The 71,679-nt window shown below is 46.8% G+C and overlaps 1 protein-coding gene across 2 annotated transcripts; it reads right to left on the bottom strand.

Moving 5' to 3' along the window:
- Positions 1 to 13,955: 13,955 nt before the first annotated feature.
- Positions 13,956 to 58,607, bottom strand: esrrb (estrogen-related receptor beta). Of its 2 annotated transcripts, XM_080012403.1 has the most exons (9): positions 58,539 to 58,607; positions 57,215 to 57,559; positions 53,220 to 53,288; positions 43,055 to 43,464; positions 37,452 to 37,568; positions 29,955 to 30,065; positions 29,252 to 29,413; positions 19,109 to 19,378; positions 13,956 to 14,634 (listed from the first exon to the last, which is right to left on the bottom strand). In XM_080012403.1, the coding sequence occupies exons 2-9, from the start codon at positions 57,262 to 57,264 to the stop codon at positions 14,390 to 14,392; spliced, it is 1,434 nt and encodes a 477-aa protein (XP_079868529.1). In that variant the 5' UTR covers positions 57,265 to 57,559; positions 58,539 to 58,607; the 3' UTR covers positions 13,956 to 14,389. The 2 variants fall into 2 exon arrangements, with proteins under 2 accessions (XP_079868529.1, XP_079868530.1); XM_080012404.1 differs by lacking the exon at positions 53,220 to 53,288.
- Between the last annotated feature and the right edge of the window lie 13,072 nt (positions 58,608 to 71,679).

Below are 71,679 nucleotides of genomic sequence, written 5' to 3'. Positions count from 1 at the left end.
TATGATTCACGTCTAATGAACTTTGGATACTGCCGTGCAGAAGCCAGTGTATTAAATCGTTAAACTGTTAATGTAACATTATAAAACATCATTAACGCGGCAATTAATCACCTTGGGAAAAAAAAAAAAATGGCTTCACAGCCCAAACACCTATAGATTTGAACTTGCTCCATCACACTGAGAGTTAAGAAATATATCCCTGTAAATTCCTCTCTGGGCTGCCTCCGCCTCTGCCTCCACCTCCGCCTCTGCCTCTGAGGGATTTCCGCTCAACACCATTGTGTGAGGATCCTATAAATGAACTGCTGACAATACAGCAAATATTCCCATTGCATAAAAATGTGATGTCGGAGTTGGAATTGAACAACTTCCACGACTTCCAGCCGAATCTGAAAGCCATTCATCACGCGGGCGCGGCACGGCCTATCGGCGGCCATTGTTCCGCGTGGAATTGAAACGCCCCCGATCTAACGGAAGGGGCCGGGAGCCCTCCCCCGCCCGCGTATCCCCCCGCGTATCGACGGCCGCTTGTTGATCGAGGTGTTGCTGTGGGTTAACGGAAGGGCCACGGGCGTTCGTTTAAGCCGTCATTACTAAAACAAAGCAGCCTCTCGCTGCTTATCAGCGCGCCATCGACTCCCCTTCCAGCCGCTGTCGCCCGGCCAATCTAGCGTATCGACACCCATTGACTGGGGCTCGAGGAACAACGGGACGGTGAACTTGTCTAACACGGATCAGGGTCAGGGCAAGGGACGGGGATGGGGATGTGGGAGGGGGGGGATGTTTGTGTGCATGTATGAGACCCCCACCCCACACACACACACACACACATTGTACACCGTTTATCCAATAGTGCCGTGTTTGCAACCAATCAATGGTGCAAGGTCTGAATGTGGCCGGAAAATTGCGCTGATTGATCCCAGCAGATATGATGCCATGTTCATTGACGCCCTTTGCTTCGTGTGCCTCTTATTCGGATTCCTCCAACTTCCTCCAACGAGGTGTAAACCTGGAGGGCGGAAAAGAAGTCGCTCCCGCTCTTTCCTTGCAGGGTCAGGGAAACCAGGGGGAGCCGTGACGCCCGCTCCACCTTTTTTTTTCTCCACAATCCCTATACCTTCCCGTCGCCCCCTGCACCCTCGGCCGTCCTCCCGTCGTTCCAAGGTCAATATCCTCAACAATTAGTCCGAGGGGGAGGGGGAGGATTTGAAGCATGGTCGCACCCACTGCAAGCGCCCCCCTCAAGGGCTTCGGGGGGCAGTGGCGGTATGTCAGACCAAAGTGAAAAGTGTACCCATTCCCTCTTTATGTCTCCATTTGCCACCCTCATTAGAGCCATTGACGGGCACTTAGAGGCCCCTCCGCACATCCACCCATCACGCTGGCCAGGCCTGCCCTCTCCTGCAAGCACCTTCCCCAATCGAATTATCATTTAAAACCCTCCTATATATACAGTATATATGTGTGTGTGTGTGTGTGCGTGTGTGTGTGTGTGCGTGTGCGTGTGTGTGTGAGAGAGAGAGAGAGAAAGAGCTCGGGATACAAAAGTCTGCCACAAGGAAAAGAGAGGAAACCAGGAAACCAAATCATGCATCAATATGGCAAATGATACGCCATGTACGCCAAACGCCATATTGATTGCTCCCAGTCGCCATGGCACCAGGAACGGAGTCGGGTCCTCGCGGCCACTGGTCACTCTCCCAGGCCGCCTCCCCTGTCTCTGCACCCCCCCCCCCAGAATCCATACCGCATTAGATTAAAACACACACCCACGCGCCTGACTCGTTGCATAGGGGGGAGCGGCTCGCTCGCCCTATGGATCCGTGACCCTCAGACGGCGGCGGGCTGGCCAAAGTCAGAGGACACCCTCGAAACATATTCCTAAATTTCACCTCAAAGTGGCAGATTCACACTCATAAATCTCTGACTCATCCACTCTTCCCTTCCCACTCCCTCCCTCCCTCCCTCCCCTCTCTCTCTCTCTCTCTCTCTCTCTCTCTCTCACCCGACGCTGCCGGCCTGTCAAGCCTCAGAGGGGGCGGCGGACCAACAAAAAAAAAAGGCAAACAACGAGGCGGTAGCGTTGGGGTGGAGGGGTGGAGGGGTGGAGGGGCGTAAAAATACAGAGAGGTGAAGGAAGTACAGATGCGGTGCTGAAAGGAACCACAAGTCCCCGGCGTGCAGCTCCACACAAGCGCGATAATAATAATAATAATAATAATAAAAAACAAAAAACGCGGTCCGGCTTTCCACCGTTATCGTCCTCCGCCCCTTCCCCGCATTTCGGCTTTATCCGCGATGTCAGTGCGGCGGCGGCGGCGTGATGTCACCCCGAATTCCAAACGTCTGAGGCCATTTCTGAGCCTTGGTGCCTGACCAGCTGTCCCCTTCCATCCGCGCCTGGGGGGGGGGGGGGGGTTTAACGGACTCCGGCTCCGGGGGACTCTGAAAGAAAAGCGCAGTGAGCTTTAGGAGTCCGAAATGCGGCGGCGCCGAGGCGGCAGCGCCCCCCCCCCCCCCCCCCCCCCCCCGGCGCCGTCTCCGCGTCCGACGGTCACCTGCGAAGCACAGGGAAGACTAGAGGATCCACTCGGCGGGAGATGTGAGTGATTTGCATCGGAAAGTTCATAAGCGCGGGACATAAGGATATGGTAATGAAAGAGGGCAATAAAAAAAAAAAAAAAAAAAAAATGTTAACTAGGACAGAATATTAAAGGTGGCATTAAATTGAAGGCGGAACTTCTTGAATGACCCTTCGCGGTGCGGCTCGTCGCCGGGCGCCGCTCATCTCGCCGTGCGGAGCCGCCGCTCACTGTACACAGAGAATAAAGCATCCCCCACCCCACACCCCCCCCGCCCCCCCCCGCCCGACCCCCTGACAGACGCGGCCGTCTCTCACGCTCTCATCCCGCGCGATAGTTAAGATTTAAGATAATGACACAACGACTTTCACCGGCGATGCCTTTCCTCCTCCGCCCCCTCCGCCGACATTGAATCCCCTTAAAGGGCCTGGCGGTGTCTTCGCCGCGGCCGCCTGTCAAAGACTCCGCCGCTGAAAGAGTTGAATGTCTCGCCGTCGACGCCGGTCGGAAGAGATTGTTCGTAACGTCGGCAACCCCCAACCCCCAAACCCCGCACCCTCCTCCTCCTCCTCCTCCTCCTCCTCCTCCTCGCCCGCTTGTCTCAACTCATTTATTCCAGCCAAGGTCTATGGGTATAAATAAAAGGAAATGTTACCGGAGCATTTAAACTCGTCGCCAGCCTTGGGGCCGGTAATGCGGCCACATATCATCAAAAGTGCTGAATCTCCCTGTGTCACCCGCCGCACATATTCGTGTTCGTTTCCATTCGCACGCGTGTAAACGATCGCAGGGCACCGGGAGCGCCGAGAACCGAGCCTCCGTCACGTTTCATGTTTTGGGGATTATCGGGAGTAATTGGAATTGTTCACCAAAAACGCCCGGCATGGGTGTCGATTGGCGTTGGGCGGGCGAGGGGTTGCGGTCTTGGGGGACAAAAAAAAGATTGGGGTTTTTTGTGACACAAAAACGGGACGATTCATCAAATTGTCCTTTCGTTAATAATCAAGTTGGGTTGAATTGAATCCAAATGCAAAAACTCTGTGAAAAGCCATGCACGTTGGCCAATTTATAAGGTTGGGTGCAACTAAGTCTTCCAATGTGTGTGTGTGTGTGGGGGGGGGGGGGCCCACACACACAATGTTGCACCCAACCTTATAAAGTTGCAAAAAAAAAGTGCTTTTTAATTGACATTTGAATTGAGAAAAAAATCGTTTTATATCAGTTAATCCCTCATTGATATTTCATTCATCAGGGTATATTTGGGTTTTATTGGGGGGGATTATGGTGTGTGTGTGTGTGTGTGTGTGTGTGTGTGTGTGTGTGTGTGTGTGTGTGTGTGTGTGTGTGCGTGCGTGCGGGGGGGGGGGGGGGGGGGGGGGGGTTTGAATTACACCTTTCTCAGCATTTTTCTCGCATTTGAGAGTTCCTGCGCGACAGTGAATGCAATTCAACAGGTGGTCCATAGATGGTGCTCTTCTCATTAGAATATAAACGACCTTACCACAGGCCCACACGCTGTCAGGCTGTGATTCTGCCCAATCAATGTCCCTTTTCTTAAAACAATAAATCAAAAAATAAAAAAAGAAATCAATAAAAAAGAAGAAGTCCTATACCCCCCCTCCTTTTTTTTTTTTTTTTAAATCTCAGAATCGCTAGCGTCAAAAAAACGAGGGTGTGAGGACACTCTTCACTGGTGCGAAGCTTTGAAAAGCACCAATGAGATCCTTTTTTATTAGTGACCATATTAACAGTGTGTTCTCTCTCTGCCTTACTTAACAGAGCAGACCCCTCGTGATTGAGTGTCAAACCACAAGCCGCTGGGTCCCCGGAGCGGTGTGACTTAATTGAGCTATCCTGGGAAATCTAATTACAATGATGCACGGAGGACCGTGTAATATTCCCCGCGCTTGTGCCCCGACACCTAGCCGCGCGGCGTTCATTCCTCCCCGTGGCGTGCGCGGCGGAGGGGGGAACGCGAAACGAGACTCTGACACAGATGCCTAGTGGGATGAGGAGGAACCCGAGGAAACCCACCCGCGGCCGGTAAACTGTACAAGTTTCACTGGGGATGTTTTGATCCTGATTCATGGACCGGTAAAAGTTATTCTCAGTCGGTCACAGGGAGGGACGGGTCACCGGGACAAACTATGTCACCGGGACGCCGGTACAAATAAGGACAAAGAACACATTTGCCCTTGTTATATGTTGCTGAAATATTTGTTTAAAAGGGTTTGTTTTTTTGATGTCCATTAATCAATTCGGAAGGAGAAATAATAATAATGTTATTAACAAAAACGTAATTTTCAAATCCAACATTGTACGGTACTGTAAAGCAATGAGCAAAAGGGCAACGATCAGAGCAAAAATCACTATGATTATGTGGTTATTGAGCAAACCACGGCTATTCAAACACGGCCGCACTGATTAAATCTAAGCGCTTCAAAGGCCATGGAGATGAGCTACAAATATATGTGTGTGTGTGTGTGTGTGTGTGTGTGTGTGTCTCTGTGTGTGTGTGTGTGCGCGTGTGTGTGCGCACGAGCGCGCGGGCCGGTGCAAAATTGGCATTTCCCGAATAATCTATTCTCCGACCGCGCTCATTAGCTGGAGTAGTGACACTGTTAATTCCGCTGAAAAGTGTCCCAAAACACCTGCCGATACGCTCAGGCTTTAACTACACAAAGACAAAGGCGGCCGTCCCCACAGCCTCGCGTCCGAGGTATTGACGCGCGTCAGGCCATCGACAGAGGGATCCTTTGTGTCTGGGCCGCATGGGCCGCCTGTGCGTCTTCCAAAATATATAAATAAACAAATAAATAAAAAACCAAGTGTGACTGTGGTATTAAATTGAGGTATATGACACGTGTTTGTGTGAGATGTCACGCTTCAGGGTGCCGCGGGTGTGTGTGTATATATATATACATACTGTATGTATGTGTGTGTGTGTGTGTGGCTGTCGCGTATTGGAGTGTGTCGGTCTTTTGGGTCTGTTTGTGATTGAGAGCAAGGTCAAAAGGACAGGGGGTGGCGGGGGGTGGGGTGGGGAGGGGTGGGGGGGTGGCGGGCTCCACGGTGCCCAAGGCCATACCCACACAGACGGACACCATATTGAAATTAGCAAATGGGCTGCATAGTGTCGCTTGCTGCCCCATTTGCCGCCCCCCTCTCCCGGTGATATACAGACAGTGGAGGGACATCAGCGTTTCAAGGGACATCAAGGGGGGAAGTTGTGTGCGTGTGAGTGTGTGTGTGTGTGCGCGTGGTGGGGGGGGGGGTCTACCTCTAAACCCCCCCCAACACCCCTCTCCCTCCATCCTAAAATGAAAATGGATGGACTTTATTTATTTACAGCATGTTTTGCACTCATCCCATAACACTGTAAATTACCTGCGTGGTCAAGGCTCCTTCCTCAGACGAGGGGAGGGGGAGAGAAAAGGGACATAAAGCATGTGATCCACGCCATATTTAATTCAGCGATCGCGCGTGATCCGTCAATTTCCATAGATCACGCTTTACGAGTCATATTTTAAATACAAAAAAAAAAAATCACGTTGACGAATGCAAACGCGTGAATTACGAGCGGGTCACGTGGCGCCACGCGGTGCGCCTCATACGCCCCGATATTTATGAGATTTCTATATCTGGCGGAGGGGGGGGGGGGGGGGGGGGGTGTCGCACTGTAGGCGGTTGATCACGTATCTGTTCCTTGCATCGCGGCGCCGAAGCCTCATCATTCAGCCCCTTTCCGCTGTACTTTGGGAGGTAGGGGGGGGGGGGGACCCTACCTCCCAAAACACTTCCGTGGAGGAAATGGGGGGAATAAGACTGTATCTTTAATACCATAATATGTGGCGGCGGAGAGTACAGCTTGTTTTGCATATATTAACAATTGTCCCTGTGGTACTTTTAGTTGACGTGGAACTTGCAGAGCTATTTCTGTGGGATACCGTACACTGAGACGCGGCCGGGCGTATATGTTGAGTGCAGTACAGTAGATTCAGTACATTTGAGTGCGTGTGTGTGTGTGTGTGTGTGTGTGTGTGTGTGTGTGTGCGTGTGTGTGTGCACTCGTGTGTGTGCGTGCATCGGGGAGAATTCCGGCGCAAGTCTCCCAGGACGAGCCCCGGTCTCTCCCTGATGGCTGAACCGGGCGTGGGCCTGCTCCATTATCGCAAACAAGTGCATTTGCTTTAAGGCCAGTGGAGATTTCTAACCTTTGGTTGACGTGTTGAAAAGGTCAGGCCCATCCGTGGCTTCCCTCCAGAGTGGAGAGCGGACCACCCCCCCCCCCCCTCCCCCTCCCCCCCAACCACCCCCACTGGTTCGGGCTCCTGGGGAGGGGAGGCTGAATTTGACCCCTTGAGTCGCCCCCGTAAAATCCCCAATCCTCCCGTCCTCCCTCTGTTTCCGTGGGATTTCAGAGATCAACCCGGATCACATGGTGGCAGCGAGCGGTACAGTATATGTACTACAAAGGCAGTTGTATATTCTACACATGCAGTATATTCAACATATATATTCCATTCTATATATTCTACACACTATATGCACTCATATTCAAGATTTGATCGCAGTATAATCCAATGTGATATTTCAATCCATAATTGTATGTAGTAAATGACATTTTTTTTTAATATTTATATTTTCCTTTTTTATACATTATGTTCGACCTGATTTTCTTCCACGTTATGCTCGTACCTGCTGATCCACTTCCACTTTACTTTCTTGATTGTTTAAATTGTCACTGTTTTAAATATGATCTGTTTTTACATGATTGTACAGTGCTTTGAGTTATAAGAAAAGCGCTCTATAGAAAAAATGCATTCATAGAATTAAAAAAAATATATATATATATAATAATAATAATAATAACAATAATAATAATAATAGTAATAATAATAGCAATAATGGTAATAATAATATGAATTAAATTTGTCATGTTTTATGAAGGAATTTATCTGAGGTTAATGCACAAAAAAGGGTAAAATGGTAAAAACACATTCCAACATCTGGTTATGGCTTAAAAAAAACCCAAACCCACCATAGAAAAGGACCTGGCTCAGTCTGGGAAATAGAAATACCTGTGTGTGATTAAATACAAATAGCGGCCCCCACACTTCCTGCAGCAGTAAGTGTGTTAAATGGCTGTGAAGTGGGCCCACACGGCGCTCCGTGTAAGTTTTTCTCCCCTTGATGGACGTATCCGGAGCTTATCGCGCTTCCTTATCTGCCTTCCATTCCCAAAGCAGCGGCTAAATTGGAAAAGCCCATCAGAACGTTTGAATACACGGCAGAGGCAATAAAACAGTGCGAGAGGAGGCCGCTACAGCGCTCCCTGCGCGGCCACAGGAAGATACATCCAGCAGATAGGTGGAATATTTCTCCTCCCCCACAGCTCGGTATCAGGAGGCAGCGCCGATAAAGATACAGTTGGCCAAATAAATCTAAAATAGGGGGAACAAAAACCCTTCACAAAGACTCAGCTTCTGTGTGTGTGTGAGTGTGTGTGTGTTTACACTGTTTGTAGATATATGGTATATATATATTATATATATATATATATTATATATATTTTTTTATATTTATATACATTAATGCTGAGCCATTGTCCCACGGTGTTTACATTTTGGAGAAAAAGACAGTTTTTTTATTTGTGAAAAGGATATATTGAGAAGAAAAAAAACACTTTCCCCAAGTCGATCCTGGAAAGGATGCGCAACACAAACCGCGGTTGTTGATGGTGTTTATGTTGCTCCGTTTCACCAATTTACACATACAGTATAATAATAATAAGCTGTTTGTTACCGCAAAAAAAACAACACAGAGACAGAAAAACAACAGAAAACCCAAGCTCCAAACGACCAATTGGAAAGATGCATTGATTTATAGGTTTAAAATAAAGTATTTCGAAAAGACACAAAATTGATTGAAATCATTTTTGGGCTCCAAAATCAAAATGAACCAATTTGTCCCACAATGCAATTCCAATGTTTGTTAAGATAATGAAATATCTTATATATATCGCAGACACTAGCACCGCACGTGTAACAAATCCACCCAATACACTCTTTCTTTCGCTCAAGTCTTTTTTTTTTAAAGCACCTACAGTATTATATTGGAGGACTTCATCACCCCTCCCAGCGTGCTCCGCTCCTCCTCTTCCTCAGCCCCGTGGGAAAGGGGATTTCCAGGAGATTTTGGGGATCCCTCCGATAAGTTCTCCCCTTCGGACGCCAATCCCTCTGCTATTCTCAATCCATTTGAGACTGTATATACGTTTACTCTCTTTTGCTTACATTGCTCTGAAGAATGGGGGAGGGGGCAGTTGGGAATCCTGCATTCTTTAATAAATGCATTAATGTTTTTTGGTGCGTGGGCATTGGGATTGTTTCGGGGCCGCAGCTCGGCCGTGCATTAAGCGGCGAGCAGGGTAGGAGGTGTGTAACCTGATAAATGCACTTAAAACAGCGGAGATGGACACAGATGCGGAGAGAGAGAGAGAGCGAGAGAGAAAGAGAGAGAGAGAAATCTCAGACGAGTGGCCCCGGTGTCTGTGCCCGGGCGGTGTGACGGCCTATTGATCAACAAGGGAGAGAGGTGGGGGGGGGGTGGGGGTCGACAGGGTATAGGAAGTGGACGGAGGAAAAACCTAAAATCTATCCATTAATGCCCACACACCCAACTGAATCAACCGGTTGTGTTGTGTTGAACGTCGGAAGGCGTGGCGGCAGAATTCTGTCCCTGGCTGCAGCTCAGCCGTCTGCGCGGAAAACAAGGAAGAAGTGCGTTGGTCAAGAAACATCCTCTCACATATAAAAACGTAAAAAAAAAAAATCAAAATAAATGGAAAAACCCGCCCGGCAACAGCATGACAATCTGGCTGTTGTTTTGAGATGACGGACGTGACATATAATTTCTGTCTGGGGCAATGATAGCGTGCAGGGTTGTGAAAAAAAAAAAGGGCTCCCGGGCCCCTGCCATTGAATAGTAATAGGCTTGTCGGCCGCTGCCTCCAATTTCACAAATGGAGCAATAAATACACATAACAGAATCAGAGGAACAATAAGAATCCCCCGTAAAGGATGGTTGTGTCCCAAAAGAAAGAAATAAAATTGGGGAAAAAAACACGAGGGAGGAGATTGAGGGTAAGGAGACATTTTTAAGAAGGGGAAAGAAATGTTGTTTTGAGAGAGCGAGAGAGAGAGAGAGAGCGAAAGAGAGAGAGAGAGAGAGAGTCGGTGGCCCTCGCTTCATTTCTGTGCCACAGGCTCTCCTGGGCATTCGCACGCTCCGTTTTCAACCTAAGTGTAATTTGAGGCGCGGCTTGATACAAAGTGTGTGCAGCAGCTCTGTTCAAACCCAATCACTCACCCTGACGTGTAATCCGTTCCCTCTCCGTCATCAACGCGGCTCTGAGAATAATGAAATACGCTTAGGCCACGCGGTGGCAGCGGCGGCAACGGCGGCGGCGGCGGCGGTGCGGCCAGGGGGGGCGGGAGGGGCCGTCCGGTGGACTCGATCGCCCCGTAACTGCACCGGTGGAAATAAGAATCGCCGCGAACATCCGGGTTCCGCTGGAAACATCTGCACGAGCAATGTGTCCGACATTTATTTTAAATCGATCATACATTACAGATACGTGTGGCCTCTCGACCGGTGTGCCGCAGCACACCAGTAATAGTAAAGAACAGAAATCGGCTCTTGTGTTGCAAGATCAAAATTGCCAGACTGTACGGGTTCAGCAGTTCGAGCCAGAAAAGCAGCTGTGTTCCTCAAAATAAGTTCACGTTGTAGTAGGAAACTGTTAGTGGGCCATAATAATAAGCACAGGTCCACGCATACGCGTGATGTTGTTATGATATTATATATTATATGACGTGGATACATGGTTTACTGTGGGATTATCCACGTAATTCATTGTTAAAAGTGTGCCGTGGCAGAAAGAATGTTGGCAAACACTGCTCCAGACCTCAAAGTAAAGCAACTTTCCTCCTCGTCGCGCCGTTTCGACTCGAGGCTTGTAATAGCATTGTTTCCATACAGAGGATTATTGCAATTATTAATTGGTTAGCGAGACATTATTTCAAAAAGGGAAATTGCTTCTTATAATTACACAGAGGAGGGAATACTTTTTAACTCCCTGGAATCTCAGCTTCCAGAAATAATGGGAAGAGAGAGAGAGAGAGAGAGAGATCCCCGCCCTCCCTCCCTCCCTCCCTCCCTCCCTCCCTCGCTCGCCCGCCCCTCCCTCAGCGCTGGCGTGTCTGTCCGCCTGTTTTCTGTGACGGATCCATTTTCAACGCCTCCCCGTGGGCTGAGCGCAGCCTCCTGGCTGGATGGTGTGGTGGCCCTGAGGGACCTTCTGGATGGATGTCCTCCCCCCTGTGTCCCACCGCCGGTCTGCTGGAAGATCTGGTCTCTACTCCCCGAACTCACAATGAGCAATTTCTATCGATTGTAATTGGAAATGAGCGTCTTCGATTTTGATTTGCCCCCTCAGTGTCGCAAACATGTATCTTCGCATTTGTGCTTGTGTGTGTGCGTGTTTCACGGGGTGGGTAAACAAATGAATGACACTAAGTCCAGGAGTATTTAATTCATTGTTTCTTTACCGTTTTTGAAAATCAAAGCATAAAAGTTACAGATATTGATGATTCAACGACTCAGAGATATCAATGTACACCATTGCCAAAATGATATAATTCACACCATAAATACTCATTGCAGGGAGCAGGAGATGATTTACCTGCGCCCGCCTCTCCCCCTCCCCCCCTTCATTTTGCAATTTGCCATTTAGGGACCAATTCTGACACACTGTATTGGTAAAAACACGTACCCGCTTAGAAACCAAAGAATTGTGGTCACGCCCACTAATGGCCAGGTCATGAGGTCAACTCGAAGCATGCTTTAACTTTACAAACATATATGATGGATGGACAGGAAGAAGTAACTGGTAATTACAATTACAAATATCTCGGCATGAGTGCGCATGGCGGGAGTGTTTGCGTGGTCGCAAACAGACAAACAGAGACGGGGAGGATGGAGCCGTCGCGCGGACGACGGAGAGACGAGCAAGAGAGAGTGGAGAGATCTCGACAAAAGTTGGGATGATGAGGTAGTAGTCAGCAGGACGCTGCTTACTTTTATTTCAAATGGGGTTTTGACAGCTTACTGTATACTTTCCATTACTGATGCAGCTATATTTACATTTTGTATTTAGACACAGCATTTCATGTAAGACGTGTTCTCTGGTACTCTACACAGCGCCATATTGCCAAGTTAAAGTCTTCAAGGGAGACGGGCGGATCCCCCACCGTTATGGATTGTTATGGCTGATTATCTTGGGCTACTGCAAAGAAATTTTATTCAAAAGCTTTTTTTTTTTTTAATTTATACTGCACTGTCATTAAAAACGGAAAAAACAAAACAAAAGCAAACAATCAAAACGGCAAAACAAACGTGCTTGTTCTGATATACAGGGTACATACAGTACTGAATGTACGAGGGATTAAGAATAACTCTCCCAAATCCGAGTAAAGACATGCTCTCTGCATGGTTTCAGTCAGAATTGGTCCCTACTGTATTGCACAACAGTAAAATAACTTAAGTTACATTTTCACCCTCTGTTAAGTGAACAGCAGCAAGTTGGGATGATAATGTGCTGGAGCGTGTAGTCATCCACTATTAAGTGGTGACCGGACCCCAGCCGTCGGGTCGGTGTCGGGCAGCGATACCGCAAGCATGGCGACGACGGTGCTCTTTTTGCAATGTCAGCGATTCCCTTGATCACAGTATCATATTGTGGCGAAAGAGATTCATCTCATCAAGTAAATTCATTCAGTAGTCGTATAAGCGTGAGCTTAGCCGGGGGACGTTTTGTTTCCGCATAGCAAAGACATTGGGGCGGCGCGGCCGGCTGCGCCGAGCCACGGCTCTGGCACCGTCCGGCCAAGGCATGGGACCTGATCCTCCCACCAGAAGTCACACCTCGTACTTACACAGCGCTGCTCTGCTGTTTCCCACTGGAAGCATGTTGACACTTTGTTGCCTGCATAGCTATTCACATGCTGCACACTTGGGGGTTCCTTAGCTGCCCTCACAGATGCCTGTCTTCCTCTATCGCTGCCCGGTGGGGAGCGGGTTGCTGTGCGCTGGCTAGTGAGTCAATGCGGGGTCAAGCAGTGTTCCACGTGTCTCGCGCGCTCCTAAAGGGGGAGGGCGCAGACAACAAGCGCCCGCTCAGTTAAAAATACACACCGTGTGAAGTGCCACCACTTCAGCCCTGCACCTGCCATTTACCTTCCTTTCAGATGAAGCTCTATAAATGCAGGCGCAGCTATTAAAAGACGGCAGGCGTCTAAAATGGTGAGAGCAGATGCTGGACACCTTGCTCCTAGTGTGTGGGATGACTCCAGCGCAGGGCTTAAAGGCGCCCAAAATAGAGCGTCTGAAATATGGGCCTCTGATTGTTTGAACATGGAATCTCCCGGGCTTCTGCCACTCGGCATAAATCCTTTGATTCTGCTGCCCGCCCATCCCCCCCAACCCAATGATCAGCTTTCACCTCGCCCCAGACTGGGTCATCCGTTCGGTGGCCAGGCGGGCAATATCCACGGGGCTTAAAAGTTGACCAAATTTGGAATTCAAGGAGCTGAACGCCGACCAACACAAACAGCTACAAGAGAAGAGGAGCGCTACGGTGCGACAGCGCTGGGGTGGTGTTTCGCTGGCGATGTAACGGCTAAGCGCGGTGTTTTTGGGAAGCGGATGAAGGATAGGAGGTTAAGCGTTGGTTGCCCACGGCTCCGTTTATTGCTGAGTTACTACAGAATAAGACATCTTACTACTGTACCTGCCTACTCTAGTTTGGTTAAACATGGGTAAGTCATCCTGTCTGAGACAGATCCACACAGATCACACGGCTCACTGCTTTGGAGAGGTATATTCAAGGACATTTAGATCAATAGAGTTCACATTTAGGTAATGGTTTTAGTTATTTTTTCTTTTTTTTCCCAGGAGGAGAACAAGAGAAAATGGCCACTGAGTTCACCAGACTTAAAACTGTACACTCAGTCTTCCCATAATAAATATATACATATCCTGGTGTCCAGTGTCCAAGTCCAGGCAAAAAAACCCCAAAGAAAACGCAACTAGGTGAGTCTGTTAGTTGGTGTTCACACTTCTGTTTCCTTCAGAACAAAGGTTTGAAACTCAGCGTTAAGATTCTGAGGAAAATAAATCTCATTATCTTGTTAATCAAGAAGTGGCATCTACTTAGTCTGAAGATATCGAGGGGGGCAGAAAGGTCCTTCTTCATATACAGCATGACCACAGACCATTAACAAAAAACAAAACAAAAAAAAAAAAAAAAAATACCAACAAAAAAAGAAAATTTATTTACTGTACATATTATTTCTTATATATTTTAAATTAATCTGCATCATTTTTATATTTATACTAGTAACCAAGTTTTGCATTTGTTCCTTTTTTTTCATCAGTCTTCCTGGGTTCCGAGAGGAAACAGCAGAGAGGTTAGTCTCGCGTGTGCCTCCGTGCACAGTCAGTGTGTATGTGTATGTATGTATGAGTTTGTGTGTGTGTGTCTGTGTGTTTGTGTGTGTGTATGTGTATGTGTATGTGTATGTGTATGTGTATGTGTATGTGTGTGTGTGTGTGTGTGTGTGTGTGTGTGTGTGTGTGTGTGTGTGTGTGTGTGTGTGTGAGGGGGGTGTCCCTCTCTCCTGAGGACCCTCTCAGTTCTTGGTTCCAGTTACTCTCCGAGCCCCCAGACCGGCGGCGCCTGGTGATCAGACCTTGGCCTCCAGCATCTCCAGGAACAGTTTGTGCATGGGCACCTTCCCCTGCACCTTGATGCTGTAGAAGTGCTGCACGGCCTTGGTGGCTGTCTGCCGCAGCAGGGGCAGCGTCATCAGCAGCTTGCCCGCCCGCCGCGGGTCCTCCTGGTGCTGGCTGCCCTCGTAGTCCTGCAGGGCCTCGTGGAGAGCGTCCTGGAGCTTCTGGACGGCCTCCATGTCCTCTATGTGCATGGAGTCTGGAAAACACACGGAGGAGCCACAAAACATCAGAGAGAGCCTCTGGGAAAATGGCCAGAATGGTGGAGGATACGTTGTCTTTCTATATTTTCTATTTGAAGAACGGGCGATTCATTTGATGCGGAACCAGGACTGTAGGAGACATCGCTGCTATAACAACGGTGATGGGAAATTGATTTTATTGCTTAAAAAAAGGAAAAGAGAAAAAAAATTAAATCTCAAGATTGATCTTTACTGCACTGTCAGTGGAGTCACGTGGGGGAAACATTATCAGTATAACTCACACCGCGACAAGATAAAGAATAGATCATAAAGCCGGAGTAAAACAAAAACTAATATCTTTTTCCTGCCTGGTCCACTTGGTGGGATTTTCCTATGGCCTTTGACCAATGAGACTAAAAATCAATGTTATCCTGCAGCAACAACGGAATGAATAGTAGCCAATCTTTACTGAATAAGTGCACATTCACCAGCGCTCTGTTCCTGCTCCCAGATGAATTGTTTTCTTAAGAATGAATAACTTTCATTTGACAATCGGAAGAAAGGCATAAACTATTTAGTGAAAAAAAGACGCTTCCTTCCTGTTTCCTGCTCGCCCACTTGTTCTGTGGAGCTTTTGACTATCCAGGTGTCGAGAAAATAAATACATTTTGGATTGTGTTGCACAGGGGTGTGCCTTCAATAAAAAAAGAAAAAAAGGTTTTTAGAGATGTTTTTATATTATATATGAAAAAAGTAAATATAATAGTAAATTAAAAAAAAATATTTATACAAATATAATACAATACGACAAATAAATAGATAAATAAACAAACAATCAATCAGCGTTTCAAAGATGTACCGTGTCGCCTGTTTGAATGTGACGGCACGACAACTGAAAATGTGGAACACGTGGAAAATATTATGGCAAAATTCCGCCTCCCTTAAGTACTGCAGTATCCCACCAAATAAAATTGCACTTCGGAGGCCTGGCATTACAAGTCCCCCCGCGAGACATTTTAACAATCGTACCCGCACTCTTTACTGTGCAGTGTGTTACAGTCTTCCTCCCTCATTTCCCCCCACCCCCGTTCCGTCTGTCCTTAGCGCTCCGCCTCTCACAGGGACGGTGCGGGGGTCATGGCTCTCTCACCGGTTAACCAGTGTTTGGCACTCCAGAGGCGGCGTGTCATTGGCCGCCTGACTCGTCTCACCTTGGCGCGGCATATTTTACCGCGCGGGACAATAAAAGGCAAAACAGATTTCAGTCTTCGGCCCAAATTCATTGACTGGAACAACTGTATTCCCAAGACCTTGAGACATTTCTCACCCTGACGGTTTTTCAAATCCGCAGCGGTGAAATGAAGTAGGTCATTTTGGAAAGTGAATGGGGAAGGGGGCGAGGAAGAGGGGGGGGGGGCGGGAGAACAAAAGAGAGAACGAGCCGTTGTCAGGAGGGTGTTGTGCGACATATTTTATGTTTTATCTCTCGCCGGTTTGGACTTGGAACTGGCTTGAAACGACTGCTCCTTCATATCACATCTCACAAAGCCCACATTTCATCCATCAACTGGACAATTTGTTTTGTACGCAAGTATGCTCATTTCGTTCTGATGAAGGGAATTAGACTGAATTTGAGTTTTTACGTACTTCCAGGTAGGATCGAGCAATATCGACTAAATCAAGTACCACAACGATTTTGGACGCATACCTCAATGTGGATAATTTTGTGATATTTTGGGAATGACTATTGGTGATTTCACAAGATATTCAATATCAAATTCAGAAAATGCATTTACTTTAAATTAAATTAAATGTGATAAAATTAAATTACTGGATTGCAGCCTTAAAAACAACATTTAACTTTATTAGGATATTACGATAACCAAGATTCCAGATGATATCTAGTCTCAATATATGTACAGTTGTGTAAATGCGCGCGCACACACACACACACACACACACACACACACACACACACACACACACACACACACACACACACACACACACACACACACACACACACACACACACACACACACACACACACAGATATTTAAAGTGATTAATCTTGATTTTGACCCAGTAAGAATTATAATGATGTAATGTGTTGGGAGACAAGGAGAAGGTGAAAGAAAAAAACAAAACAAAACAAACAAAAAAAAAAAATCCTCAGCAGAAGAGAAGGCGAGGGCAGGGAAGAAGGTAAACACAGCACTCGCCGCCTCTGGAGGTGGGGGGCGAGCTTAAAAAAACAACTTTGAAGAAACAATTTCCTCGCAATCCATCAGAGAGCCCACGTCGATCCGATTGATAAACTGCTAATTACAAAATCAATCGCTATGAATTTTCACAGCTGTCAGACAGAGGGGCTCCCGGGAGAGCCATCTCGCCGAGACCTTGTTCTAACGTTCCGGACACCCACCTCCCACCCCCACCCCCCACATCCACCACACTTCCCCCCTTGGTCTGCCCATTCTCATCTCCCTCCCCCCTCCTTCCTCCCTCTCTCACACACCCCACCGAAGCTGTTGTCTCAAAGAAAAGCTCCACCATCAGCATTTTCATTTTTCAGCCCCGGACAAAAAAGAAAAAGGAAAAAGAGAGAGAGAGAGAGAGAGAGAGAGAGAGAGAGAGAGAGAGAGAGAGAGAGAAAAGCGAGAGCGAAAAAAGAAAATAGAGCGTGGCCCGGTGACCCCGACGAGCATTGATCAGAGGGGGACAGGGCCGCGGCTTCTCAAAAGCTGCCTGTCGATAGCGGCGCGCACGTCTTCGCATTGGAACAAACGAGCCCCATCATTCCCTGATACTCATTCCATTTGACTTAGCACATTTTATTGACAGCCCCTGTGCTCCTAATGAAATGCTAAATTTATCTCGCGCGGCTGCTGTACCCCGCAGCGACTGTTATGGAGATAGAGAGAGAGAGAATAGGGGCGGCCGAGGGACAGCACAACATGGGACGCATTCAGTCAAAAAAATATATAAAGAAAATGCCCTTATCTGCTCTCAATCTCTGCATCTAACATTCAACACTAAAGGTGAGGTCACTTGAAAACTTCCCATATTGAAATCGGTGAGGCTTGGGAATATATATAGATATATATAGATATATCTATAAGCTGTATATCCATATATATCACAGTAGTGGAAGTAAGAGGTACTGTGTACAAATAAAGCGTGCTATTTTGAAAGGTAAAATGAGCAAACAAAACCATTTTTGACCATTGCACTAGTTTTAATATTTCAAATTTTCCCGCTCTTTTTTCTTTGCATTATTCATGATCACAGTCATTTCTCATCAGCATTTAGAAATGTTCAATCACTTGCGAAAAGGTTCAATTAAAATATATTGTTACACGAAGATTAAAAAAAAAAATTTCATATAAAAAGTAATGAAAATGTGGAATTGAGGAGCAAAAAATGTCGTTAAAAATGATCAATTATATAAGATTGTAAACGTTTGTCTAAGTTGCAATTTGATAACAAACTCTGACCTTTTTTTTGTTTAGAAATTAGAAATGTGAATATAATGAATATCCACATTTCACACAGTAACACGGTTTTATATGATATATGCTGTGGAAATGATCAACATCACTTTGGAAATAAGAGAAGAAAGAGGCATGTTCACTGAAGAGGTAAATTCAAATTGTCACAGTTTTAGTTTAATTGTATTTCTTTTGGTTGCGCAATCATCAGGGCTGGGTATTGTTTAAAAAATGATGATACCGGTACCAATACTAGTACCCTTAAAATGATACCTATACCAATAGAGTTCTTCGTTCAATAATTTTATCTTCTACTACTATACTCATCATGTGAATGGAAGCATTCAGTTGCATAAAATTCCACCACTCCTCCCCATCCAAATAATTGGAGCGGGCAAGACTGGCCTGTAAACTAACGGTGGCACATTGGTTGAGGCACTTCCTGTGACGCGCTGCCGTAAATTTATCATTTTCCCGGGAGTTTGTTCCCGGTGGCATTCCGAATGCATAGTCATATGGAGGCTTAGAGGGAACCGATCTAAACGCAGGCGGTGTCATTATTCTATAGCCATTACACTGTGCAATCAACATTAAGTTCATAATGATAAGCAAAAGGAAAAAGTTGTTTATTGCTCGTTAAAAACAACTAAATTGGTGCGCACACACACACACACACACACACACACACACACACACACACACACACACACACACACACACACACACACACACACACACACACACACACACACACACACACACACACACACACACACACACACATATAAACAGTATATACAGTATATATACATACATATACACACAAATGTATTTATTTTTTGTATTTATTAATTTGTATTATTTCTACAGTATATATATTAATTTTATTATTCTGCACATTTGAATTACCTTATGCACTTTCCAACTGTGTCAGTAAAAAAGTCTGTGAAAGGACTGAAATTAGTGTCTTGTGACAGGAGCTGTGAGCTCCACCACGCACCTGAGTTGGCGAGTGCGATGGCCTTGAGGGTGACAAACTCCTCCTTCTCCACCTTGAGCTTCTTGTACTTGCGGACCAGCTGCAGGATGGAGACATAGAGGTCGAGCAGGCCCGTCAGCCGCGAGTGCTCCTCGTCCATGATGTAGTCCTCGGCATAGACCAGCTCGTCCTCGTAGGGCAGCGAGCGGAACACGATGCTGAGGATCAGGATCTCCATCCAGGCGCTCTGCAGGAGGCTCATCTGGTCGCCCAGGGAGAGGGTGGAGAAGCCTGGAGGCCAGAGGGCAGAGGGGGACAACTCCATCAGAACAACGTCTCTTTCTATAAAAAATGATCAGACTTCATCTCGGAGGTTGTGTAAACTAACATCGGATGCTTTCCGGTGTCCCCCGGGGGTCGATCGTCAAAAACCAAACGTGATTTGTTTGAGCCTCGACCCCGGCAGCCCGGAGGACACGCGGTAGCACATGTTGCCGTGTTTAATTTTAAATGCACGGTGGAAGGTCCTCTTTGAGGCGGTGTTTAGTGTGCCCGAGGGGGGCTTTACTGTAAAGCGAGGACAGTAAATCGGTGCAAAGGTCCGGAAGACACAAAGCCTCACGGTCGCCCCCTTGTTTTCTGTCACTCCGCTCCTGGCGTGAGGAGGATTAGCACCAAGACGCATCCTCGTTGCAGAGGTTGAGGACGTGACACGCACCGGGTGCAGCGCCAGGCGGGAAGACAGGAAGGTGACAAGGGGACGCGCACACATGCAGGCACGCACACACACAGACACATATACACCTGATAACAAACCCTGGAGCTTCTATGCACAAACAGGGGAACACACATTCATGAGTCTGTATGTGATGCACACACTCGTACACACACACACACACACACACACACACACACACACACACACACACACACACACACACACACACACACACACACACACACACACACACACACACACACACACACACACACACACACACACACGCGTGCGCGCGCTCATACAGAGACACCAGTGGACATTAAAAACAGAGCAAAACACAACGCATATATCACCAGGGGGCTGGGGGAGGGGCGGGGTCACGGTTCAACTCCGGCCCAGAGGACGTGCTTAAACTCTGCCGCTGAATATAAAACAACAGCTGGTGAAGGCTGGAAATGGCCAGGTCGAATCGAACCCTTGTCACATCCCCTTCAAACACCTCACCGTGTGCTCAGAATAGAACTTTAAACAAAACAAAGCGCCAGATTTCCGAGAGGACGAGCTGAGAGAGATTCAAACTAATTAAAGGGGGCAGAAGCGACGAGAGAGAGCGATAGTCATCTCATCCCTCTTTCCCTCTCATACTTACCCTCAGCTGTCAATAACCCATACACCCCCCCGCCCGCCACTAGCCCGTTTCGACAGCATATTAGTGCCTTCAAGGAGGAAGCTGATTAAAATGATTGCTTTTACAAGTTTGCCGCCGCCACGGTGTGATAAAAAGGCGATAGGTTACGGTATTGACCAGGGCGCTGGCCGCAACCTCCCAGACCGAGCATCCTCTTAAATACAAGCGCCCCAATGGGGAGTGTGGTCGCCGGGCTGACGTGCAACCCACCTCCCCACGCACATACACCATGTATACACACACACACACACACACACACACACACACACACACACACACACACACACACACACACACACACACACACACACACACACACACACACACACACACACACACACACACACACACACACACACACACACACACACACAAGAGATTAGAAAATGAGAATGAGAAAAATAAAAGGGGTTGAGGGAGAGTGGAGCGAGGGAACGTGGAAAAGAAGCAAGGCATACAGAGAGAGAGAGAGAAAGAGAGAGAGAGAGCGAGAGAGAGAGAGAGAGGGAGAAAGAGAGAGAGAGCGAGAGAGACAGGAAAAAGAAGACGGAGGAAATGTGAAATTGGGGGGAGGGGAGGGGGGGAGTCTTCAATTTCTCTTATCGTGGTGATGACCACAGGAGGGGCAGAGCTGCAGGATAGCATTAATTAACAGATTGCGATCAGAATGCGAGGGCCTTCACATTGTGAAGGGGAATCAATAGTTGGTAGAATGAAGTGCTCTGATCAAACACCGAAAAGGCGCCGGCCGGACAGGCGGCCCCGTACTTTCCTCGAGCGTTCAGGCCAAATTAGACCCAACAAAAAGGCAAAACTGCTGAAAAGCACTCAAAGCTGTTGGCTATCATCAATGAAGTCAATAAGTCATACTTTGTGCCATTAAAACATCTCCAGGATGCATCTTAAAATCTTTTTTGTGTAATTTCCCTGTCTGCCCATGTGGCCATTAAATCGGACAGAATCTGGACCGGCCAGAGAGAAATTGTCATGCAAGCATGGACACGGTCTTGATTGCCGCGTCAGGTTGGCATCGCAATCACAGGCAGGGCTCTGTCGAGCCTTTTAATGCCAAGGAGGAACGAAGCGGAACTAAAGCGCTGCTCCCAATGTGACAGCCGTTATGAAGGCCCAGCGCGGGGCCCGTTGGAGAGGCTTCAGAGCGGCTCCGATACGAGAGACATCTCTTAGTCGTTTGCACACACAGCCCAGCAGCCTACAATTACCTTTGACGCTAAAAGTCCTTGAATTTAATCCAGTGTTGTGAGATGGAGAGGTGGTGTTTTTCCCCCGTTCCATCCTCTCTCTTCAGGGCCTAAATTATCGCTCCAAATGGGATCTCGTGTCGCTGCCTCGCCTCTTTCCACTCAATTTAATCGAGTAATGAAGTGACTTCCCGACTCCGCAGGTCACACGCCGCTTCGGCCGCCGCACTCCGAAGGCGGCCCGGTTAAGTGCCGTCGGAGTGGGTGATTTCCTCTAATGAAATATCAATATTTACATCTTCATTTCCAGCCCACTGCCTTGGCGGGGTTTGACCAAACATGACACAATATTGACCAAATCAAACGGAGAGAGGCCTGTCTGCGTGCTTGAAGGGCCTTTTCCACTCCACTGCTGAGTGCACCGCAGGGTTTTTAGACAGAAACCCTTCCAGGCAGGACAGGGTTGTATGGAGATGATAACAACGTGGAGTTTTCCTTTGTTCACTTTGAGTTAAGCGCCGTGTTCCATCGCCTGCAAGCGTCTCGTGTTTTTGTTAACATTACAAAACCTCCAATTATCTGTTTGTTATGTTAATCAGTACAATTGATTCCAATCCACGCCTTCTCAAGTATAGGTGCAAATGAATTCTAAAGTGTAACAGTAACAAACACCACTTGCCAATTAAACATCCTTATCCTTAGAGCAGGATCGAAAGCGAGACCATTTTGGCAACTGGGAGCCCTAACCTACATCCTCTATCCCTTCATCTGCCCAAAAGCCCTTGGCTGTGAGCAGGAGGGGGCAGAGCAAACCCACAGACGTCTGGTTCAACCCCCTTCGCAATGATTAATCAGAGCGACCGTTTCATCTGCCAGAGCCCGAGATGGCCTAAAATGAAATGCTGTAGATTTCTGTTGAGCTGGAGTTCATATTCTATTAATTTATTATTGTTTCCCTCTCCCCGAGGGCCATTAGCGCGGGTAATAAAAAGAGATGTAATTACGAGGCATGGTGGCCCCCTCCAGCTGCAGCCCGGTCGTAACTCACCCTCAATCAGACGACGGAGCAGACAGAGAGGGAGAGAAAATGGAGAGAGGGAGAGAGAGAGAGAGAGAGAGAGAGAGAGCAGCAGAGGGAGATAGAGGAGAAGGAGAGGAGGTGATATGGAGAGGGGGCAGATAAGATAGAGAGAGAGAGAGAAGAGAGAGAGAGAGAGAGAAGGTGAGCAAGGAAAGAGCGAATGTGAGGGAAGCGTGCGCAAGAGAGAGAGAGAGAGAGAGAGATAGTGAGCGAGAGGGAAGAGAGTCATTTTGGCCGGACGGGCTGATCTATCATGGCCGGCTATCAGAAGGACAAACAGGCCCTGAAGACTTGTGCCCAGCGGCAATCTCACCTCAGCCAAGTCAAGTGCTCTCCAGGCTGTCGTTGGAGCAGAACTGCCCCTAACAGCACACCAGAGGTTCAGCTCATCATTTTTATTCTTCAAACCCAGCTGAGTGATCGTGTTGCCATAAGCTTATTTTATATCAAGGGATCTCCTTTAGATCACACCCTTAAAAAGGAGATATGCTCAGGGAAAAAAAAAAACGAGATGTATGCACCTCTGATGTGTGTATGGTGTGGGACTCCTGTGATCTGCTTGACTGAGATACGGTGGAATAAGAAGAGATTTTTATAACCAATACGGGAACGAAGCAGAAAATAGAGCAGATTAATATTTGTATGTTTGGGTGTGTGTGCGTGTGTGTGCGTGTGTGTGCGTGTGTGTGCGTGCGTGTGTGACTTGCAGGTGCCGTCGATGATTCTTCCCGAATTTACATGGCAGCGTCGGGAGGACCCAATCAATAGCTGCTCGGTAATAAATTGCTTGGCTTGACATAAATAATTTGACCTCGGCCCCAGCCACACGCACAAACAGAAAGGTCTCACTTTGCCATGAGCTTTCCCTCGATGCCAATTTAATGACACACAGGCAGTTTCTATACGGGGCGAACCGTGTCCACACAAACCAAATGTAGTCGATGAAAACGAGCTCGATTGACAATTTATCTCCTCTTTTTTCAGCTCCAGCGCTCACTTTCAGGAGGGGCTAGTTATCTGCTGTCTTTCAACACGATAACCAGCCCATTATCCCATTGTGCGTGACTGGGGAACGGCTGATTTGACCAGCCTGCCATGTTATGAGGTTGAATAATGTTAAATACAGTAATCCCCTTGTCTTAATCTGTACCCTCTGACCTACTGACCCCCAGTGCCACAGTGTTTAGCCCTCCCCAGGGTCCCACTGCCCTCGCTGACATTATATATCTCTGTTTAGCCCCAAAGACCACGACGAATCGGGCTTTAATCATCGCCATAATTACACATAATTTATCTCCGCTGCCACCCAGCAACAGCGCTTAATGAGGGACAGCGGCTCGGCTGATGATGACTTAAAGGCACATCGGCATACAACGCTCAGTAACGACCAGCAAATGCAAGATGTGACACAAAATACCACACAAATACCGAAACTCTCCACCCTGGTATGGATGACAGTACATTGTGTTAGAACACAGACATCCATCAGTACCTAAACAACGCCCCCCACACCCCACCGCCCTGTCTGGCAGCTGTCCCCTTCCTCGCATCTCCCCCGTCTCCCCCACACCCCCCCATCTCAATCTCCACCACCTTCCTCCCGCTCCCCTGCCCAGGGTGCGGGTCTCAGCATCCACCTGATTGCTCAATCTATCTTTATCTCCCGTGCCGAAGCCTACGTCAGAGGGTAAATTGAATATACTAAGAGCTGTCTGTTGGTGTCTATATTTAATAAAGCGCACTGATGAGGTGCTGATTTATTGCCCGGCAGTATTCACACTCTATTACAAGGAGATTACGCAGCTTGAGAGGGATCAGGCTGGCAACACACTAAGTAGATTTCACAATTTAATGGCAAAGAGAAAACAGGAGCCCGCAGGGGGGCTGGAGGAGGGTGGGACGGCCACGCGGGCGTGTTTGAGCTGACACAAACACGACAACATACAAGAAGCGCGCTCTCGCTTTAACACCGCAAGCTCGACGCTAACCACTGACACGCCAGGCACACGGGCTGTCTGTCAAAACGCCCAAGCTGACGAAGAGGAATCCAATAACGCAGAGATGATGGATATTCCCGAAAGGCCAGTAATGAATATAACAATGTAAACAAGGATAGCTCATTACGTTCATCTGGTTCAAATCTAATTTGCAGAAAAATAAATAAATACACAAACAACAAGGAGTCAGATATAACACCAATCGTCTTATTGTGTTATCTTCTGTAAAAGTTTTTTTTTTACGTTAATTAGAAGCTTCCAAATGAAATCAAAGCCATTTGCATACTTGCATGAAGTATGTCTAAAATGTGAATGGAGAAAACGTGCCAGAGATGAAATATGTGCATCAGTGGCTGCGGCGGCGGCAGGGGAACGCCATCATGTTGTTTGTCCTTGTGTTTGTTTATTCCTTCAGCATTTCCAGAATTTATGCACTGGGAACACTTTTTCCACGTGGGAAAGTCATAAAACCGGCTGCCGAAGCCATGAAAAGCAGGCGACGACACATCGAGCTATGAGCACCTCTTGGATTCTCCGGGCACATGCCATTCCCATTCGCTCTATGGGTGGGAGGTGGAGGTGGTGCGAATCAAAGGACTTCGAACTGGACCCGCCCCCCCCATGGACATCAGCACTGTCGAGAAGATGAACAGGTTCCAGTATATTGAGAATGTCAGTGTACTTAGTTTGGCCCTAAACCTCTTGGTTACCATGATGCAGCTTCAAGGGAATGGGGAGGGAGTTGGGGGGCTGGACAGTGGACCACTATGTGTGTCAAAGGTTGTTAGCACCTTAGGAACAACAAGCCATCTGTCAGAGTCCCCGGAACACTGCTCCTAATGACCCTGCCCCCCGTGGGCAACAACCATATTAGCCTCTGCTTCACGCTGCTATTTAGAGCGGTGACAACAGTGTCCGAAAGCTCGTCGGCGATTATCAATTAATCAAAGGTGCATTCGGAAAGAGGGCGAGGCCTGGAAGTGGCAAAACCTGCATAGAGAACCCTGGTCTGGACCTCTACTTCATTACACTGGTGAAATTGCACTGCCAAAGTGTTTTTTTCCTTCTGTTATTTACCTCTTGTACAGATATTTTAGCAAAAAAAAAGAAAAAGACTAATCTGAAAACACTCGACACTGTGTGTAACGTGACACAATTGTCCGACCCATTTAAAAAAAGGATAAATAGACACCCATTGAGCTCAGACCTAATAGGATAAAGAAGACACTCAGACTAATGGCGCTGTTGTGCTTTTCTCCACTCTGCACTCTAATTAAGACCCAATAAGGCTCCATTGTACATTACACCACATTTAAAACACCCCCTTTTTTATGTTATCCTGGAAAACGACCAATTGAAAATCAATCGAGAGAGGGTAAGTACCGATTTTCCCGACATCAAAGTGTCAATTGTCAAATTTAGACTTTGGCTACCGGCGGCATCAGTCACTGGCCTAAACACGGCAGTCTACCTCATAATGACCCGTTAATCTTTTTTTATTTCCTTCGCCAAAGGCTGCGAAAGTCTATCACAATGAAACCCCCACCCCCTCGGTTTGCTTCTTCTTCTCCCAGAAGAAGGATGGAGGTATAGAAATATGGTTATGAAGGGAACGTGGCAGACCGCCCCGGGGCACCGCGGGCACCACATCGACTGGCAGCGCGCACGGAGCTGCGCTCGGCCAGTGAACCGTCTCTGATCAGGTTCAGCCATGTACAACTCAATTATGCAGCCGTTTCATGGCCAGAGGAAAGCCAGTGTCCTAATACTGACTCCACCGAGGGGACACAGAACAAGCTCACAGCTCGACTGGAAGATTTTACTGGGAGTATTTCTGTGGAAAAAATAACCAAGTTTGAGCTTGGCGCTTCACGCACACCTAGACAGGTGTGTGTGTGTGTGTGTGTGTGTGTGTGTGTGTCTGTGCGTGTGACCTGATGTAGATCAGAATAATCTACTTATAGTCAATCATCTCCCAGGTAGCGTGTTTGGCAGAACTGTCTATTCAATGGCAAGTATATACCCGTCCAGTTGGAACAGTCAGAACCTTTAGGGCTTACCGCTTCTGGTTGTTGGGTTAAATGATCATTATGCACTCATAATAACAAGTCTGATGTCATGATGAGACGGGCAAATCTCATCCCAGATTATGGATCTGCTGCTCAATAGGTGTTGAGGAAAAACCTGGTCATGCAGTGTCATTAGTAACGACATAAGAGACATGGAGTACAACAATGCTAAATTTCTTTGGGATGAAAAAATAGCATCGTATTTGTATAAGTATTAAAAATAGTCAAATATTATGTCAATAAATAATTGGCTTAATATGACACATTATTTCTTTCTGTTTCTGCTGTGTGTGTGTGTGTAGAGTCCTTATTTGAGAAGTGGCTCCGTGCTCGTGCGATATGTGCACCTCCAGGCAAGCATGAGTGCCAGTGTGTGTGCGTGTGCGTGTGTGTGCGCGTGTGTGTGTGTGTGTGTGTGTGTGTGTGTGTGTGTGTGTGTGTGTGTGTGCGTGCGTGCGTTCATGCGTGCGTGTGCATTTTGGTCACGCTTTAGGTCTGTTTCGGGCCATGGGAGTCGATAAGAGTGTGTTATTGGGTCAGCCGTCATCCAGTTCCCGGAGTAAGCTCCTTGGTTAAACTCTCGGCCTGCTGACCACGCAGAGGCTGGTGGGTGGGGCTGGAGGGTGGGCTGATGGGGTAGGGTGAGGTCGGGTTATCCACAGAGTTTGGATGGGGAAGGGACAAGGGGAGTGGAAGCTGGGAGCATATCCCTAATCTCCTTACTAGCAGATCTGTACCAGATTAATACCCTCCCCTTCTGAGAAATACTCTAATACCTCTTCAGGTACGGAGTGCACCGGTCAGCCCGGGGTCAGATCAGGTCCATGCCAGATTTTTGAAAAAATAAAACACTGTTCTACGTCTCAGTCGCTGGGATTTAAATTCCAGCTCTGGATAGCCTGATATTGGGCAAAATTACAGTGGATGCATGGGTTTCAATGCAGTTTGCGCATAAACACATATACACATGATTTCATGTACATGTACTTGAATTTGCGTGTCTATATTTAAGTGTGTGTGTTTGTATTGAGTCCGCGGGGTTCTGCACGCTGACTGCTCTGTCCCCATCCATGTTATGCTGATCAGAGGAGCAGGTTCTGGAGGCGACGCCAAGGGACACATTCATTTAGTGTTACACATCCCTCCACAAACTCCCCCGCGTGGTAATGTTATAGAGTTATGGGGGGTCAAGCTCAAGATCAGGCAGAATCTGCTTTGGCTGCAAAAAAGAACATCTAAACAATGTGTTCTCTGTCAAAATCAAAGGAAAACTCTCGAAGGAAGCAAAATCTCTGCTGACGTGAGGCACTGTATCCTTAATTCAACGGCCTCTTAGAACCCAGCACCTCGTCTATCAGAATGTCTATGGAGCAGGGAAGAAACATGATTATGCCCATCAATAATTCAATGGAAGTGTGTGTTGACGTGTGAATGAGGGAGAGTGTGTGTGTGTGTGTGTGTGTGTGTGTGTGTGTGTGTGTGTGTGTGTGTGTGTGCGTGCATCTTTATCGGTGTGCTTGAGCGCATGTGTGTGCAGGTGCAATATGTGATGTCTTGTTTGATTGGGCGGGTCCCCGGCTTTGCGCTAAATCTCCCTTGTGATTACGACGTACGTTGGCACCGGGTGTGCAGGCCACGTCCCACTTCCCCTCCCATGCGGGGAGATTTTAGCTGCACTCTATTGATTTGTTCCTCACCAAGCTGTGTCCATTTTGACTGAACCCCCCACCCCCATGCCAACACCCTGTCCTGCATCCAACCCCCCCTACCACTCCCCCCGGGCCATGTCAGAGCTGATGTTAATTATCTGTGTGTGTGTTTGTTTTACATTACTTGTGAGCACTGGTCTCCGAATTGTTTTGGTTTAGAAGTGCACCAGAAACATGGGTCCTCACTCACCAGGTGTATTTACTCAGACCTCATTTTGATATCAGTAGAAGAATGTGTGTGTGTGTGTGTGTGTTTGTGTGTGTGTGTGTGTGTGTGTGTGTGTGTGTGTGTGTTTGCGTATTTTACATGTACACAGCTGTGGTGTAAGCACGGGACAGGAAGTGAGTATAACTAAATCATTTGGAAGGATGCTTCCTATCACTCGCAGATAAGTTTTGACACTGAGCAGCACTTCCGATGGTAACAAACAACAGCCCTCAAAGTCCCTCTGAACAGACTTCTAAACTTCTTCCAACTTTAAAATGTAGGTTGTTCATTTTTGTTTTGTTTTGTGATTCGTGATTCGTCTTCGTTAGTCGCACTGACCGAGGAACCATCAGGGGTTTCCATGACATTTTTGCCAAATAAAGCAGCCTAACCAGGACAGACAGGTTTTCTAAAACTGGGGCCTACCTAGGAAGCATCCCCCTTAGATAAAGAAAGGAACTGAGAAACTAAGAAAGGTTCCCGGCGTACCTGGGATGTGCTTGGCCCAGCCAATGATGACCACCAGCTCGCGGTCTGCCAGGTCGCACAGCGTGGTCAGGGCCTTGATGTCGCTCTCCGGCATGGTGGGGTCGGGCATGGCGTAGATCTTCTCCGGCTCCGCCACCAACAAGTGTGACACTATCTTCGTGACTGAAGAATGAGAAATGGAAGTAGATGGGTGGGGGGAGAGGGGCGAGGGGTGTCACAGCAAAAGTCAAAGATCGTATCAGTGTGACGCTCAACGAGGAGGTAAGCACAACATCAATGAGCGCCCTGCACTGATAAAACTTTACAGCAACGTATGACGCGTAATCATTCCCGGCCACCCCGCCCGTTCTGATTATGCAGACTAATGGGTAGAGTATAAATTTGTGTGGATGCAGTGACGGCACTTATCTCTACATGACGTGTGTGTGTGTGTGTGTATCTGTGTGCGTTTGAGTGTAAAACTGTGAAGCCCTGCTGTTCTCAACCAGTCTCCGTTTGGTCGTTTAATTTTGGTCACTTTTCCAGAGACTAATCATAATACAGCTCCAACAGAACGACACCTGGCCTACATCCCTGACTACACAACTCCAAAATGTCCTAGCCTGTTTGGCCCGGAACGGCATTGTGGCTTTACCTGCTTGCCGGCCAGGCAGTGGAGGGGCGGCCGGAGGAGGTAATGGGCTAGTGGCGGAGCGGTACTCACGGGGCTTTTTGGTGGGCGGCGGCAGCGTCAAGCCCAGGTACGGAGCGTTCTCCGCGTCCAGCCTCCTCTTGTACTTCTGTCGGCCGCCTCGTACGCGGTCCAGACGCACGCCTGCAAACACAAGACCAATACTGTTATACTGGATTCTGTGTTTCATGGCGAGGACCCCTTGGCATACTACCATCTGACTGAGGAACAGCCCCCCGACCCAAAAATAAAAATTGCATTGTTTCTATAATACTTTCTACTTTCTATAATTTACATTAGTTGAAGCTTAAACTTTACTTATGTATAAAGATGTAAAGCATCATAATAAAAATACTAACAATGATAACAATAGTAATAATTCTACTATTTTGCCATCTTCATCTATCATATTACCATATATTTTCTCACATAAACAATAAACAAACATCATCCTATTTAGGAATTGTTTTTGTGTCATGCTGCACATGAAATGTTTTTCCACATAACACATCAATACAAAATGTAGAGTGCCATCCAAACACAATCAATACAATACATGACATATTCTACGTATAAATCTGCACAGAGATTAATGAGATGACGTGTGACCACTCTGCTCTTTTGTTCAAAATGTTTTTGTTGGTGTGTGTGTGTGTGTGCGCACGTGCGTGCATGCGTGTCTGTGTCGGTGTGTGTGTTCATGTGCTTGTGTGTGTGTGTGTGTGTGTGTGTGTGTGTGTGTGTGTGTGTGTGTGGCGTTTGCTGAGATGTGTCAGAGGAACGGCTGCCTTCGCATATGTGGTGCATGCCTGGCTGGTCTACTGTGACACAGCTGAGCCTGGAGCAGGTCTAAACATATGAATATTTAACGCAGGGTCAATGATCTCACAGACTGGCCCTCTAATTATTTAGCTTTTGGGCTGAGCCAGACTGCATGCTAATTTGCTGCCAGCTACCTGCCTTAGTGCATTGCATGTGTGTTGGTCGCTGCGTGTGTGCACACCTGTGTGTGTGTGTGTGTGTGTGTGTGTGCGTGTGGCCTGTGAGTCTGTGCATGTATGTGTCCGTGTCGGTGTGTACATCCATTTTATATGTGTGTGAGCATGGGCCTTTGTGGCTTTTCTATATCCAGAGAGGAAACTTTACCAGCCTGAACACAGTGTACAACACCCCCCCCCCCACTGTCTTATGGCAGATAGATAGCTCGGTGTAAATTTCCCATAAAGGACCCTAAAACGCCCCTCACCCCCGCATCCCCACCGGGCCCCCACCTCTTTCACAAGAGTAGCAGTGAGGTCTTATCACCCCCAGCCACACCTAGGAGGCCAGGTCCCACACTGATACTGTAAATGTCAAGCCAGCCTCATCATAACATAAGTTATTTATTATCTCATTATTTGATAAGAATGTTTCCATTTGGATGTCTTTTCTATTCTATTAATTTTCGACATAGTTAAAATATTTCATCTGCGCTATTCCATTTATTTGATACCACTGGGCAGGTATTTGGTTATTTAATGTAATTGTATGCAAACATTTATATACCACATATTCACATGTGGACCGCCGTGTCCTTGTGCCCGTATGGCTCCGATACACCCAATATCTTAATTCTGTCAACAGGGACGAAGCCTTCAATTTGCTTTCTATGCATAATGTAACTCCCCCTCCCGCCCAAACAAATCCAGACTAAAGGGTAGTTGAGAACAGCTTCAATAAGACGGCAGCAATGGGGGAGGGGTTAATTTGTCAACCTACCACGTCCTCTGAGCGAACAACACCCGCAGCCAGAGCACTTCCTTGATGATTTCATCACTTTATAACAGGGGAGGACAGTGTCAAACCTGGGCATTGTGCGGTCCCTGCAAATGAGCCTAATACAATTTGCCCATCAGCCAGAGCTCTCGGAGAGAGGATGAGTTTGGATGTGTCCCATGCACAGTGATTAGAGGTCGCTGGGTTCGGGGGGGGGGGGGGGCAGCAGATGATGTAATATCGAACCCCTGGCCTTCATTTCACGCAGAGGAATTCAACTGTGGATTTATGAAACTCGTCCCCCCTCATTTCAGCCGCTTATTTTGCAGAGCCGCTGCACCCCCTCTTGCAGATCGTATGCAAGACCGGCCCCCGGTAAACTCTGTTACGAAGAAGCAGAAGAATAAAGGGATTTTCTTCCACTTGTATGAATTATTTGATTCCCTAGAAACATAAATCTGATTAGGATTGTCTTTCAATTTCCTGACACTGACAACCCACTAACCTAATTACACTCAATTCCCAACAGTGGCTCATCCTTCCCAGCAAGCACCAGGGAATCAACTGATGGCAACTATTTTCCCCCTCAAAAAAAAGAAAATCCGAATTCAATCCTAATATGTTTCATGTCACATCAAGAATGAGATTTTATTTAATAAGCATCTGGTCTAGTGAAGGTGGTGGTGGTCGCGGGGGCGGGGCGTAACAGGTTCCGTCTTGTAACCGGCAACCGTCTTGCATTTGTTTCGAGGGTTTAAGCGCTGGGGAACTTTCCTATCGAGCTGACAGCAGGCATGAAAAATTCCTCTTGCCATTAATTGTGATGTCACCACTTTCTCCAGTTCCCTCCTGAAGAGCACGGCCACTGCCAGGTGGACCCGGCTGATCCTCTCGCTGCAGCTTGAGTCATGCGGCTGAACTCATCCAGCGCAAAGCCGCTGTGAGGATTCCAAGGTACATGATTGCCTCTTTTAATTACAACAGCCCAGGCCGTAATTAACAGATGCTGACAGGAATTAAAGTAACCTGTCTGGTTTTATGGTGGTCCAATGGGGTCAGACCCAGGCACCGAGTGAGAGCAGCTCGACCGCCTCAGACTTTATTCACAGTGTCCGGCTGCGAAGCCCTGACAGTAAAAGGCCTTTGTTAAGTCAAAAAGTTTCTCTCAAATCTGTAAAGGGTTAGATTCTTGTTACTGTCATCCTTGTTGAGTAAAGAGTCAGTCCCTCTGGGATTTCACAGACTTTTATGTGAAAGAAAACAAAGAAAATATTTTTTTTTTCACTTCTACCAATGAGAAAGTCAGATGTCATCACTTTCTTTGATATGCACACTGTGCATATCACATTGTGCTTATCGCAGAAACAAGTGTAAATATTTTAGTACTAACTAGTACTTACTTTTCTTTTATTAACACAAGGAACCATGGGCTCAGAGCTACAAAAAAAGAAAACGCTGCTTAAATTGCTTGGGCTCCAGTAATCTACAGTATATATTTAATCTATAAAATCTATAATTCCAAATAAATAAAGCACTGTCACTGGCGTTGACATAGGCTGTCTTCTCAAGAAAGCGATGACAAGCATCAGTCTGTTTATTTGGCCATTTAATGTAGAAAAGACACAACTGTTTAGCTGTCACAAATATTGCAGAGATTGGGTTGAATTTGCATTAATTATTGCGATCGCAAAAGTGTGATTTCCTGGAGGGACTGAACAGCGAAAAGGGTTGAGCGCCGCCTTCACTGAAGAATACCCACGGTCTTATGGCCCGGTGCAGCGAGGGTGGTAGCGGGTGAGCTCGGGTGTCATCTCTTCAAAGCAGGGTGCTGGGGGGGAGGTGGGGCCGAGGGTTTGGGGGGGGTTTGGCCAAGGCGGCTGGCATTTGTGCACGGATTAGCACAGGCCTCGGGGCAGGAGCTGAGGCCAGCTGACCTAGGGCTCCTCTTTCTCTCCAAAAACAATACTAATCTCCCTCACAGCACACTCCTGTCTTCACTCACTTTGTGTGGCCGTCCAGGGCATGGGCCCTTATTTTGAGCCGCTCACCTGTTCTGGGTGTCTCTCCCTGGGGAAAGTGTCAGCATGTGTGGGATGGTTGGCAATGCCAAGGGGGGCTTAGGCGCACCCTATTTTAGCTGGGAAAATCAGAAGGCCACATGGTAAGGCACGGTGAACCCTGCCTTTCAAGGCAGCCGCCCCGCTAAACTGCCGTCAGCACTATTTCAAAGGGCCCCCGTTGCCAGCTTTGCATGCTTGCAAGTGTGTTGCAGCATTTTTAATCACGAGTGGCGATGAACGAGGGCAGCGGAAAAATGGTCACACGTTGCCCGCACCACAGAACTCCTGATCCCCGCGGCTGCCGTACTGATACCTTCCTCACGTACCCCATTTACAGGTTAGCTGCACATCCCCACGAGGTAACATTCAACCACTTGACAAGCTAACGACTCTGTTGGGCCTGGAAATAAATATGCATTCATACTCAATGTCTGTGAGCTTCAAAAAATTGTTTATGGCAAGGAGCGATATATTTATTCCAATTGGCCAATTCTTACTCGCTTAGGGACACCTACAAGTCATCCCACATCTGGGATTGAACGTAAGGCCTTCCTGCTCAAAGGACAACTTGTCTGACCACTGCTTATACCTGTTCCCTCCTAAGAACACTGAGGTTTTGCCTCACCAAAGCAGCTCAGCAGCTTAAATCATTGATCAAATCTTTATTGTTTTGGTCTTTCTGTTACAAACCTAGTTGGGTCTAGAATTGCGCAGCAGGAACTCTTTTACTGTTTTAGTCATTCCATTACTGTGAAAACATCGAGCGCAGCGTGTGGTGATTTGTATGTGAAGTATTTCAGCGACTGTGCGTGTGAGTGCAGGCTACTGTCAGGCAGCTATTGTGGGATGCGGTGACGGAGTGAGTGCGGCGGTCTCCTGCATGTCAGCCGTGCAAGGCTCTTGGCCATCAGGAGGACAGAGGAATGTGGCAGGACATCGTCCGAACTCTCAGAGTCTACTCTTGCACACATGCAATTGTGCCACACTGTGAAGCAAATGCAGTGAACAAACTATTTCTTCAGCCAATACTGCAATCATACGGGTAAGAAAAATGCACTTCTTGTGGGTTGTGCTTTTTCTTACACGTATAGGGAATGTGGATGCATTACTTCTGGGTGTGTGTTGTGTGTGTGTGTGTGTGTGTGTGTGTGTGTGTGTGTGTGTGTGTGTGTGTGTGTGTGTGTGTGTGTGTGTGTGTGTATGTGTGTGCGTGCGTGCGTGTGTGAGTGCGTGAGTGCGTGAGTGCGAATGTGTGTGAGGTGGAGAGATCACCTCACTGAGTGATGTCAATGTAATCTGTCCATGGTATCTGGTCTTCTCTGTGGCTCTAAGCTCTGATCCATTTCCATTGATCAGAGGAAAAACCTGTTGGCCCTGACATTTGATTCCTCTATTGATCACTTCCTCCTTTATACAGTCAGGAAAAAGTTCAGCGACTCGACGTGGCTCTCAGGTAGATCACCTGCAAATCGGCTGCTGATCTCCGAAAGCCATTAGTCACACCTAACAACATAAACATGTCAGCACTAACGTTCCGACCTAAATCGCTGCACCACCTTTGCCTTTTATCACATTATCGAAAACACCAAATCTCAAAACATCCAGTATGTTCCCCACAAAGGAATTCTTTGATAAAAAAAAAAATCAATGCATTTAAACTCTTGTGTCATTGAGAAAAAAAAAACGGAGAGGGGGGAGGGGGCAGCACTGCACTGTACCTTTGTTGGAGCTGTTAAGTTATAATTAGGTGATTTTTCCACTGAGACAGAATGTGACCTTTCTACAGTAATGAAAGTAAGTGGCGGCCTCGGTCACATGAGCGGTGGCCATCTCCAGGCTGCAACGCCCGAGCATTGCGTTGAGCCCGCAGCCTCGCGGAGCTTACGGTGGACACGGACCACGTGTCCGTCTTTTCCATCTCAACTGGGTAACACCTAAAGGTGCTAGGCTCCTAAGCGAAGGCCACAAAAAAACCCTCACTGGCATTTCTCCGCTAATCAAGACAGGACGTTTTTTTAAATGGTTTTTCAAATGCAATCTTATAGGTTTTTAATCAGCCATTTGAGAAGGGACCGATGACAACCCCCAGTTGCAGGATGTCCGTGAGTATGTGATAATGGTTATACCGCGGTATAGTGATGACAGCCGCTATGTTAAAGAGAAGGCTCATTCTCATTCTGGGGATGTGCTGAATACACAGAAGTCTGCATTAGAATGTTGGGCTTAGGCTAAGTCTGCATATTTGAGGTTTACGCTCCCTTCTTACTCTGACTTGACACTGGTCATTCATCTATGGCCGTGACTACGTATTTTTGTAGTCCCTTATTCCCCAGGATGATATATTGTCATAATTTTTCCAGCAGATAGTAATGCGATTACTCTGTCTTTCTGGCACTGTGTCTTTATCTGGCTACATGCAGTCCAGGGGATTCTGTTACTAGGTGGAGATCCATAAGAGCTATGCCTGCGGCTTCAGCTGGGGACGAAAATACACCCTTCTATAGATTTCATTCTTCAAAAAGAAAAACAGTGGTTATCCAAATGTATATTTCACTTAAGTTTGAAACCTATATGCTTTCTTTTTTACAACTGCAATCAGACATTGGTTAAATAACCCAGCAAATATACACAGGGGCTCCATTTTGACATGGTGATCTTTATGTAGTAACTACCTCTTCAGTTACCCTAGAGAATGTGCCGTTCATTTCATGAGGGTTATCGTCCACCCTGTTGAGCAGCGAGGGATATAATGATATTTTGTAAAACAGAAAAGCATCTTGACCCGCATTATTGTCACTCGAAGAAAGCTGGAAATAAGAATAACACGTTACTTTACAGTGTCTGAGCTGTTCCCAGGTGGCTTGAATGAGATATACCACCCCGCCCTCCACCCCCCGCCTATACACACCGCCACCCGGGCAACATATCTTTCATTATTCATTTGTCAGGCCTTTTTGGAGCATCCAACAAGTGAGACAGAGACACAGACACAGAGAGAAGCAATGGGGAGAATAAATCCACTGATGCGATGGGGTGAGACAGGCCGAGTAGGGACCACCTCGGATAGAGTGGCCCTTGCCCAGGGTCCCTGGGGACCCTGGGCAAGTGGAGGAGTGGAGGGGAGGGGTGTCGGGGGAGAAAAACCCAGGCAGAGAAATCCATCGGAAGCATGTTTAATTGTCACTGAATTCCCTGCTGGCGTGACTTTAAAAAACCATCCACAGGAAGAGAGCTGAGATGTTCGGAAAACATTTAGTGGATCAATATGCCAGGGAGAGGTGAGACCGTGCCGAGTGTGTGCTCAGGGACCCGGGCCGAGCCTCTCCAGTCGGAATACTGTTACATTTCTATTACTCAGACAGCCCGATCGACCTATTCAGCATATTTCTGTCCCCGGCTCAACTGCACATTATTTACTGCTGTGTTTGTGGGGGGGAGGACAGGGGGGCCGCGAGCTGTTGGCTCTACCGGCTGGCTGCATGCGACTCTCACTCCGGGCGCGAGAGCGGAAAACGACCGCTCTGTGCTGCTCGCTGCTAGATGTGGCTGTGGACTCCATGGGACTTCACAAGATGACTATCATGAGAGCTTTGAAAATTCTCACCTAACCTTGAGATTTTATTTTTTTCATAGTCTGAATGACACTGTGCGAGAAAAATGTGTGAGCGAGTGAGATGAATGCACGCACGGACAAAATACGAGTGGACCTGCTTACCTTCCTTGAGCATCCCCACTTTGAGACATTTCATGAAGCGACAGGCTTGACAGGATTTGCGTCTCCGCTTTGTGATCTCGCACTCGTTTGTGGCAGGACAGCTGTACTCTATGTTGCCTGAGAAGGATAAAGAGCAGGACGTTTCAGCGCTATTGAATAGAACATCAAGGCGGGTTAAAACATCAAGAAGTCGTGCGTTGGCAAAAATCAAAAACAAGACATTTAAGTATTAGCCACATTTTAAGCAGAATACCTGAGGCTAAATTCTGGGTTGCCGCTTGGATGTAATGAGTACCAGAGTGTACTCTGTGGTTTGAGGCGCTCTATAATAAATCATCGTTTGACGACTAGGCATGTTAATCATATCCTATGGAATCCATTTCTGTAGAGTGCGGTTGGGGAGAGATGTCCTCCAGCGACAAGCCAACTTCCAGTGTTTGGGGCAGTAGGCAGAGTGTATGTGTGTGTGTGTGTGTGTGTGCGTGTTGGGGGGGTGGTGAGAGTGAGGTGGGGGAGGTTGTAGCTCGCAGTCTGCCAGGACCCCTCAGTAGACGCAACCCTGGCCCCGCACTAAATTGGCCTCATTAATTCTACGCGTGTCCCCTCCAGACATCGGGTGCAGGCCGCGTCCCCCTGCGCTCGGTGGGGCCCGCCACAGCCTCAATAGCACGGTAGCGAGCCGGACACACCGCCCCTGGCCACTTTACATAATACTACGGCAGACCCAAACCTGTTGTTACCACTGTTGCCATTGTTGACTATTTACATAGTGTACAGGCAAGAGGCCTTATGCATTATTCAACTGCAGCGTCTGATTCCAGGACAGCACAATGAAAAAGAGTTTCATTGCTGCACAATAAAGGGCATTTCTACTCCTTGCGTCCAAATCCCTGCATTTTACTCTATTCAGGGGGTTTCAATAAAAGGGTTTCAGTATAATAGTTGGTTCAACCCAGGAATTTGAATCAATCCCATTCGGATTCGGCTTTGAGCTTTTTGACTTTGTTTTTTTTTTTTTGTTTTTTTTTCAAAATATGCCTTTCAGCTAGTTCATTTCTTTGTCAATACAATATCGCCAGGACATGTATAAAAAAATGAACTTCAATTAACCAAATGAGCCAAGAACAAAGGCTTCAATGGGATCTTTCCTCCAATATCTACTAATGCAACCTACAGTATATTAACTGCTCAGACACAGACACATCCACCCGCGTATTGGCTGGAATCTGCTTACAGCCAAACATTCATATGCCAGTATATTGGGATTCCATGGCGACAGTCTTGCTGCTCTGCCACTCTGACCCTCGCTCCATGTGTTCACACAGAGAGACGGAGAGCTGTACAATATTCCAGCAGCGTTCCAGCACCAGAAGCGCTCCAACCCCCTTTGACAACTTATGCAATTATGTTAACATTATTGGACAGATCAAGCCGAGGGTCCCAAGATGTTCTAAATAATTAGAAATTCCTCCTTATATCTGGGTTAGAAATCATTATGCTAATTCCCTTCATCTCTTTGGGACTAGGGGTAAATAAAGGTGCGAGAGACTGCGGCTGATGAGCTCTGATGGTCTCCCCTCTTTTCCGCGCTCTCTGTTGTCATAGCCAGAACCAGACCATAATCATTCCTATCCATTTCCCATCTGTGGGGAGGAGGCAATCAGTGCCAGCCCGCAGCGTGAATCAATTTATTTAACTTCACATTTCTTTGTTGCACCATTGATTCACCTGTTTATTTAGGCTTTGACTCAAATTTACATACAACGTCTTCATTTAAATTCCGCACAATTCAGCTCCGTTTTTTACGGCGTCTTATTGACACGGTGCCACTGGAGATCCACTTAATCTCGTGATTTCGGAAAACCGGCGGTGTTGGCATGCAAGCGAGTGGGGTGCGGTGCCAGAGATTTCTTGCCAGACCAACACTGCGGAGTTGACCCCCTGGCCGCCCCCTCAGGACTCTGCCGTTGATGGACTATCTCACCCCTCTTTCCCACGTGTGTGCGTGTGTGTGTGTGTGGGGGGGGGGGGGGCACGTGCACTTAACACACCTGGTAGCTAAATGGGCAATTTATCCCTCCGCACTCGGTCCACCTGTCCCGCGAAACCCACATACCGCGGATATGATGTTCCATCAGCCGCGGCTTCTCGAAACCCAACGCAGAGAGGAAGGATTTACTCCCCTTTCTCATCTCTGGATTTGGTTTATATTTAGAGCGCCACGGCATGTTTGAATATCATTAACAAAGCACACACACACTGAGTGACCCCGTGAAGATGAGGTAAGACTAATGATTTATACTGTCCGGCCCCTGAAGGCTCACCCTAAAAACTAGAAGGTCCTCCTCTGCTTTATCTGCCACTACTAAGGTTACGGTAGCACACGCTTACAAATAACATTAGGGCGAGCAACGAGAAGAAAAAGAGCTTCCCTCTTTTCTTTTCTTGATATGTATCTGTCTCAATTTATTTTATAGCTTTTCAGGACCCATGCCAGGGCATGGGGGGCGGGGGGGAAGTCAGGTCTTGTAAGTAAATTACGGTGAAATGGCAGGTATTTCTCATCAAAATCTAAACTGACTTTTACAGGCTTTCTGTCAAGGTCTATTACTTCAAATAAAAAAAGAGAGGGCCACCAAGTTCAGTTGGTTTTCCAGCAATTTTGCACTTGGGTTCAAAATGGAAAGAAAATAGGGCTCAATATGAGATGTATGTTTTTGATTGGCGGGGCACGAGGGGTGCGGTGATGGGGGTACGATTAGGAAGCAATGAGAACGGGGGTATTTCTGGGATGGATGGTCATCTAGGTTGACGTTAATTCGGGGCCTGGCTTTGACTAATGTAACTATCTCCACGTAGGGGTTCAGAGGGCTTTTCACAAGATGAATAGGTGACAGAAGATGGATTTCCCTCGTCCTCTGTCGCTGGAAAACGAGAAGACATCAGATCTTTTCACCATCCGAAAACCTCAGGGAGCAAAGTGGACTCAAATGGAGACGGAAATAGCATTTTTATCAGAAGAAAAGAGAGTTATAAAGTCCAAAGTCCGTCATAAAGTTCAATTGGTTTTGATTGACCTAACGCCGTGAATTATGGATACAAATAGACAGGCATAGAATATGTCAAGTTATTTCAAATTTTCTAAAGATTTGTATACATCTAACTCTTTTTAAATTAAGTGATATACCGAAAAGCTAAATTAACACCAAAGTAATGTTAATTAATGACATGGTTTAGAATGGACCGCAGTGTTTGGCATCCCAGCATAGTGTTTCCACTAAACGCTGAACGCTGGTGCGATGTTATAATGGGCTGGAAGAGACAGCTCCTTTGTTTTGGTCTCATTAGAAGAGGCCGCCTCACACTCCACCCTTGACTGGCTCGTTATTCCTTTAATTAATCAGTTCTCATCAACGGCCGCCTCTCATTCTTTCAAGGGCTCTACATCCCGCTGTTACCTCCTTATCCTCCTTCAGCCATATTTGCACGTGTTTTTTCTTCTTACCGTTCCAGGAGGGTTTTCGTTTTTTTTCCCACCTCCCCCACCAAAAAAATAAAAAATAAAAATACGTCCCCTTGTCCTCCTCCCGTCCTCCTCTGCCTGGGACCCCTGTCTGATTATTATGCCATTAAGGCTCTCCTTCTCTCCTCTGAAAGAGCAACCGGGTCCCTCTCCAATCTAAAAGGAGACCTAGGTTTTTTTCCCCTCCTTTCCCTGAAATTACTCGGCGACGCGTGCCTGAGTTTCTAATTGGCGTGCGGGTCCCCGGAGACGGCCCCCTCCCTTCCTCCTAATGAAAAGCCTCGGCCTTAATTACACTTTCCAAACGCTGATTGTTATTGACAAAACTCCTGTGGCTCGGACAAACGACGGCAGATTAGCTCCATTACAGGCAGCCCTCCAAGAGGAGAAAGAGAGGGATTTCAAATCGACAATGCAAAGCGAGGAGGGCAAGAAGAAAAAAGAGAAAGAAGCAAAGCAGGGAGAGCTTTTTCAGGGTTTCTTTTTTCTTTTCTTCTTCTTTCATGTACCTCCCTCTTAATTGTTTGGGCCGTTGCTCCACTTAAGACGTCTCTTTCTTCTGAGGTACCTCTATTTTGCTCCTTTGTGTTGCCGTCAGTGCTTTTTTCAGCGCCGGGCACAAAAGCTCAGCCATGTTACTTGAGAGAAAACGTTCATCTTTTGTCAATAGACAGAATTGCTGATGGCAGCATGGGTAAATAGGAGGATTTGGCCCTAATGCTTTTGTTTGCCTGCAAAAGGTACATAGACTGTCTAAAGCTGATAGGGCTGGATGGTCCAAAATCAACACCTCGCATCAAGGCAGCCTGCACTCCAAATAATTCCTCCAATTGCAATTTCATGATTATGTATGAGTATTCTGTTCACTAATATGACATTTAGGAAGATAAGATAATTTTATGAAATGGACCAGAAAGGATCATATTTTAAGATTACATCAGGCCAAAATTTAAAACCACATTTGAGCTATCTGCAATTTAAAGTGTGTTTTCCTTCCATTTGATATAATCGGTGATTACACCACACTTTACACGGTTCTTACTGCTGAACGAGCAGCACTTGGACCCGGGCAGCTGTGATCGTCGCAGAGGGATTTTTTTTTTCCAAGCTCAGTAATATCTCTGTCTCCTTGATTAATCAGGGACAAAGCACACAGTTTCACAGTGGGGGGCTTTTCATTGCCTCTCTAATGGGAAGTTGTGATACATCATTTCATGCAGATAGGCAACCGCACCTTAGTCCCTAGACAGAGACACACACCCACCCACCCACCCACCCACCCACACACACACACACACACACACACACACACACACACACACACACACACACACACACACACACACACACACACACACACACACACACCCACACCCACACACACACACACACACACACACACACACACACACACACACACACACACACAGAGGACAGGATGGGCTGGACGGAACAAGACAAGAATATTAATGATGCACTGTGGAAGCCCCCGAAGGCATCTGGGCAAATAGGCCTCACACTAGACCAAATTTGACCTCTGATGATGATGTCATGGCCACAGCACCCCTGCTCCTCCGCCCCCTCTCACCCGCCTCACCCCCCGCACCCCCTACGACTGGTGATGCAGTCATATCCTCATCAGCAGCGTCAGAACACACACAATATTGTTAATAGGGCAGTGGTTGGGGGAATGGGAGGTGTTTCTTCTGAATGCACATTTGAGTTCAGGAACATATATATTGAAACCTAGCTATATTTTTAGATTGAAATGATCAAATTTTCGCTTTTGTTTTGCAAAATAGGCATTTTCTAAGGTGAAGTCAGTGAGATGGTCAGCGTATCACTGCACGGTGCATGTTCTTCTACGAGACGAAGAGACTCCTCCTCGTGCAACACTTACACTGAGTGTGTTTGAGTGTTGTTTCAGGGGCGGGGTCGCCTTGTATGTGTGTTTGCCTGTCTCGTGACGGGGAAGGGGAAGCCGTAACTTGTGCAAAGTGTACTGGTGGCTGGGTGGGTGGGGGAGAAAGATGAGCGGGGGGTGGGGGGGGGTGGGAGGGGGGAGGGGAGGAAAAAATACCTTGTATTGTCCTTTTAAAAAAGGCTTTGCAGGCCTCACAGGAGGCCACACCATAGTGATACCCCGAGGCAATGTCCCCACAGACCAGGCACAGCCTCTTGGGGATGGAGTTCAACATGTATTCGCACTTTATGGGCGAGTCCTCCATGATGGTGCTGGAGCAGTCATCGTAGCGCTTGCGGCAGCTGCCCGCCCCGAGCCCACCGGGGGTGAACATGGGTGGAGAGTCCAGGCCGTTGGAGTGGCTGTTCATGGCGCTCACATAGCCGCCGCTGGCGTCCGAGTTGCCGCTGGGGCTGTGGTGGCTGACCGTGTCGATGACCGAGGAGGGGCTGGACGGCTCCGTCTTGATGTACGACCCGCAGCTGGAGGGAAGGTGCCGGTCATCAGCAGCCATCCTATTTAGCAGCCTGGGGGCAGTGACGAGGGGGGAGACGGGGTGGGGAGTGGGGGATAAATGGAGGGGAGGGAGTAGGGGGGAGTAGAATTAGTAGAGCTCTGTAGGTAATATGAATAATTACTTATAAGTAACACCAACAAAAGTGCATAACATATATAACGGATGTCCAAAATATTAACATTGGTTTCAGATGTGTTAACAGTGAAAAAAAATACGCCTTTATCAAGGATAGTGAAAATAAAGACGGAGGAACAGAAACAGTGTGTTTGGGGGCTTCGGACCATTTAACACCACCCACACCAACACCAACATAACGTTGCACACCAGGCGTGTCCGTTCCACTGGTATGTTTCTTTCCACCTACTCCCCCTCTCTCTCTCTCTCTGCTCTGTTTTTCCACTGCTGTGTGTCCCGTACACCAGTCAGACCCGTCAACCAGGTGGGAGGACCCTGAGCACCTCATTAGCTCCACGCCTTGGCAGCTGCAAAGGTACTCTAGCGTAACACCACAAACACACACACACACACACACACATCCTTTCTCTCTCTCTTTTCGGTCTCACACATAGCATACATACATAGCGCCAACATAGACAAAGAAATTTCACATACCATGTATACACTAACACACACACACACACACACACACACACACACACACACACACACACACACACACACACACACACACACACACACACACACACACACACACACACACACACACACACACACACACACACACACACACACACACACAGCCTCTAAAGGGCATCTCCATAGTTTAGAGAGCAGTGCAGACCTTGGCTTGTCTCCTTGAGTCAGCAGTCAGGCAAAAGAAAACATGATGGCAGGCTATTGACTTTTTCACTGTCTGCCTAATAACTGTATTTTGGAGAACATATCCACTGATGTTGCACTGTTTGCAGAGTAAAGTGCAGCCCTTTGGTTGTGGCCAAAAATGCACTCCCAACCTTACAAGCCGTCGTTGCCCATGTGCGTCTGTCTAACTCCTCACCTTTACCTTTCAAATCTACAGGGGGGGGAAAAAAAAAAAATCAAAAAACAAAAGACAATTTTAGGCTGGGCTCCCTTTCTCTCTCCTTTTGTTTGTTTGTGTATTCACTTCGCCACAGAGTGACTTGAACAGGTGGAGTTACAGCGGAAACGGATAACTCACCGTATTGGGGATGCTGTGTAGACCCGCCGACCCGTCAGGGTCAAGGCGAGGTCCCGCACAGACGTACAAACACACCCCTCTGCATTAGGTACCGCTGTAGAGGTCTCAGGTCATCGGCGCTCGCCTGCATTAACGAAATTGAGCCTTGCGTGGCTTATGCAAATGCAGACAAGGGGGGCTGCTGGTGAGTGGCAGGTAGACAGCTCAAGTTTTGGCTGAGCACATTAGAGCCATTAGCATATTGCCAACTAATGGTAATGTTTACATACTTGACATGTCAGGTTAACGTCAGCGGTGGGAGAGTGGGATGTTCCCCGACCGGGGCTCCCCGTCCCCCGCTCCTAGACAGCTGTCTATCTCCCACAGCTTGATAAAGGAGACTTTGCCGTGTCCCGTATCTGCGGGCCGGACCGCCCCTCTCTGTCTCGGCTGATTTAATTGTAAGGGTGGGTGAAGGTGGGGTTCAGGCCTGGAGGTCGGCGGGTCAAACTTATTTTCTCACCCTGGCTTCCTGGGCCCATGGAGATGGGGGTCAGTGTGTCAAATTAAATCTCATTCCCGGGTCTCCCTCCCCACTGTCATGTATATTCATCGGAGCTCCAGGTGCCCACTACCTCTGGAAATTCACAAAAAGGTTAACTGCTAAAATAAATAATAAAAAATGCCCCCTGTTAAAACCGTTGACCTTGGAATAAGCCCTTTGGCAGAGCACTTCTGGAATTCTTGTCTCAATATAAAGCCTACACATATAAAAACCTACAGTATATACTGTATACAGTATATCAACCTTTACAACGCACTGTTTGCCAGGTCGTGAGTTGTTCAATTAAGAGTATTTACTTAAAGACACTTCAACAACTTCATTCAAAAAATGTATTTTGACTGCAGCATATGTAAAAAAATCCAATGTTTTTTTTAAATGTATTTATTTATTTATTTATTTTTTATGAAGAAATATGTAACTGTGACCGACAGAACTCTTGGCCGAAATGTGCACACGGTGAGAAATTGAAAAGGTAAATCCATTTCATGCCTTTCAAAAATAGAACCTGCCCCTCTTGATAATGAATGCAGATTGCATTCCCATAAATTAATGCAAGGCTCTGTGTTCATCTGCTTTATGCTCTCTGTTTCAGATGGATATGTGCACCTGTGCGATAGGGCACCTGCACTTGGCTTATTAAAGGCTATATATTAAAACGCAGGGGCACAAGATGGCTCCATTTAGCTTTTATTTCACAAATTCAGAGTGAGCTTAACCCCAGTTCAAAGGTGGTCCTCAGGGTGACACTTAGCATAATTGCATAAATGTCTTAACTGTTTCCCCTCCAGCTCTATGTGGTCATTTATAATAAATGCGCTGGCTGGAATCCCCTTAACTCATTCTGCTATGACATATTATACTACTTCTGTGCTTATGTTTTTAACAAGCTTGCATATATTGATTAATGATACTGAAAGGATACTAACTGCTTGAACCTGGCTTATTAATCAAAATAGTTGGAAGTATTTCTATATATATTTGTATTCTCAGATGGGACAGCTCCAAATTAAATATATAAATACCATTGCAGAGGGAAAATGAATTATGAACATTAAATAGTTTGACAGCAGCAATAGTACCGATAAATAATTCAAAATGTGGGGCAGGTGCTAATTAGCTTGTGCACTACACAGAGAGAGGGAACAGGGGGTGGAAAAGGTCTGCTGAACCGACTGAGACTTGATGCTGTAAAATCTATAGTTCTGTCTTGCTTCCTTCCTCAAGGTAAGAGCTTTTCAAATTCTGCTGCCTGGCTGCCCAAAGGAGCAGCGCTCGTCAAAGATACAGTATCTCTCCCCCTCTCTGCCTCTCTCTCTTTCTCGCTCTGTGTTCCTCCTCCTTTTGTTCCCTTTGTACCGATCAAAATTCATGCTGAGTTGTGGGTTATGGTCCCACAAAAGCACACTGCGCAGTTTGGTTTTAATCTGATTCCACCTGGCCCTCCTAACAGCATTTCAGATCCCTAATATCATTCCACCGCTGCTGCCGTGACCGGGATTAGCTGGCCTAATGATCTGGGAGCCGCTCCCCCACCTCCAGGAAGGGAGCCGGGGAGCGCGCGTCCCGGCGCTTCCCTCACCTGGACGCGGGAGCGTGGAACAGTCTGACATTGTAATACCAACGCAAAACCCTGGAGAGGGACCTAACTGGGCAAATTGGCAGCTGCTCCTACTGAGAGCGATCTGCTCTTGGCTGTCGGGGTCCTGCGTGTTTTCAATATGTTTAGCAACAAAAGATATTAAAGAAAAAAGCAAAATGTCCATTTTCCCAAATAAATTCTCAAGGCCACCAGATGCCAAAAATGTTTTTTTTTTATATTTACAAACCTCATCGTAGAGAGTCAGCACCCTGCTACCTGATCAACTGCTGAGTGTGTGTGTGTGTGTGTGTGTGTGTGTGTGTGTGTGTGTGTGTGTGTGGAGTTGGGTGGGGGGGTGGCAGAGGGTGACGATGATATCAGATGCCCCAGCAGGGGCAGATCTGTCTGGAGGGCCCCAGGCGATGTGGCCTGATAAGCCACTGGCCACAGAGTCGGCGTGGCTAGGACGAACTCAATTAACTCCTGACAGACCTCCACTCGGCCCCGCTCAGCCTTGCCGCCACAGCCGGGGCCCTGTGGCAGCTGCCTGGCTGTCCCCCCCCCCCCCTCCAGGGGCCACTGCCACCTCGTACCGCTCCGACACACATGGCGGGAAAACTGTGTTCGACTGCAGCCGCAGAACTAAATACGTGCTGCCGTGTGTGTGTGTGTGTGAGGAGAGGACGTGTGCGTTCCCACATGGGAACATGTAAATGAAAATGAAATGGTGGGAGGGAGGAGGGGGACGGAGGGACTCTGGGGAAAGCCAGAGGGAATGGAGTCGCCAAAACACACCAGGGTGAAATATGGAGGATGCCACTCCGCGTGACTGGCTGCAGGTTCATAACTGTCAGGAGAATTTGGGGGTCCAAAAGACCCTCAGGGCAATGGGTGCGATGTGTTTTGTTTGTGGCGCGGAGCGAACATGAAAGATGGAATATCTTTAGGGGAGTTTGGGGGTTATGGAGGTGCATTGGTTTTACACAGCCCAGACGCTCAATAGAGATCAACTGTAAATTGTGTACTGGAGGAACCCTTAATTTTGTGCTGCAATGGTGTGGGGGGAGGAGTGGAGGCACGGGGGAGATGGGGGGTGGGGGTGGGGGGGCTCTTTATTAACGGATATGCCAGACACTCAAGAGAGGCTGACAGAGATTTATGATGCGCAGATCTATGGAGGCAAACAAAAGAGAGGGAATAAAGGAGACAGACCAACAGAAGGAAAGAGTAATGGGAGTGATGGGAAGACACAGAGAAACACAGCGAAAGAGGAAAAAGCCAGACAGATGGAGAGAGAGAGAGAGAGAGAGAGAGAGAGAGAGAGAGAGAGAGAGAGAGAGAGAGAGAGAGAGAGAGAGAGAGAGAGAGAGAGAGAGAGAGAGAGAGAGAGAGAGAGGAGGGGGGGGGGGGGGGGGGGGGGGGGAGAGTTCCGTTCATCACGGCTATGGAGAGGAAGAGCCTTGGATCAATAGTCCGTAGGCCAGGGTCTGGTGCTGGGTTTCCACTGGGGGGACCGTGCTGCTCCGCGGCCCGGGCAATTAAGCTTTTCAGTCTCCAGCAGAGGATTATATTTAGCTGCTCCACAGCGATGTCGCTGTAGTCTTTTATAAAACCATGAGCTCACTCCACTACCACAACATGAGCCCCATGCTCCAGCGGCACCGCAAGATAGCGCCAGCCAAGAGGCTGATCACATCTATTGATCCGCCACCCCCCCATCCTTCCTGTTCTGGACGCTGCTGGCAGGAAGCAGCGTTGCTGTTTGTCTGATGTAAACTGTCTGAGCTGCACTGGGCAGATCCTGTTCTTATTAAGGGGCTGAGTTCATGATTCTGGTGGAGGGTTATCCTCGTCCTGGGACGCTCATTTTATAACAGTGGGGCGTACCAACTGCTGACTACGGGGGGTGAAGAGTTATTCTTCTGATGTGCACCCATACTGGGGTGGCTTCGTGCAGAATGTGACAGCTGATCATAACCGAATATTACATAAATAGTTTGTTGATGACGTGCAGCATAGGATCCGGTTTCTACTTTTGTTTTATCGTCCAAAATAATTCATTTCGATTATTTTGATTCAATTGATGATGTAATGTGGCAGTGCTTTAATTTACAGAATGAGTGCAGTAGATTAAAAATAGATAGTAAATATTAGTACACTTACAGTTAGATCGACCAAACTGTTCTTCGACAGATATATTCTAACTCTTTGTAAAAAAGAAAGAAAAAGAAAAAATATATATTTGCTGCTAAAAGGCCAGTCCTCAGCTCCCGCCGCTCATGGAAAAGTGCAGAACAGACCTTAAAAACTACACTTTGGACTCACCTTATGTTGAAGAAGGAATATTCATTTGCTGTAATTATTTTTAATAATAACTAAACAGATGAATTAGTGTGAATGTTCCTTTTACGGGACATTTTTCGCCACAATTTATTCGAATCACCTCCAGCACAATGCTGGGAAACACTACTAAAATGAAACGATTAAACTTCAGGCTGGGATTATTTCGTTGGTGTGTAATTAAAATCATTTTTATTTTAGTGTTATTAATATATAACTACAGTTCCTTAATTGAGGCCGAATCTCAAAGTTGATAGATACTGGACATTTAGGCAATAAAGCAATAGCAAATTTACTCAAAGAGTAAATCATCGTCATGCTGCATTATTCTGCAGTGTGCGTGCGTGGATGCATGCGTGCGTGTGTGTGTGTGTGTGTGTGTGTGTGTGTGTGTGTGTGTGTGTGTGTGTGTGTGTGTGTGTGTGTGTGTGTGTGTGTGTGCAGATCTGTACATGTGGATTACAAACAGAGAAATATTATCACAAACAGAGAGTGCTATTCAACACAGTCCAGTGTAAATCACGGTTTTGGACACAGTGACAAAGGGACTAAGGCCCATGGAGCCATGCATGAAATTACTTCATTAATCTTCTCCTGATGGTCTCTCCTTGTTTAGGGGAAACTCTACCTGTGTTCAAACAAAGAGCCCATTACGCCATCACGCTATAAATTACGCTTCATTGGAGGAAGAGGAATATGGACCAAAACAAACATAAACACATACAAAAACACAACAACAAACATTGAATGCAAACACACCCACATAAACCTTTGGCCATTATGTTGATGTATGCGCACACAGACACATACACACACACAGACACACACACAGACAAACAGACAAACACACACACACACACACACACACACACACACACACACACACACACACACACACACACACACACACACACACACACACACACACACACACACACACACACACACACACACACACACACACACACACACACAAAATTTCGGATCAAAAGTAACAGGTTAATCAGGTTGTCCAGAATAACTGCAAAAATAAATGCAGTATTTGTACAGGCTGACATTAGGTCCATAAATCGCCAAACACTAAAAAAAAAAACACTAAACATGTTCATATTCCATTTGTATTCCAAATTATTCAGTTAAGAAAAGTAGAGTTACTGCTGCTGCTTGACACTGGAATATCTCTCTGTTAAATGGCTGTTCTTATCCCGGCTGAGCGAGAATACACTTCACACCTGAGTCTGTAGCTTTTTACAAGCTCATCTCCGCCAGCTGCCCCTCATTCCCCATAAATAGCAGCGATAATAAAAAGGCGGGTAGGCCTAACTGATTTATACACCACAGCATTCAGGAATAATTAGACGTTGGGGATATTTCCTGAATTAATGCATCCTCCTTCAGAGGGCAATCTAAACATATATCTCGGCGTGAATGGCCGCGTGTCGTGTTGCCACGAGGCGTGGAGCGCCGCCCGGCGTGGCAGGTTCAACAGCCAGATACTCAACTCAGCCATTCGATTTCACTTAGCCCTGCAGGGGGGGTTTAAGTGGGGACCGGCGAGGAGAGGACGCCTTTTATGCCGACCGAGAGTCAAACGTATATACACCCGGCCGTATACTGTATGAAATATATAATACAGGCTGGGAAACAAGCACGCACCCAAAGAAACAGAACCACACACAAAAATACACAAAAAACACACTAGAAACTGAAACACCATTTGACAACATTGACTAAAGTTGTGGCACACAAATAAATTGCTTTCCTGGACTTTTTATGAGATGCACCAAGGACCAAATTCTGCATCTGTCACTTGGTAAACTCTTAATAAATGGCAGTAGCATTTCCAAGTTTGTTTCCTAGCAAATATGTTGCTAAAATTGTGAATTAAGCTTTATTGAGTTATTCCATATGTATTATAGGAAACAGAAAAAGCGACGTTATGTACTTTGAAATGAAAGGAAAAGTTTACATACCAGAAAGTAAAATAAAAATCAACACAATATTTAAAGCAGCAAACAGGGCTTTTTAGGCTTGTTAAACGGAATTAGAGATGTAAGGATGTGTCAGCTTAACCCATGGTTCCATTACGGTCAATACTCCGGAGCAACAAATGGGGAAAAAAATCCCTTTATTATTCTGTAATATTCCCTATATTTCTCAAATACATAAGTTTAATATGTTCCCTTTTAAAGGGCCGTCAGTTCCTCTATTTGAAGACCCATTACCAAAAACACCCTCTATCTTTGCATTTAGATTCTTAAATTAACTCAATAACGTGTAGAGCATTCAAGCTTGTCAAGCAGAGCGACAGCGCAGCGTATTGACATGGGCCGAGGGAAACGAGCACGTCGATAGACACTCGCAGGCTCCAGAGTGGAACTAGGCCTCCACGCAGCCAGAGCAGCTGGCAGCCTGCGCACCGCCATGTTAATGGTTGGTTATTGGTCACATCCCGTTCCCCTGGGCAAATCAGGAGCGGCCGATAGTAGTGCTCTCTCTGTGGAAGACAAAGGCTGTGATGCCGATAGGTGTCGGCACGCCATGACAACACGCTTTTTCACAACAATAGACCCGCATCCGCTCTTTTTCCTCCAATCCCAGCGCCGGGTCCCAAGGCTCCACTGCAGAGGGGCGTTTGTACCATTTAAAACCAGCCGCCCTGTATAAGAGTTGTTGGGTAATGGCTATGGAGGCGTGCGGGCCGCGCCGAGGCTGTCAGTGGGAATCAGAGCTGTTATTGTGACGGACGGTTTGAATATTGATTTCATAAATAAACAGAGCTAACCATCGATCCTAATGTTATTTTGCATTTCAATTACTGCTCCAAAACATAACCTTCAAAGCGGCCGCTCGCTCAATACCAATCGCGCGCGCTGATAAACGCCCACGTAGCCGCCCCCGCGCGACGTCACTTTCCTAAACCAAGTGTGAATTCGCGGACTTGGTATTTTTCTCTCAATTATATCTAGGAATAACTCTCCTTTTAGTCGCAATGCAAACTGCAATGGCCTGATGCAAGAAAAATGTATTCCGTGTCCCCCCAAATTAGGGACACTTAGCCTTAAAGTCTAATGGTTTCTAGTCATAGTCTAGTTTATAGTGACATAAATGTTTTTTTAAAGAAAGAAATTGGTGTTTTTATTTTAGTACATTGTTGGTGAAATTATTGCCTCAGTTATACTTATTCAACTTTAGGTTTGTGTTTGTGTGTGTGAGTTCACACACCTCAACGTGTGTGTGTATGTGTGTGTATGTGTGTGTGTGTGTGTGGGTGTGGGTGTGTGTGTTTATGTGCGCGCATGTGTCTGTGTGTGTGTGTGTGTGTGTGTGTGTGTGTGTGCATGTGTGTGTGTGTGTGTGTAAATGAAGAGGGCCCTTTTGGTGTTGGAGCAACAGGAAGAAGTGCTGACGCACTGTGTCAGCGATAGCACTCCGTTGCCACAAGGGCATGAGAGCGCACGTAGGCTAGCATTATCCTTCTAGACTAATGGACCTGGTTATTTTTAAACAGATTCTCACACCGCGGTCAAGGTGTCCAAGGTTACCACGCATGGGGAAATCAGGAGGGATGTGCGTGGTGACCGGCGGTTGGTGGGAGATCGCCCAAAACGATAGAAAAGCCGATCTTCACATGGACTCTTGTGAGTCACCACATCTAAAATAACCAAATCTCCCACACTGCCAAACAATATTAATTGCCACACGATGCAGTGTACGCCATGGTTTTCCTAGAGAGTAGTCATAATATTAAATACTGTAGAACCTCCTCCCCTGCTTCCAATGGAAAAACACACCGCATGTGAAGCTACCAACTAGAGGAATCCTAGATTAATTCCCACTTGATTATCTATAGAATAAAGCCATGATAGGTGGGGGGTTGAATGAAGAAGTTTGAAGTGGCTGCTCCTGAAACGCAGGCCCACGCCACTACAAACTTCACACAGGGATCTACAACGGAAAAAAGGGAAACAGGCAAAGAACAGAGCGTCGATACACTCTCTGCATCCCCGTTTAACCCGGAGAGGGACACCCCCCCGCGCCCAACCCCCCTGCCCACCCCCCCGTCCAGCAGAGTGACATGTTTACATTGAAAGAAATGATGCTCGTATGTGCGGGGCTTACCAGAAATGAGAGGGCTCCAATGTAGCCAGTGGGCTGAGTAATCGCCCTAATGAATTGGACAACGAAGCCCTGTTGGTACAAGGAGATGCATTTAGAATCGGGTGACAAATTGAATTCAGAGAAAAAAAAAAAACATTGATATTTTTTGTTTTGAGAGGCACAAATGATATCCCGACACCTCCTAAAAGCCCAGGGAGGGGGGGTGGTGGAGGAGGAGGAGGAGGTGCAGGAGGTGCAGGAGGAGCAGGAGGAGGGTGTGCACGGCTGCGGCCAGGGGAGCAGAGTGGCTGGCCAGCAGCGGCGGCGGCCACTGGATTGTGGCTCTTTAGCAGGGCGGCCATTCTCGGCCAGCAGCCTCTTCTGGTAATGTATTCCGAAACCAAATTACCGCAAGCTGATCCCATCTGGATTGTGTCTGTGCTGGGCTGCTTTGGTTACCCACCGCTGCCTCTTGCCCGTGATAGCATCTCCATGAAGACAGCAAAAATCTGATTAACCCAATAACACTGAAACACTTGGTCAAAGAGCAAAGAGCTTTTAACTTAAGATACACTAATGCAATTCCCTCTCCTTGTTTTCTGAAACCTAATAAGAAAAGCCAAAAAGGACGGGATCGAATGCCACAGATGGGTATTTGCTGACTATAATGCAGCAAGCTGGAAATGAAGTCAAATAAATTGAAATCTAATTCATCAATGTGTACGAACTTCCGCTACTCTAAAAATACATTAAATCGCTCTTTACTGCCCCAGTTAGAATTGGATATTTAGTTTATGGCGATTGCAGGGCAGGGGGGGAGGGGGGGCTGGAGGGGAGCGGGCGGGGGTGTTGATGGAACATTTAGAAAAAGGGAAAGAAGTCGCATCTAAATTCACCGTTTCTCCGGCTGCAAGTATTTACTGACGAACTAGTCGAACCAGTCTCTACCGCCTGGCGTGGACCAAGAGGAAACCACAACTGAAGTCAACCAAAAGTACATGGAGAGCGAAAAAAAAGGGACGCGCGCTGGGCTTCATGTCAGTGTCCACGGGGAAACGCAGAACCAACACGTTTGCTGAAAGACACGATGGCAAAACGCAATTTACAGCAGCACCGGGAGGCGGAGAAAATAACCTTCACGCGCTTTATATATATTTCTAAAGATGACAAAAGATTACAACTCATCTACTCTAAAAGACGGAGGGGGGAAAAAAAAAAAAAAACTCAAACTCTGTCACTGTTTCAATCCGATTCCCAGGCAGTGGCGATGCCCCCCGGGTCAATCTATACGCCGCGTGGCGGGGTGAATGTGTGGCGCTGCTGTGCTAATTACACGCAGCACATACGTCCCACTAATCCTCTCAGCCGGCTCCACGCTGCACCGCCGCCCACAGTCAGGGGCTGCAACTCCGCCACACAATTAGCCGACAGGACCCAGGGTGGAAAAAAACAACAATAACAACCTGCTCAGCCCACCGCTGATTGGCTCACACTGATAAGCACTTGGTAGTAAATTGGCCTGCTATTACTCAGGATTTTTTTTTTCTGCCTCTCAGTTCTATTTTAACTTGTGTGTGTCTGTGTGTGTGTGTATGTTTGTGTGTGTGTGTGTGTCTGTGTATGTTGTGTGTGTGTGTGTGTGTGTGTGTGTGTGTGTAGCGTGTGGGGGGGTTATGCATTGAAAATGTTTTTCTACTGGAAAATAATTTATTCTAAATTCGAAATCGGTGTATTTTGATGTTTGTCGACTAACCAGGTTTGCAGAGAAGTCTCTCTTTTTTAAATTTAAATTATGACACGAATTACAATGAATGAGAAATGAATAAAATGTAAAATCAAACTTGAGATTGGCGTCATAATATTGTCTTTAACAATCATATGACCTTTTACCAAATTATCCAAAACAATTATTTAAATTATTATTTTCAGTGAAAAAAGCATTTATTTCATTAAATTAATTTGTAAAATTTTGTGGAAAGGTTCAATGCAAATGCTCAAGCTTAATTTAAAAAATAAAGCTTAGGTTAAATTTGATATGTATTACTAATGGAAACCAAAAAATGACCATAAACAATTTCAAGCCCCATTAGTGAAATTATTTAAAGAAAATAAAAAACAACCATTATTTTTCAAATTGATGCTGATAATTCTCCAATAATTTCTCTATTTGCAGTTAATGTGGACAATAGATTTGCATTCTATAATTTAGAAGGTCGAGAATTGAAGAGAAATCTGTCTTTTTAAAAAACATATAAATAAAACTTGGTGACAGTTATGCAGCACTAGAAACGCTGAAAGGGTATGAACGGTTAAACAGTTGTTTAGCTGAATTTATAATGTTGTTTTAAAAGTTTTCTATTTAACAAGATGATTTACTGCTGTTTATGTATTGTTTTTACCAAGGCTTATCTTGTATCTAAGGTGGGAAAATGATTTTACTAAATGAACATGGAAGGAGCTCATGTTAATTTGGGAAAATTCAATGCATAAAATTCAAACTTGAGACTTTCTTTAAACACAACAAATACAAATACATTAAACAATTTATATTCTCGAGTCCCACATTAAGTGATACTGAGTTGTTTGCATTCTCATAATAAGGAACAATTGATTTATAAATTACTTGTAGAAAAAATAAAACCTATACTGCATAGACAAAATACTATTTCAACATTTTTCAGCTTGTGCAAGCAATAAATCATAGTTTTAGCAAGTAATACCAATTCAGAATTTAAATTAAAATATACTTTGGCAATAATCCAAATATTTTGTAATAAATGTAATAAATAAACAAAACAATACACCATCAAATTGGCTAATTATACCTCTAATTCCTAAAAGTACAATAGGCATTAGGAATTATTCAAACTGCTTTAATTTTTCGAACAATAATATATCCAAAGTAAAACAAATTTTATATTAGAAATTATATGTACATCATAACAATTATGTGCAATATCTTTGTGCGTTAAGGATGGTATGGTATATGTATGAAATAAATAACAAGTTACAGAGTTATTTCCCTATGGTAGACTAAATATATATTTTTAGTGGAATAAAAAATGTGCTCAAGCATAATAGAAATGATTGTCTCTGAATTATCAGGATTTACCAGGTTACAGAACTGGTCTGTGGTGCGGCTCGCTGCATGGGAGCTGCCAGCGTCCAGGGGTTACGAGGTCCTTTCATTTTTCTTTCAGCGGGTAGAAATATTGCACCGTGTAATTCATCCTCTCCAATTGAACGGATACACTTTAATCTCATCTCCTTAATATTTTCATTCTCCCAGGGCGCCCCCGTCCGGGAACAAAGCCATCACCAAAAGAAAAAAAGAAAACTCCTAACCTAACCTAACATGACAGCCTCCCAAAGTCTTTAGTAAAAATAAACACACACTTCTGTTAGGCCGGCCATGCTCTGGATAAACTGTATGAAGACTGAGATGCATAGTGTGTTTCACACACACAAACACTCACACTCACTGTCACACACACACACACTCACACTCACTGTCACACACACACTCACTGTCACACACACACACACACACACACACACACACACACACACACACACACACACACACACACACACACACACACACACACACACACACACACACACACACACACACACACACACACACACACACACACACACACACTCAAACTCAGCTGCACCTGCCCTGTTGCTTTGCACTGTCAGGACACAGTCCCGTAGGAGTTAAATGGACGAGAAGGGTCCGAACAAAATGTGTTTTAAAAGGTTTGGGTTGTGAGGAAGAGCCAGAAGCAAGCGGAGGCAGAGGACGCCATTGCAGATAAGCGACAAGAAGTTTAGTGTCTATAGATCTACACAGAGAGGAAACGAGTCAAATAACAATTGAGCGAGAAAAGAAATACACACACGGAAAGAAAAGGAAGAAATGAGGAAAAGATAGAAAACAAGAAAGAAAGAAAGAAAGAAAGAAAGAGAAAGAAAGAAAGGAAGGGAATGAAAAGAAAAGGTGCACCTACTGGTTATGATAGCTGAGAGGGTCTGGAAGGCAAAGTTCTGAAATGTCCATCAGTCCAGTTTTAGCATTCCAGGAATGAGAGGAAGAGGAAAGAGGAAACAATCGAGACGCGCCTGGTCCCAGAGTGAGAGCAGCACAGCACCTCAGACGCTCCGCTGCCCGGCACCCCCTTCGGCTCTGCACCCCCCAGCCCGCACAGGTATGTTGGACACGCGTGTGTGCGTGAGCATGTGTGTGTCTGTGTGTGTACGTCCCTACCTATGTGTGTGTGTTTGTGTGTGTGTGTGTGTGTGTGTGTGTATAAATATATATGTGCTGCAGAGAGAGACAGAGTTAGTGTCTGAGTCTATGTGAGTGTGTGTATGTAAGTGAATGTGTATATGAGAGCGCGTGGGGGTGGGGGGAGAGAGGGAGGGACAGAGCGGCAGAGAGGTAAAGGGGGTGGGTGTGTGTGTGAGAGAGAGAGAGAGAGAGAGAGAGAGAGAGAGAGAGCGAAGCACAGGCGGCAGTGGATGAGTGCTAAGATGGAGAGAGTGTGTGAGAGCGAGCAAGAGGAATGACTCTCTCCCTGCTCAGGATAGGGCTCTTTAAGACTCAAGGGCTTGATGAATATGGAACAGCTGCTGTTGGCTGGCTCCAGGGGGCGGGGCTTAGAGCGACACGCAGGGGAGGGGTGGAGTGGGATGGGGTGTGGGGGGGGTCCGAACCCGCTCGCTTGCTCGCTCATTCGCACACACTCCTCCACACAGACAACTACAAAAGGCACACATGCTCACACACGCAGTCGGCGCAACGATCGCACACACACACAGATTTTTTTTTAATAAATAAATAAATAGACAGGTGTTTTCAGATATGATTTGAGAACATTTTTAAAAAGACAAAAAGACAGAATTACGATTAAAAAAATATATGAATAAAAGTTGAAATAAGAAAATTAAGATAATCAAAATAAAACTTGTATAATCGGTGAAGCATAGGGTAAATATAATTTATTTTCTCAATCGAGGAAAAATGCCATGGTTACATGATTTAATAAAAGAAATCTCCACCAACCCCTTTATTGAGACCACAATTTTGCTCTTTTGCATAAAAAAAAAAAAACTTAAGAGTTTAAATATTGTTTTGCATGTTTGCCTTAATGAAAAGCTGTTTTGATTTGACATCAACTAAAGTAAATAAAATTCTACACCTACAGTATACAAGTCTGCCACACTGCCAGCGAGACAAAAACACACATTTACAGAAATTTCCAAAACCAGTCGTCACCTCCAAACTTTACCAAACTGGATGAGACTTCAATGCGTGACAAAGCCTGCACTCACCTCTCCTTGTAAACAAAGACATTAAAATCGTCCAAACGCCGACCGACACGCGACAGGCAAAACTCAGATGTGTGTGTGGCACTTTCCTCTCCCTTGGTTTTAAAAACCACGGAGTGCGGTTGATATGTTCGTTAAGCTGCGTCTCTACTTCCAGCGGCGAGCTACATGTGAGGGACCATTGTCGACCTCTCACCACCTGTGAGAGACGATCTCAAACAGTAACTCAAACTCTGGAAGCGCCATCAGCTTCTAAAGCGACAGAAGAGCCGTCCCTGTCTTCCCTTAAAGCCTGCCCCCGGTACAAAAAAAACAAAAAACAAAAAAAACGCCTGTGTTTCGCCGTCAATCGGGCTCAGGAGGAATGTCGAGAATGCAGATAGCGTTTCACAGTGAGTGAGGGTCCCCGTGTTACTGTATCCCCAGAATATAAGAGCGGAGCTTACCATGGCATCTTATGGGAGAGAGCGGCGCCCCGACAATGGCTGACACTTCATTTGGCGGAGTCAAAAACACAGGAAAAAAAACCCACACACACACACACACACACACACACACACACACACACACACACACACACACACACACACACACACACACACACACACACACACACACACACACACACACACACACACACACACACAGACAGACAGAGAGAGGTTCAGTTCACCCAACTTCTTCACGCCGGTGGACAGCCCTCAGTCAGTTCAGCAAAATAAAAAAGAGGGGGGGGGTTCAGTGGTTTAACAGTGGGTTCTAGAGGGAAGTGGTTGGGAGGTCAGTTTTCTACACTGACCAGAAGCAGCTTCAGTCAGCTCCTACCAACAACACACACACACACACACACACACACACACACACACACACACACACACACAAACCCCCTCAACCCTCCACCCCCCCGGAGAGGAATACAGTTCTATTCACCAGCTCACATTTCTATAATCAATGGAAAAACATTGCGCGATCCCCAGTGATCATCACAGTGCCTATTGATGTTTAGGGACGGTCCCTTCACAGCAAGCACACATCATAGAGCATCTGGTGAAAAAAACCCCCCACAAAATGACCAATCAGTCAATGGAATCCAACCAATATGAAAGCAAAATCCAACACCTGTCGAATTAGTTAAAAAAAAAAAAAAAAATAATAATAATAGTAATTAAATAAACAGCATGTTGGAAAAAAAAAAGCTGTAAAATTGGCTCTGGGAAGGAAAATTGGGACTCATCAGTTTTTAATTTCACCGGCATCACACGCAAGCACAATGGCTGCTGTGAAGGATTTCAAAAACCATACTTGCAATTTACACATTTGACAAACACCAGATAGAGAAACCTATCACATCTTCCAGCTAATCTGATCCTAGGGAGGAAGGAAAAAAAACAAGTAGGAAAGTTTGGCCCAAAGAAAAAACACCTGACTCCAGAAAGCAAAATTAGATGATTCAGCAGGATTTAAGGAGGCCGCAAACTCTTCCCCCCATTTGAAAACCAGGCTTAATTATGGGTATTTGACCAAGTGTGTTTACCTATGTGGATAACTAGCCCCCACTGTTTCCCCTGAGCTATGAAACCCTCGCCGCCGCCACCGCCACCACCACCACCACCACCACCACCGCCGCCGCCGCCGCCGCTATCGTCGCCTCTTATCAGCTCTGTTATGAAAAACTCACTTGCTTGTGACAGCTGATTTGACAGCGAGAAATCTGATACAAATAAAGAATAGACCTGAACTCTGCAAACACTCCATCACGCCTGGCAGCGCAAAGTCAGAGTTTTACAACCGCGGGCGCTGGGGTATTGATTGATGCATATTGCCCTTTTGATATTTTCCTGTTATGCCGAGTGAATAATACTGTAGAAAGTAACATCTGATGCTGCTGCAAGCGGGTCCGACACGCACGCACGCACGCACACACACACACACACAGAGACTAACACACACACACACACACACACACACACACACACACACACACACACACACACACACACACACACACACACACACACACACACACACACACCTGAATGTAGACTGTGCATGTGTGCGACATCAGAAGGAGGTGGCCCTCAGGGTCTATATCCCAGTATGCATTAATTATCTCAAAAGGAAAACACAGGTTAGTCATTCCTCTGCATACTGAGCCACTTCATGGAGCTGTAATGATTATGGGCTCTTTCAAATGGTTCTACTTCCATGTAGGCGAGTAAAACAAGCATGGCTATCTTAAAATAGAGTTCAAATATATACTGTGCGAAAAAGGGTTGCGCTTTGAGGAAGAGAAAAACGACAGCGTCGCATTAATTATCCGTTAATTATCTCTGAGTGGTGGAAGTTTTATGAGCAATTTTGGAAAATGTTGATTTTCGTCTTAGCCTCAGTGATTAAAACCAGTTTGGCATCACCCACAAGGAGACTGAAGGGAGGGGGGGGGGGGGGGGGGGGGGGGGGAGCCACACATGTCAAGTTTGGAACTTTAGTAAACAATCAGCTGCGCCTTTCTTATGCAAAAGGTGGGGCACCTTTTGCATAACCCCACGCACAGTCATTAGACGCCACCCCAGAGAAATACATGAAAAGGGGGAAATAAAACAGCCGCAAAGTTGAAGACAGTTCTTTAACATTAGCGCGGAGGCGGCTCTTTATTTATTATATTATAATTTAAAATAATAGAAGGAATGCGGTGCGAGGAGCGGTGTACCTGGCTCGGACAGCTCATATCCCCAGGTGCGGCGGCGGCGGCGGAGGCGGAGGCGGCAGCGGCGGCGGCGGCGGCGGCGGCGGCGGCGGCGGCGGCGGCGGCGCGGTCGCCAGCGGGTGGTGGTGGTGGTGGTGTAAAATGGGGGCCGCCGCTGGGTGTGCGCGGGCGGCGCGCGGAGCGGCGCTCAACTCCACCTCCGGCGCGCGCGCCCCGCGGCCACGCCGAACCGCACGCGCCGCCGCCGCCGTTTGAAGCCGTGTCGAAAAACCCGCCTTTTTTTTAAATTTAAATTATTTTTGTTAGTTTTTTCTTGTTTTTTTTTTTTTTATTTTTTTTTTTGTTGTTGTTTTTTTTCTTTCTTTTATTATTATTATTATTATTATTTTTTTAATTGTAGCGCGGCACGTGCCGGGCGGAAAGTCCCGCGCGGAAGAGAAGTGTTTCCGCTTGAGTTTCGCGGGGTTTTCCTCGCGAAACTCAACGAGGCGGCGTCGCACGCACGCGCGCGCGGAAGTTGGACGGAGACGTTCGGTAAGAATTCACGTTTGTAAATGTTTTACATCTAAAACCTGTACGAATACCACCGCTTCAAAATCTAAACTGCGTGATAATAAAATATAATATTTTTTTTATTTTTTTTTTTAAATGTTTAGTTTAGTTTTTTTTTTTTTTGCTGGAAACATTGATCACCAATATTCCGGTGAACTGAATGCCCTTTGTTTTGTTGTTGTTGTTGTTGTTGTTGTTGTTGTGTATTTATTTATTTATTTATTTCAGGCCCAGAAGCACAAACCCCAAGTTGACAATACTCAGCTGCGTCACCTCCGCTAGAGGGAGCCATGGAGGTCTCCCTCGCCACCACCCAAACTGAGAACACGCCGCAGCAGCAGCAGCAGCAGCAGCAGCAGCAGCAGCAGCAGCAGCAGCAGCAGCAGCAGCAGCAGCAGCAGCAGCAGCAGCAGCAGCAGCAGCAGCAGCAGCAGCAGCAGCAGCAGCAGCAGCAGCAGCAGCAGCAGCAGCAGCAGCAGCAGCAGCAGCCGCCGCCGCCGCCGCCGCTGCTCTTTATTCTATTTATTTTATTTATTTCCGGGTTATTAGAGAGTGGTCCATGAACTGAATGAATGACAAGTCAAAGACTGACTCAACAGCCAGGCACACAATGGGGGCCTGCAGAAAAAAAACAACCACCCCAAAAACATTAAGTTCAGGGCACACACACACACGCGCGCGCGCGCCCGCCCGCCCGCCCGCCCGCACGCACAAACCTGTCCTTTAAACAAATATTTAATTATTGTTGTTAACTGAATTCCTGCTGAAAGATATTGACGCAGTCGCTTCCACTCAGGAAATTAAGCGACATTAAAAGAATGATACGGCCGACGCGAAAGTATCATTGATCCTTTCTGAATGCAATTAACTGTATGTGAGAATGGGGGTGGGGGTGGGGTGGGGGGGGGGGGGGGGGGTTGGGGGTGGGTGGGGCCAGGATCACTTCATTTGTGAGAGATATAAAGACCAGATTATCCCATCAAAGTGAAAATCTATAAATGTAATGGCGCAGTACTTCAGCACTAAGGAATTACAAGTTCCCTCTGTTAGATGTATTAACTAGTCAGCACCCGTGGACGGTGGAGGGGGATTATCCACTGGGTGACTTTAGGGAGAATAACACTCAATTTGAGAATTCAATCGTGTGATTTCTTCTTCTTCTTTTAGATGATTGTGAGTAAGTCTTCATTCTTAAAAGGAAAAATGCCCTGTGCGATAAGGATACATTGAGATCCCGCACGAGGGATGCAGCCTGGGGATCATCCCTGCTGGAAGCCTGGTTTTATCATCTGTCCAGGCATCAAATCTTATACCGTGTGGATTAATAAGGGCTTTAATTGAAATAATGTTTCCCCTTTTTTGAAGGTTGGAAACGTGCTTTGAGTCGACTATCCACAAAATGTGGAATAATTATTTTTTACAGACGCTCTTGACTAAAGCATTTCGCCTTAGTTTCGGGCGTCCTGGGGTCATTTGTCATTATTAGGACCCCACAGTGACCCCTCATTCATTATCTGGACTTGCTTTAGTTTGGAAGAGGAATTTCACTGGACTTTGGTCAAAAAAAAGCAATCCAGCTCATTGTTTTTGTCCCCCCCCCCCCCACCCCCCTAACCCAATTAGAATGTTGGTAATCCAGTCAAAAGTATTGTAGTAAACAGAGAGCGAGTGTGGGGGGTGGGGGTGGTGGCGGCGGTGGTGGTGGGCGGGTACAGGAAACATACCGAGCACAAACTGTTATGCGATCAGAGGAAATCGGGCAATTTGGGTTCCTAGTCAAAAATGTTGCATAATTCAAACCCATACATCCCTCCCCCCATTCCGGTTCAAACCAAATCAGCGGGGGTCAAGCCTCACTCACTCCACCTGCTGTCAACCTCCCGCCCGTCCTGCGCTCCCCTAAATTTCATTTGGGAGACATCTCTCTCTCTCGTCCATTCCATCTCGCTCACATGCTCGCCACATTGCCGTCCCCCCATCTCTCTCTCTCTCTCCCTCCCTCTTTCTCTCTCTCCCTCCCTCTCTCTCCCTCCTTCTCGCTCTCTCTCTCGCTCTCTCCCCCCCCCCCCACTCTCCCCCCTCTTTCTCTGAATGCAGCCCACCACAGCCTCTAGACTTACTTGCTTAACAAATATGGACAGGGGACCTAAGTGGTATTTGAAATCTTCAAATGGACTTTGGAGTGGTTGTGCTGTCCTGGGTGACAACAGTCTCTCCCTATTCCGCCCCCTCTCTTTCTCCCTGTGTGTGTGCGTGGATGAGTGTGTGTGCATGCGTGCGTGCGTGCGTGCGTGCGCGTATGTGTGTGTATTTATGAGCCTCTAGACCACACACCTGTGCATACGTGCACTCACCAGCTTGTTTAAATCCACCGAAAACATATGTGCGTGTCTCTGTGTGTGTGTGTGTGTGTGTGTGTGTGTGTGTGTGTGTGTGTGTGTGTGTGTGTGTGTGTATGCCCCCAGCCCCCCGCCCCAGACTGCCCCCCCTTTTTTGCTGAGAGATGGCAGCGGCTGGTTGGCGAGGTGGTCTGGAAATGAGATAAGGACGTCTGATTCATAGGATCTGACAGGAAATCTATACCCTGCAATGTTTATAATCCCGCCATTACTACACAGCCAAATGAAAGAACAATAATCCAATCATTTACTCCATATTTACCTGAGGCAGATTTTGATTCTCGGCTTTCGGGGTGAGGGGCATGGCTCCGGCGGGCTGGGCGGATGGAGGGCGGGAGCCGGGGGAAGGGGGGGGGGGGGGGGGGATGGGACCGTCCTCTGGGGATAGACGTGTGTCTCCAGTGGAAGGGACGGTCCACCTGTTTGTGTCACCCCAGGGTCAGGAATCACCCATTTCTCATCGTTAAAAAAAAAAAACATTGGTTCAGGAGAGGCAGATGAACGTGAAAGCAGAGGGACGTAACCAGAAAAAAAACAAGGTTAAGTATGGCAGGAATCCGTTCTAAAATAATTTCCAAAACCAAAAATGATATCGTGGCGTATATCAACGCAAAGCTGAATACCTCCAACTGAGCAATGACTCATAGTCTAACCAAAATTCTGCATGCGCCACATGCCGACGCCCTCATATGACAAATCTACAATGGAGAACTCTGGAGACGAGCTCTCGCCCTAAGTATAAGAGAATCCTCCCCCCGTGGAGGGTTACTTATCATAGAGTCTTTCATGGACAATATGAGCCGCCCCTCATTGTGTATGGGTGTGTGTGTTGGGGGGGGGGGGGTTATGTGGGTTGGGTGGGGTGGGGTTATCTTATTTGGGAAAGTGAAGGGGGCCTGCCCTTATCTGTCAATAAACAGTAATTAGATTTTGTGGCCGATAGCGTCGATTGGTTTCTAATCTAGCTGTCGCCCTAGACGTGTGTAATTAAAATCCTGATTGATAAAGGGGCAGAAGCCCGCCCACGCCACCACTTACCAGAGCCCTACCCCCGACCCCTCCAAAGCACAAACAGCACAGAGATATGAAAGAGGGCCTGAGGAGAAAACTGCACTTCTTATTGATCAGCTCTATCTGCCTTCCTATCAATGCCCTTTTTCCCCCTTTTTTTTGCCCACAACGGAGGGGGGCGGGGGAGGGTGGTACAAAGGTTCCATACGTAGAACTTCATGCCTAATCTCCAACCGGGGAGATTTTTATCGTCGTTAGAAACAAAAGCCAAACTTAAAAAAAAAAAAAAAAAAAAAAAAAAAAAAGCCATTTTGTACCGGAGATTAATTAAGTTAGATGGGGAAACTATATAAAGAAATCTCAGAACTCAGTGTTTGTTTGTCTATTTTGTTTGTCTATGTGTGTGTGTGTGTGTGTGTGTGTGCGCACGCGCGTGCACGCGTTCCCGTGGCCGCATTCTGGGCTCTGCGTGAAAATGTGCTTTCTCAAGGAAAAAGTTGAAACGCGCAAATGAGGACGTGCTTAGTGTGGGCGATGTCCAATCAGGGAAAGGCGGCCCTCAGGCAAGAGTGAGAATTTGAAAAAAGAAAGAATCGTGCATTTCATCTCTTTCGGCCCATGGGCCTGTGAACGCGTGGAAAAAGAACCGCACACACACATAATAAATGATAAACACACATACACGTGATGGTGTGGTGACACAGCGCCATTAGAAACAATGGGTATGGCATTTTTAACTGCGAAACCCCAATGAGCGCAGAGGGACGTACAGCGGAGCTGCCTCAAGATTTTACCGTCCTGCAATGGGACAGATGGGAAAACATGACACCAGCTTCAAGATGTAGTTATTAAAAAGAGCAGAACAGTAAAAAAATCCCCCCCCCCCCAAAAAAAACCCCCAACAAAATAGAAGTTAACAGCCAAAAGGAAAAAGGAATAAATGGAGTCAGTGTGTGTTAACTGCTGACTCCAGTATGGCTGCACCTCAGCATGACCCAAACCTGGGAACGACGTGCGGGGGACTGGGAGAACGCCTACGAGTCTGTTGTGTTAACTGCTAAGCTGAAGATTCTGGACTGTGTGTGTGTGTGTGTGTGTGTGTGTGTGTGTGTGTGTGTGTGTGTGTGTGTGTGTGTGTGAGGGAGAGAGAGAGAGAGAGAGAGAGAGAGAGAGAGAGAGAGAGAGAGGGCTTTTCAGGCTCAGTAGACTGGGAGAGAGTGAAAGCCTGCGACCTTTCCTGTCTGACACTGGTCACCCGCCGTCACGTGCGAGGGCTGACCCACAGCGGTGACTGATGGCCGCGTGCACTCCGCCGCCCCCTCCCTCTGCGAAATAATAACCAATGGCCAGTGCACGCTGACATGTACACGCACACACACATACTGTACACCCTTTCTCTGGTTTTTCCTCTGAGACACTTGCACAAACAGAAAAAGACACACACTCATACAGTATATTCGCTAAAATACATGCACACACACAGACCTGCAGCTACACACACACACACACACACATACTTACACGCATGCATGCACACACATACACACTAGAGAGTGGATAAACTCCCTCGCTCAACACCACACCATCCCAGCTACCTCAAAGAGAACATAATGAATCAAAAATTAAAAATGTGTGTGTGTCTGCATGCATGTGTTTGTGTGTGTGCGTGTGTGTGTGTGTGTGTGTGTGTGTGTTTGTGCTCATGCACATATGTTTTAAAGGAAGTGGACTTCCAGAGCGCACTGGTCCAGCTACTTAATTTGATTCTTAATGGAAGGCAAAATTTCCAAAGGAAAACTTCCATTGGGCACAAAATGACTTTCCTCAGCGTTCCGTTTTCCCGGAGCACAGGGCAGATTGAGATAAACGGCGGCAGAGCTCGTCCACGCGCTGCACGTCATTTAGCTGATATGTGTCTGAAACAACCTGATTCCTGGGTCATCGTAAAAAAAAAAAGACAAAAATAGGCTCCAGAATAATTAATTCCACCTTTAAACAGTAAGACCTAAACATTCCAGTTTTGTCGTGGCTATCTCATGTCGTGTGCTTTCCATCCATCTCCAAGTTGATTAGAATTGAAGTGGCATCGCCAAACTCCATTTGACTTTCCCACGCACCATTATTCCCCGATGAGGCATCGTTTGTATTTAAGAACTGCACGGAGGAGGGCGTTGGAATCATTAGGAAGATAACAAAATGCACCCAAATTCATCAATGGATATGATATGACTGTACAATGACTGTTTGACATACATATCTACGAAGCTGGTGTGGAATTCATGATAGATGTCATTTTTAGAACACATTGTTTAATAGAAATTTTAATTTATGGTTGTTCTTTTGTTTGTTTTTTTGATATGTGAAGAAGACATCCTGAATGATGGACACTTTAAATGTTTTTGTTTGTGGAAGGAATGTGAATTTTTTTTTTATAATAATAATTAATTTATATTTATAATTTAATCCTTAACTGAGATTTCATTGGACATAAAATCCTGATTTATTTTCTCCTTTTTTCCAAAAGGAATCTAAAAACCCCATTCATTCAACAGCACGTTGCAAAAAAAACCCTGAAAGTTCCCACATCATTTCCATCATGGTAAAACAAAATGGATGCTGCTGCATTAAACCGCACTGTTGAGCATCTCCCTTCTAGCAATCACTGTAACATATACTGTATCTATGACACCGAAACAGCAAAAAGAAGATTGCAAAACCCTTTTTACATACACCTTACACACTTGCACACACTTTAACAGTAACTTTATGTAAACTCTCTGTCCTGTGCAAAGACGATGAACTCAAAGTGCACTTTAAGTACCTTCTTCCCCTTGAAAACTTAGAAAAAAAGGCTTCTGGACATAGAAATCCTTGTCATATCATAAGAACAAAATGTCGTTTTAGACCCAGATTCTCCTTTAGAATCATCTTAAGAGAAGTCTCCTCTCCTGGTAATGGGCCATCATCCCCCTGGGGTGCCGCCACAGCGCCGGAGTGACCCAGTGACCGGGGTGTCATGTGTCACATGGAGGAGACCCACGGGGAAGGTAAGGAGAGGCCACCCCCCCCCCCCCCCCTCCCCCCGCCCGCCTGGTACCCTGGCACCGCCGTCCGCCCTGATCCCACCGCAGGAGCTGCTGCCGCGGAAGCGGCGGCCGCGGGCTCTGGAGAACACGACTTCAATTAAGCCGCGGAACCCCGGACCACGCTCCGCTGCCTCGGCCCGGCAGGACGGTGGAGAGGAAGACGCACGTCAGGCCCGGGGAGATGAACTGTGGCGTCGGAGTCAGGGCGGTCGCAGAAGCAGAGTTTACCGTAGGTCTCGGAAACAATTTCTGGGAGCCGGGGACCCGGGAGGATACGGCGCGGCAGAGCGCGGTAAATGTTGCCGTTATTTTAAAACAAAGACTGTCGTGAAATATTGAAATTACACTAAATATAAACATGAGAAAGCACAAAAGAGAGGGCAAGGAGGAGGACAACCTCCTGGGCCGACCACTTTGGTTTCGGGGCGTCCAGGAAGAAAAATTGCAGCGAGTTAAGCGCACGGTAACAGATGAGCACCATTGAAAGCCCTCGTTTTCACCTGTGATTAAAAATGTATGTTGCCACACGCAGCCTTTGGTGTGGAACTCCCCTGGAAAAAGGAGCTGGTTAATATTCAGGCCCATGTCTGGCTAATGTCTTAAAGTGATAAATAGGAGGGGGGGGTGCGGCGGTTTGATTGCTCTTCACAGGCAGTCTGGGAGCTGCAGCACAGGGGGATTTAAGGTGGAGGAATCCTCTCAAAGCTCCTCATTCATTCCCTCTCAGACGCCCCATCATTAATTGGGTCTGTCGACACGACTCCTCTGTACCCAGGGCCACTGGCAGCCAGCGCGGGGTTTGGATGAGCTTTTCAAGGCAGTTCAAAAGAGTCCTTGCCTCATGAAAGGCATTCAAATGACATGAAATTGCATTCATGTCAAGCCTTGCAGGCATATACATACAATGCAGGAGCCTAATGTCTTGTTCCTAGGCCCGCGTATCTGTGTGACTATATAATCTTCCCCTTGGGACCAAATTGCAATATAAAGGGTAAGTATTACAAAGTGTTTATGCTACACATAGATGGCTCGTTTTTCAAAATACTGTCAACAAGCAGACAATTGAATACCGGAATAGAATATGTGTCCGTTCAATTCAGCGCACGTGCAATTCACCTCAGCGCAAAGACTGAAAAGACAGTCCTCTTTCGTAACCCAATCCAGTGGTGTAACACACCCAGGTGTAACTTACGCTATTATGGAATGTAATGAATATTTCCACCACAGCCATATTTCGCCGCGACGCAACAGACGGTAAAATAATCCTCATGAAACCGTAGAAAAGATCCTCCGGGAGTCGTAGGGGTGTTATTACTGCAAATAAAAAAAAAGTGTCTAAACCTGTAGCTGCCGGTGGTTATTCCTACGAAGCGAGCCGAAACGTGGCGAGACGTAGGCCGGGGGTCTTTTCAAATGTGTCAAATATACCCACGGAAAAAAAATCATTCCTGATATAGTTGTATCATTCTAACGGGAATACGGACCGTGTGATTGAAACGTAGGAGAGATAATCCAAATTGGTCTCCTATCTCCAGTGTGTGAAGCTCTCTCCCTGGTGGCACAGTTTCTCCTTTAGACGGTTGTCTACCTGCGCTGTGCCGTATAACTGCAGCTATACAGGACAAGGTGAGTCCAGACTTTAAAACTTTCCACTAATGGGGAGTTGGAAGGTGAAAGCAGAGGGTGGCCAGATTTGGTTCACGGTGTCAGCGGTGTGATTCTTGAGTATTTATAACCATTATGGCCTGTATATATGTCAAGAAGTACGTTGGGTCTCTTTTTCAGGGTGGCCGTTGCCCTACTTCGCCTGCACCCATCCTTTGTCCGACTTTTCCCGATTAACTCCCCATTCTTCTGAAGAGAGGGTTTTAACGCTTTCTTTACCAGGCAATAGGCGATCTGTGCTGGCCCTAAAACTGCAATCAGCCCCAAATACTGTGTTTTGGGATTCGAGGGTATCGCAACGTTGTGGCCCTCAACTAATCCTCCAGTCGCTCCATCCCCCTGTGAGCAGGACTCTCAGTCAGCAATCTGCTGTGGGCCGGGCCCCGGCGCTGTTCAGGGCCTAAAACATGTCTGACGGGAACATGGAGAGAACAGGTTGAAAGCTCGGGCCACACAATTAGCCCTGGTGGACCAACCCCCAACACAAACATACACACACGCACGCGCACGCACTCATACACGCACTCATACACACACACACACACACACACACACACACACACACACACACACACACACACACACACACGCGCACACACACACACACACACACACACACACAGAGCACAGTATTGGGAGGCTGCTCTCTGTTTATTTCCACCAGCATCCTGCAGAGAGCTTACAATTTGGACCACAGATGCTTCTCTCTCTCTCTCTCTCTCTCTCTCTCTCTCTCTCTCCTTCTCTATCAATCCACTGAACACTTTGATTGTTCAACTCATTTGACTGTTCTTCCTTTCTCTACTTCTCTCTTTGCTGTTTTGCCATTCTCTATATACAGTATATTTCTCTCTGTGTACCCTCCCCACATGCACATCCTGTATCTCCCCATTACATCTCTCTCTCCCTCTCTCGCTTCTCCCTATCTGGTAGAAGTGGTTGTGCTATGGCAGTGGGTAGTCTACCCGCAGCGGGAAAGATCCTAATTAACGGCCTATTCATTTGCGTGGAGCGAGGGGCTCCTGCTTTCTGAGCACTTGTTTTATGGTGGCACTGGGGAGCCCTGTCCTGGGATTTGGAGAGGGATAATTGCCTTTGCCGCAGGCTGCAGTAATCTGGTCGGCTAATTCATTATTTTAATAAGTTAGCTTCTCCTCGGGGGGGTGGGGGGGGGGGTCGGCGTGGTGCGCTCTGCGGCGCGCCTCAAACCTTGGTGGTGCACCTCGTTATTGTGGCGCTCTTTAACGCCGCCGCCCGCGCGGGGTTAATAACTGTTATTAGCCTCTCTCCTCAGCCTGCAATTTCTCGTTTAACTGGGGCGATTCAAACGAAACCTTTGCGAGCGACTAATAATCAACCTCTCTGGAACCAGGGGTAATCCCTGTGAAGGGGTCCATATAGTGGAGAGGGGTAATGAATGCAATCGCCTGAGTGCCTGTTCCGCCGCTCCTTTTCATTATGGGGGTCCTGATGTTGTTTTTGTTGTTGATGCCGCTGTTGTTTTTGTTCAATGCGTCCAGAATCATTTGAGGGGAAAAAATTTGTATACGTACATCTGCCTGGAGCAAAGGAAATGGATCAGATTTATTCATACAAATAAGACGATCATTAGGTTTGCGTAACTAATGACTCCATTTAAACCATAATCTTCCATCTCTCTAATAGACTACGCCTGGTGTGTGTGTGTGTGTGTGTGTGTGTGTTTGTGTGTGTGTGTGTGTGTG

Source organism: Zeus faber, assembly GCF_960531495.2.
Source record: "Zeus faber genome assembly, chromosome: 13".
Classification (NCBI taxonomy): domain Eukaryota; kingdom Metazoa; phylum Chordata; class Actinopteri; order Zeiformes; family Zeidae; genus Zeus; species Zeus faber.
Note: the sequence above shows the minus strand (reverse complement) of the source record. Positions and strands in the feature narration are given on the sequence as shown.

What these genes read in the sequence shown, in the direction of transcription:
- esrrb (XM_080012403.1), bottom strand. Translation starts at nt 57,264, where the DNA reads ATGGACATTTCAGAACTTTGCCTTCCAGACCCTCTCAGCTATCATAAC. An exon ending in AGTGGGGATGCTCAAGGAAG is followed by an intron (nt 30,066 to 37,451) that starts GTAAGCAGGTCC and finishes TTGTGTTTGCAG; the next exon opens with GCGTGCGTCTGGACCGCGTA. An exon ending in CTGGGCCAAGCACATCCCAG is followed by an intron (nt 19,379 to 29,251) that starts GTACGCCGGGAA and finishes TCTGGCCTCCAG; the next exon opens with GCTTCTCCACCCTCTCCCTG.